Source organism: Leiobunum rupestre, chromosome 2 (assembly GCF_980474605.1).
Source record: "Leiobunum rupestre chromosome 2, qqLeiRupe1.1.hap1, whole genome shotgun sequence".
Lineage (NCBI taxonomy): Eukaryota > Metazoa > Arthropoda > Arachnida > Opiliones > Sclerosomatidae > Leiobunum > Leiobunum rupestre.
The window spans coordinates 3,877,837-3,949,925 of NC_143385.1; the positions used below are offsets into that span (position 1 = coordinate 3,877,837).

A 72,089-nucleotide genomic window follows, 5' to 3' on the forward strand; every position below is an offset into this window, starting at 1 on the left:
TTTAGCATAATAAAAAAAACCCCTTAAACTTCAATTATTCATACCAGATAGTTTTTTGTGTAAATTAAAAGGGTTGCAACATTATTTTTGATATTTTTCGTAATTAACTAAAAATAAAGTGTGATGGTGATAACATACTGTTTTCAATAAATCTTCGCTTATAATAGAGCGAGTAAGTAAAAGCTCTTTTTGAATACCATCTAGCTCACTATAGAACCCCATTCCTTTCGAAAAAAATTATATTATTCGCTAAAACAATAAATTTAAATAGATTCCAATTTGGTCTAAAAACAATTAAATCATTTTGTAAAACGTCCACGAACAACTGAAAAAAATACCACAAACTCGCTACCGCCATCTAGAAATAAAAACATATTATTCCATGTCAATTTTATGTTTAAGTAAAAAAAAAGAAATCGCCTACTCAATAGAAAAAATATTGTATATTTTATTATTAATTTTTATTTATACTATAAAAATACATAATCTTTTAATAATTAGACGTAGATGGCACCACATACGTTTTAAAGAAAGAGAGAAAGTCTAAGTCGCCATTCGAATGGAAGTTAGACCTTTCTGCAGGAAACTCGAAATACAGCGAGTTTCCGAGACACGTTAGGCCCGAATTTTTTCGGAGAATTTCACCATAGTGTTTTTTAATTTAGGGGCTAATTTAAATAATTCCAACGAAAGAAAAGTGTATTTATACGTAATTTTGGAAGCCGATAAACTGAAAGTGGGTTATTTTACGACTTCCTTGTCCCTTTAAAGGACTAAAACAATCGATTTTCACTAAACAATTTAGTATTTCTCGTTAAGCGGTTTTTTTAGAAAAATTCCTAAACCCGATCGAATGAATTTTTTTGAAAACGACAAAAAAATATAAAACAAATTCGACATTTTCTGAATGTTTCTCGTTTTGTCACATTTTGTTACGTTTAGTATATTATTAGATTTGAATCGCTAGAAAATAAAAGGTATTCATAAGATACTTTCTAAAAAGTACGGATTTGATTAAACGTTAAAACCGTATTTCTTGCAGTTTTTCAAAGAGTTATTGCCATTATACACACAAATACTCAAATATACTAATATACAGGGTGTAACGGATAAGAGAACTGAAACCTATATAATGTGTTCTATGGGTCAATACGAGTTGAAAATGACTAATGAACCATGGTCCTAAAATGTACCGTTTAGGAGATACAAGCTTTCAAAATTTGACCTAAAAAACACCGAAATTCACGCAAATGTGAAATCCTTATTTTGCCTTGATCACAATTGTTGTCTTAAAATGATCGGTTGTTTTTTAAAGATAAAGTGATAAAAGGATCGCCGAATATCAAAGATCATTACAATATCGTCCGGAAGTATGCACCTCCAGATTGCGAATTTACGAAGAAGCTTTAAAAACAAGACTTGTAATAATTTTCGACGTTTAACTGTAACCAAGTCCTGTTTGATAGTACAAAAACCAGCAGCACATAATTAATTATATGTTTTTATTTATCAAAACAGAACAATTATTGACATTGTTACACGCACCGTTCACATTATTTACAAGAGTTGTTCGAAATGCCCACCTTGAACTCTAATGCAAAAACGACAACGTCGTACAAATGATTGACGAACGTTTTCCCAGATGTCTGGTGTGTTTCGAATTGTCTCACATGCATCGATAATACGCTGGCGAAAGTCGTCGACATCTCGGACCTCTGTTTTATAAACTACGTCTTTCAGATGTCCCCAAAGATAGAAGTCACAAGCGTTCAAATCGGGAGATCGTGCTGGCCATGGATTAGTTCCTCCTCGTCCTATCCACCTTAAATGAAATGTCGCATCGAGGCGGTCTCTCACGGCACGGCTGAAATGTGGTGGCGCCCCATCGTGCAAGAACCACATCCGCTGTCTAGTCCGGTGTCGAAGTAAGTACATTTCCAAATTAACACAGAGTTTTATACCGAAAATTGCAACATCACTAGAGCATCTATTACGATTAAACGTGTTGATAAAAAATAATTTGAAGATGTATTCACAAAACCCTCTTTCTTGGCGTAGCTTTGACTGTACGGATTTCCCACCCCCGCCCCTTCCATCCCACTGATAACCCTTCCGAGTTATTTCTGGCTTCAGGTACTGCGAATTTTCTGCTCTTGCAATTTTCGGTATAAAACGACGTGTTAATTTGGAAATGTATTTACTTTGACACCGGACGTTCGATAATGATGGCGCATTTTACCAAAGCGGAATACGCCGACATGCACTTGATGTACGGACGAGCCGAAGGAAGAGGAGATGAAGCCCGACGATTGTACCAAGAAACTTTCGCTGACAGAAGACTACCGAATAGACGAACCTTCGAAAGTGTGAACCGGCGTTTACGAGAAACTGGTCAACTTCAACCCTCTCGAGAAGGAGTGCGAGACGTTCCACTCGACGTAGAAGAACAGGTCATTATTTGACATCTCTGTTTGCGCGATGTAGTTTATAACAGTGTTTTCATTGAAAAAACCATCTGGAATGTTTCAGGTACGGACAATTTTCGATGATGACCCCATCAAAAGTACCCGTCAAGCTGGACGACAGCTGGGTGTAAATCAAGTGATGGTCTGGAGAATTCTTCATGGTCATCGTTATCACCCTTACCACTTACAGACAGTTCAAGCCTTAATGGAAGCCGACTATCCACACCGCCGAAACTTCTGTCAGTGGATTGTGGACAGAGTGCAAGAAGATCCGCAGTTCCCAATTGTCATCTTAGCCTGCGATGAGGCCAATTTCTCGCGAGATGGTATTCTCAACTTACACAATACCCATCAGTGGAGCCAATACCACCCTCACGGAACTGTGGTCGCAGTTCACCAAGAAAGATTCAGCCTAAACGTCTGGTGTGGCATTGTTGGAGACAACTTAGGGGGGACCCTATTTCCTTCCGATAAGATTGAATGGAGAGTGGTACCTGGAACTTCTGCAACGAGCGCTACCAGAGCTTCTGGAAGATGTTCCGTTAGCGACTAGACAGCGGATGTGGTTCTTCACGATGGGGCGCCACCACATTTCAGCCGTGCCGTGAGAGACCACCTCGATGCGACATTTCCTTTAAGGTGGATATAAATCATCCACTGCTTATTATTTTAGAAAAATATTTGGAAATCTTTCATCATTTAGCAACAGAAATATGTATTCAAAATTTTATGAAAATCCGTTGACCCATGGTGGCCGCGTTACCTGATTCTAATTGGAATGACCCAAGAATTTGGAAACGGAAGAATTATTTTTGGGCCTCTACCATACTAGCTCGACTACGGGTCTTTGACTCGATTCCCTGATTCTAGGCGCCTTAACCCGATTTGAATTACCCTTACACAAATTTAGGGGGCAATGCTACGATGGTGGGAGTTACATAAAAGGTACCAAAAGAGGTGTTAGAACGCGAAAAGCGGAATTGAAACCGTTAACAATGTACTTACATTGCAGCAACCGTAGTCTCATTCTAGCTTTCCAAAATAGCGTAAGAGTGATTCCTTTGGTTCGAGACTTGATGCAATGGGCTACTGATATAGGGGTAACGGTCAGAGGCTCCTCGAAGAGGTGGGGCCGTTTCGAAAACATTGTTTCGGAATCTCAATTCAGTGGGTGTCTGCTATGTACCCTGAGGTCACTCTGTCCATCTAGGTGGAGTCTTCGTATCTAATCGATTAATGGGATCGTAATTAATTATGAACCGATAGAAATTTAAAATAAATATAACCACTATTGCACAGTAAAAACATATTTATTTAATGGTAGATCTACCTGACGACGGCTCCGGTAAGGGAACCGAAACAGCTGTAGTAGCCATTAAATAAATATGTTTTACTGTGCAATAGTGGTTAAATTTATTTTAAATTAGTTTATGTACAGGAAGTCCGTCCACAAATAATTGATAGAAAACTTTCTCGACAAAATTTTGAAAAGTAAAGAAGAGAGACCCGAAACTCCGAGAAAAGCTAAAGTACTGACCGATCAACTTAGCAAGGTTGAAATCTACTTTGGTTTTTTGCGAAGACCTACGTATTGTATTGCAATAGTCGACTTTGACTGTTTGGGGTGCATCTGAAGCCGCGCAAACCCTTTTGAAATACCTGGAAATTCTAAAATTAAAAAAGCGTTTCATAGAGTTATGGGAGACATGATCCAAGCTGTTGAGAAGTACAATTTAGATCGGTCAAAAACAGACCGCATTAGGGAAGTTCAAAATAAAGTACAGGATAATACTCCTAAAGGAAAACTCAGAGCAATCTATTTTGAAATGATTGACCGGATCGTTGGTGAACTAATTATTTGAGGAAATAGGAATGTCTATCTTAGGTTTTTTATCTCTTTTCATCAGAAAGTTCATAGTTTTCTATTTTTCTTTTGCATTTTTACTCTCTTTTAATTTTTTTTTGGGGCATTATTTGTTGTGTTTCGAAATTTTTGATAGTTATAAACTTTTTAATATTTGCACGGGAAACGTTTCTTGGTCAGAGCAGTCCATAGCATTAAGTGGGTGTCTCAATAGTCAATAGCTGTGATTCAGCTCGATTGGTCTAGTAAAGGATATTGTCTACATTCGAGGTATTTTCAGTCGTATTTAGAAAATTATCCATTATGCGTTTTTCTCGGCATTGCGACATCAAATATTCCGGAAAAGGAAATAATCGTTCAAAGTTTTACTTTTGGCAATTCGTCCTTCAAATTTGTGTTCAGTAGTTCCATCTTCCGTGGAATTCACATATCCTAGACTGTTCAATCAAAACTTTTTATTAACATTATATGATAAAATACTTTGACGGATTTTACAACATAATTTACTACGAATTGAAGTTGTTCTACAGGGTGTTTTTATTTGCTCGAAAAAGTTATTCTTTTTAAAAACTATGTTCTCTAGAAATTTTAATGGTACGTTAAACGCGCGCTTTTTAATTTCCCGAAATTTCTTTATTTTATTAACAATTAACCACTTAATATTTTTTATGCGGTTTTCCTCGTAAATTTTAGTTTTTAACGAGCTACAGGGCTATCTAACTGGTTCAAGCTTGACCATTCCCCTTTAATGCTTTCAATTTTAAAGTAAATTAGCTTAAATTAACGCTGATATTTATTGCATGGAAAAGTACATATTGATCGTAAAATCGGCCATTGACCTTACGAAGTTTACAACCAACGGCAACAGCGCTCGGTGGAATGCTACCAAAAACCACTGATTGCTTGTTTTCAAACGTGGCCAAGGTAATGCTGATAGTAAAGTGTATATTTTCAAGAATTGCAAAGGCACGCTTTGCTCTTCCTAGACGCCGCTGCAGGTTGCGATACAACTTCAGCGGTATACCGTGAGTGAGAAAATAAACCATTTTATGTACTACACAAAGATAAGACACTGCAAAATAAAGTTTCAAGTTTTAATGACGAAAATTCGACGAGGAAAGAAATCGAAAAAGCAGGTGAAACGTTTCTCTTGGCGTTTCATGGAGCTGCCGAAAGCCTAACTTTAGATGTGGAGAGGTTCAATGCTTTCACTAAAGCTACAGCAAAATCGTCAGTCTCGTCGAATTTGGAACTCGCCAGTCTTCCAACTAGTAGCGCTTCAGCTAGACAAAATTTACTAAGAGGGAAACCTGCATTGTTTATCAACTAGATCCCACAAATTGGGGTTAAATGTCTCTGGTCACGAGCTGAAGCCTGTTATAACGACCAAGAAAGCCGCAGAAAAAATGTTAAATATGTGTAAAAATGCATGCGACACATCTTGTGAGTGTCGTAAAACTAGCCTATTGTGTTCATAGTTTTGCAAAAGATACGTGGGTATGACATGTTCAAATAATTTTTCCGAAAAAAGTCAAGTCGAATATGACACTGATTATGATGATTGAATTTCATACAGCATTCGTATAATAGCCTATTCTATTGTTTTTAATTTATATTTTGCGTTCATTTGTTATTATTTAAAATAAATCTAAGTTTGACTATTTTTGGATTTATTCATTCCTAAACTTGAGAGCTAAATTTTATATTATTAAATTAAAAAATGAAGAATCTATAGATGTTTTATCAAAGTGTACAGTCCACCATAATTTACGCACTGGCAATATGTTTATTTCACATTAGATGGCTTTTTGAATATTTTAAATTTCCTTTCATAAGTAGCACAACACGCTTACAACTAATGTGTCTCAATTCATCATCCCGCTGAGATAGGCCCGTGGTCTTATTACAAATACGCTGTTTTAACTTATAAAACACAAATCGAAAGCAATCATACAAATTAGAGCTCTATTGTTAAATTTATTAACACTGGTAGCATTCTAACTAAAACGCTAAAATTTTCCATATATTCCAACGCTGCTGGTTAGCTACTAAAGCTTATTATTCACTTAAAAAAGTGGGAGAACACAATTAGTAATAATGTTCTTTAAATGGATTCATTGAAAAAGGTTCTTATATAAGCAACAATGCTGTCGTTTTAGAAAGAATTAATATTGGTAGAAATATTAACTTGCAAATTTGATTTAAAAATAACATCCTATCAAACCCTAAAATTAGGAGGTTTCTCCCTCTTCAAAACAAAAACGTTGTGAGTTTATTATTAAAGTCTTAAGCTTTGTATGACATGAAATATTTTAGATTTCTAAAATAAACGTTTTTATTTATTTGATAACTTTGAATGTTGAAAAATTTAATATTTATAATTTCTTTTAATAAAATATAATCTTTTTAAAATTTCATAAATAACGGTTATAATAAAGTCGACGAGGAAAATTGATGCTAGGATTACAAACAACGCTTCAAAGTTCCCAAATTCGATTAAGCCGAAGGAATCTTCAACGCTGGCGCTCATCTTTTCCAGTGCGAAGTTAAACATCATTTCCGAATCCCATTTTTTTGTGATTCCGGCATCTTTTAATCTCAGAATCCTAATTTAAAAAAAATCGAAGGTTAATTAATTAGCGGTTCAGTTAACAAAGAACCACGTAGTGACCAACGCGAGACTGCTGAATTTACGTCTGCTATGCGGACGCCTTGTGATTGATCGTTTGTTTACCAGACAAGAATTCAGCAGTTTGAGCTTATTATTTGTGGGGTAAATACCCCACAAAATTGGTTCATATGTCTAAGGCCAAACAAATTATTTCGAATGTACCCATGTTTGTCAAACACTTTTTACCGATTGACGTATTCAAGGAAATTTAATAAACTAAACATTGAGCTGACATATTAAAGCAACTGTCGGCTTAATTATTGCCACCTGTATTATAGAGATGGCAATGAATGCATCTGATATTTTGGAAAAACGACATTACTGGCGCGCGAAACAATTACGTGGTCAAAGAACCTTTGTAGAGTATTATATAATTAGACAACTTATACTCTACTTATGTTAAAAAATATTTCAAGATGTAAAACAAATATGTGTTAAAAATTTACTTCGGGAAAATGTTATTTTATGTAATTTACTTCTCTTAATAAGAAAACACAAAATATAGTAGTCTTAGGTTTTTCCCAAAAACTAAACAAATTGACTGATTTGTAAATACCACAATCCTTTAAAAGGGTATTTCGACATACCGAGAAAGACTGCACAAAACGAGCCATATTTTTAAGGTGGAACGCGGGAACGGGAATATTGGACCCACGATTCTCGAAGAGAGGTTCGGTCGAAATTTAGCTCCATGAATAGGGTCAGTCCCCCTATTATCGGACACTTTTTAAAGAAACCCATAAATAAAAGGAAGGAAACGGAAGCGAGTAATTTTTAGCTGCAGAAATAAGTAATTTGAAATATTTTACGCCATCTGGGCTTGATATTTATTGATAAATATGAACAAACGTAATGCTAAACGTAAAAAGAAAATAGTTAGTATGATACCCTTTTATCGGCCTTTTGGATGTTGAATCGGACACCATGGGTCCCTTTATCGGACGATGAATTTTTGAGTCGGACATTAGGAGCTAAGAATCGGACAACGGAGCTTAAGTATCGGCCATCCCACCTTTGTAACCGTACAAAGGTCTTTTGAAAGCAGACACTTAAAAATTCCTACATTTGAAGGGGTCTTTCATAAATAATGTTTTGGGGGTAATATTACCTTTAAAATTTCCAAATTAGTTTACATTATCTTTAAATATAAAATTTTAAATTTATTTAAAAGTATTTAACATCAGAAAACAATACATTAGGAACTTAACTACCGGAAAGAAAAAATAATATGGTAGCTTAATTATCACAGTCTAAACATCTATAGAAAAAATATCACCCTTTATATTTGAGCATTTCTTACAAACGTATTTGGCACAAACTTCACACATACCAAAGTTCTGATTTTTTGCGTTGACTATACAAATTTTTGCATATCTTGCATCGTAACCCTCTTGGAATTTTGTTTACACTACTTGCTTCTTTTAGAGCTAAATTGGCCAATCGTTCTTTGCTTCTTCTTCTCCCGCAGAACCTTCCGTTCTTCCATTTCTTTCCTAAGTCTCTCTTTCATGACTTTTTTCTCACGAAGAAATGCTACACATTCTGCGCTCGTAAGATGTTGTGGCATTTTGGCTTTCTTTGATTTTCTAGTTTTCTTCTGTGGCGAATTTCTTCGAGGGATAATTAAAATCCCTTCAAAAAAAGGTGTAGGCCTATTTTCTTTTTCATTTTGGTTAACATTTTGATCTGGCACTTTCGGTAAACTTAATAAATCTTTAAAACTTGGATCAGGCGCTATTCTGGATGTTATGTCAACTGATTGTTCGGTTAAATTAACTAGCTGGGTAACTTTATGGGTTACAGTATCGTTAACAATAATAGATTGCAGTTCATTGTTTGATGTACAATTTTCAGTTTCATAAATAATTGTGTCACTTGATGAATTGTTAGGTATAGGGTCGTAACAATCAAAAACAACACCTTCAAGTTGAATTTCCATAGATTGTTGATTGTTTGATATTAGTTCTTGGTTCCTGGTAGTTGCTTCTGCGCTCTGGCCATGGGCAAGGTAATCCAACCCACGCTCTCCAGCAGTTGAAGTAGAAGCACCAACGTTAACTTCTATTTTATTGAGAGATCTTGAATTAACCGAATATAACGCTTCACGGTTTAATGTAAAGTCTTCAGTGTTGGGTTCAGAAGAGCTCTGTAAAGTTGAAGCTCGTAGAATTTTCCAGGAATCATAAAGAGGGTCCGGAATGTCGTAATGTTCCTCAAACATTATTTCAAATTCAGAAACTTTTTTTGGTCCTAACATAACTTCCATTGCTTTTAGTACTTTCTGAGTTGTTGGTTCTTCTGAAGAGCTATTTAGATTATTTTCACGTACTTCAATACATAAATCAGCGGATGGTGTAGAATTGGTGAAAATAAGTGAAGTTTGAAGCTTTGATTCATCAATGGCCTTTCGGTTTACAGTATACACACCAGTAGCTCTAAATCCGTTAATAATAACTTGAGAGTTTGTGGACCGCTGCCAGCATTCTTTGAAAAGTCTCGCAAAATTTTTGTTTGTAGGAATTTATCCGGGATTATTTGTCAAAAATTCTTGGACGACTGTTTTCCAATTGGTCTTTATGCTTTTTAAAAATGATACGTCAAGCGGTTGTGTTATGTGTGACGCATGGGGTGGGAGGCAAAAAATTTCTACTGAATTTTCCCGGCAAAAATCACTTGTGTCAAGACTTAGTTATTTCATTTGTTGGTTTTGAAAATGTAGATCCTTCTGTTGTTTCCTAGTTTTGACGTATTATCTGAGTCAGAACCTTTTTATACAACTCTCCTTTTGAATTAATTATCACGTAAATGCGCTCGAAAATGGACTCATTTTTAGTTCCACATCGAGATATATATATCGAAGTGGGACAATTGCTATGGACGGATTGTCGTTAAGTGTTGTGTGTTTGTTTGGCGTCGGCGTCGGCGTCGGCGGCGTGGAAAAGCGACGACATGGCAGATGGAGCTGCGAAAAATTATTTATATAAATTATATTATTGGCGGCAACGGGACTCAAACACAGATAGCGGCTGGCCGCGTAATCTCCAAAACCGACGTCTATACCAACCTAGTCACGCCGTCCTCGACAAATTTTAGCTTGAACTTTTACCATTGAACCATGGCCCCGGTACTAGCCTTCTTTAAACGAAAATATTTTTACAAAATGCTAGTTCCAGGGCGTAAAGATTTTCTTTATCGTGTTTACTGTTTACTTTAAACAAGAATAGTTATTTGATAAAAACTTGCACTGGCTAAAGCTGCAGGTGATAGATCCATGTTCAACTTTCACCTAAGAAAGATCTATCATGGATTAATCAAACGGAAATAGATTCTTCTTTGGTGAAAGTTGAATTTAGTTCTAGCGCGTCGCATCGAGACGGTGGCGCCGCCTGGATTTTGGCAATTTTTCTTATCGAAACCGTGTGTGGTCAGAAGTAATAAGTAAGGGTGGCACTTTCTTATTGAATGCGTGTATGGTCAGAAGAAAAAAATAAGTGTGGCACTTACTTATCGAAGCCGTGTATTGTCAGAAGTAATAAATAAGTGTGGTAGTTTCTTATCGAAGCCGTGTATGGTCAGAAGTAATAAATAAGTGTGGCACAATCTTATCGAAACCATGTATGGTCAGAACTAATAAATAAGTGTGGCACTTTCTTATCGAAACCGTGTATGGTCAGAAGTAATAAGTAAGTGTGGCACTATCTTATCGAAACCGTGTATGGACAGAACTAATAAATAAGTATGGCACTTTCTTATCGAAACCGTGTATGGTCAGAAGTAAAAAAAAAGCGTGGCACTTTCTTATCGAAGCCGTGTATGGTCAGAAGTAATAAATAAGTGTGGCACTATCTTATCGAAACCGTGTATGGACAGAACTAATAAATAAGTATGGCACTTTCTTATCGAAACCGTATATGGTCAGAAGTAAAAAATAAGTGTGGCACTTTCTTATCGAAACCGTGTATGGTCAGAAGTAAAAAAAAAGCGTGGCACTTTCTTATCGAAGCCGTGTATGGTCAGAAGTAATAAATAAGTGTGGCACTATTTTATCGAAACCGTGTATGGACAGAACTAATAAATAAGTATGGCACTTTCTTATCGAAACCGTGTATGGTCAGAAGTAATAAGTAAGTGTGACACTTTCTTATCGAAACCATATATGGTCAGAAGTAAAAAATAAGTGTGGCACTTTCTTATCGAAACCGTGTATGGTCAGAAGTAAAAAAAAAGCGTGGCACTTTCTTATCGAAGCCGTGTATGGTCAGAAGTAATAAATAAGTGTGGCACTATCTTATCGAAACCGTGTATGGACAGAACTAATAAATAAGTATGGCACTTTCTTATCGAAACCGTGTATGGTCAGAAGTAATAAGTAAGTGTGACACTTTCTTATCGAAACCGTATATGGTCAGAAGTAAAAAATAAGTGTGGCACTTTCTTATCGAAACCGTGTATGGCCAGAAGTAATAAGTGTGGCACTTTCTTATCGAAGTCGTTTATGTGTGGCACAAAATAATATTATCCCCTTCTTGGCGAACTTGTTTAGTTTGTATAGTTGGTCCAGAGATTTGGTCTCATTTCCGCCCCCTCCGAACAACCCCCTTAAAGGGAGAGTGACCGAAAAAAACAAGTTGGTCTCATTCGGTAGAACTCTTCGATGCGCACGCAGTGCCGTTAATTTCCGCCCCCTCCGAACAACCCCATTAAAGGGAGAGTCACCGAATGGTACGATATCGTACGCCACAAAAATTGTTATACGCCCTAAAAATTGCGATGAAATTATCGCACTGAGCCACTGACACGTCTTCAACTGATTTCTTATTTTCCGCAAAATGGGTATTTTTTTTACGAATTTGCGAATTTACATGACTTTTGATGCCTAAACTACCCAAATGTTTGAATAAAATCCCAGTTTAAGAATTTCTTTAAATCATATTTCCACTAATTTCCATAATTTAAAAAAATTACTTTTGTCGTGTTTTGCTTACCTATTTCATCTTTGATACTTTCCGTCTATCTAACGGCAGGAAATCAAATGGCCTCAACAGCTTTTGTATTGGTTTGCCCACCCGCGTATCCTGAGGGTGGGCGGTGCCCACTCTCTAACATAGGATGGTGATTTATTTATCAAACAATAGGAAATCACATGGGCTCAACAGCTTTTATATCAGTTTTCCCACCCGGGTCTCCTGATGGTGGGTGGCATCCACTCTTTAACTTAGGATGGCAATTTATATATCAAACGATAAGAAATCACGTAGCCTCAACAGCTTGTGTATTAGTTTGCCTACCTGTGTCTTCTAAGGGTGTATAGGTTTGTCCACTCTAATACACTGATGTGGAACTAAAATTACGGCCTGGGCCGACTTGTTTATTTTAGTCTATACAAACTTGGACGATTGCGAGTGGCAACTCGTCAAAAGGATACAACATGAAGAACGAGTAGTTAAATCAGATACTCACTCACACCCGAAATGTTTATACTATAAGCTTCTGCTAATGTCTATAACCTTTAAATTTAATGGTGCCATGAATATTCTACACAATGTGATTAACGAAATGCACCAACATGTGGCGTATAGAAAATCATATTCCTTCGCAACGTTACGAAAGACTTCTGGAATTTTATTCTAACAAAACCAGAATCTCTTAAGTTCAATAACACTATATATAAACTTTAAACGAGGGCCTTTGAATCAAACTCTTTATTGACAAGTCCTTTAGCTTACTTGTCGCAATTGCAAGCATCAATCGAGAAATATATTCTCTAATTTGCCTCTTTACTTAAAAAAACTTCTAAAAGTATGTGAAATCTTCGGTGAAAAAGAATCATGTTTAAAACAATTTGTAAAAAACGTGATTCGTTTAAAAGGTAGGTTTGAGACATGTTTAAAACACTTGTTTTAAAAATTTTGTTTACAACTTGCAAACCCTCAAAATAGAGAATTACTAACTTTTGATTATTTTTTTAGATAAACGTACTCTCTTCGAAAATACTCTTGAAAATAATATCCGCAAAACGTTTTCCCTTTCATTGTAAAAAGTGGTAGCAATGTTCGTTATTAATAAGAATTTGCAAATTTAAAGAAACAAATAACCAATTCACTTCATTAACCATAATGAATTCAAAATAGCCTGGATGTATTTGGGTCAGTGGTTTCCCCATGTTAAATCCGGTAAAGAAAATTAAAAATGGAATTGTCAAAAACAATTTCAGTTGCCATGGCAAAACAAAATCTCATTGTTACATGGAGGTTTACAAGATGCCCGAGTTTAAACTAAATCGGTCAAAATCACATCGAGTCGTCTCCTGGTAAGTGAGCTTTAACCTAAATTATGTGTCCCATATAAAATATATTACTAAAAATAATTATAATTTAGGTGACTGTCAAAGTAACAAAGCAAAGTTACAATCTAGCTAGATGTATTTTTATGTCCCGCCTTTTGGGTCAAAATGTAGCTTGGGTGTCTTGTTTTGATTTCCACGATAGTGACATCTGTTGAAAAAAGAGCTGGTCATGTTGAGCCGAAACTTGGTTTAATATGTTTCATTGAGTTCCAGCGCCACCTAGTTTTCGAAATTTGAATAGAAAGCTATGGGAAATTACATATGGGTCCTACATTACAGAAGCCTTATTCCCGGATACACTCGTCAAAGCAGAAAAGTTGCACGCTACACACAATTAATTTTTCAGGGAAACACAAAACTAATCAAAACTTAATTCAAGAGCCCTTCGTCTTGACAAACGGTTCTTAATGTGAACTAGCACTTCGTCCTCTTTATTTTAATTTTGAAAATAAAGACTAACTAATTAATTAATTAAGTTATTTGAAAAGCCTATAATGCTCATCCTAGGCAAGGCCCTACAAAAATAATTAATATTTCTACCGAATAAGGCGAAATTTTGTAATACTTACAACGAATTAAATAATGAGAAAAACTGAAAGTTTTTTTGAAAAACGACACAAGAGAATTTGTTCTGTACTTTTTCTTTCACAGGGTAAATATTCCTAGAAAGATTCTTTCCTGTCATTTTGGAAATCACTGCTTTGGTTTGATACAAAAATGCAATTCTTTTCTCGGTGATACATCGCAAATAGTCGTCGTTCCTACTTATTAATTTGATATTTTCCTTTCTCAGATTTGGAAATATAGCCTGAAAGTAAAAGATATTACATAGTATAAAGGAAATGCTAAACCTTCTGTACACATTTTGATATATTGACCAACAAATTAAGTTGTTTCGCACACTGCAACTTCGGCAAAATAATAATTATAAAATAAAATGCTTTTTATGAACACTTGCTTCAATTATCTAGGTAATTATTTTCGAATTTGAACAAAAAGGCAAAAAAATTGTAAAATTTTTAAATAAGGCATATTGCATTATTATTTTATTTATTTTTGCAAACAATAACCAAGTAACTAAAATATTCGGCGAAAGCAAAGCATTGACACTTTACGTAGAGTCTTGAAACTGCATCAAACCCCATTTCAGGAAACACTCTAGCAAATGATTTTAGAAAAAATGTGATTGCAATCATAATGACATTAATAAACTTTCATTTAATTAAAAATAGCAACTCATGGTAAAAATGATATGCTAGATTGGAATGAGAATTTGGAATTCAGTTATTTGATTTATTAATCAGTTCTTCTGTATTTTAAAAGCGTACATAAATAAGTACATTAAATGTAACAAGGCTATATTAAGTACCAGATGTATTGAAATTTCCCTTAAACAATCTTGCATCACTAATTATTATAATTTAGACCAAAATAAATGATTGCACTAAACATCTGGGGTACTTATAAATTAACCAACAAAGTGCAAAAAGGTAAATGTATTTATTTAATCCCTTATGGTTTTTGAATTAACTGTTACAATTTTCATCATACCAACCATTTTCTGACAATGGCAAATTTTCTATCACATGCCGAACGAAAGTTTTTATTTCGAAAAACGAACAACAAGAAAATTGAACATTCAAAACGGTATCTATCGGTTAAAACCTTAAATATAAATGAAGTGGTTAGGATAACATCAAATCGAGTGAATTTTTAGTGGCCTTTCACTTGGCCATGTTGGAGGCTATCGAAAGATGTCGCCATAACCAATCTCCAATCAGATAACCGCATGAGTATTTTCCTTATTTCAACCTCTCTTTTAACGTAAATAAGCTTATTCAAGAGGATAGGATATGTTTCAATGCACAAGTATACGACAATCATTACCAAGACAAAATCATGAATAGACCCGTGGTGTAACTTACTTTTAAAGTTTGGGCCGCTAAAGCTCCTCTAAAAGCCCCTGGAAAATAAAACCCTTTTTGAACGTGATCTCTCAATTCCTCAATTGTAACGATGAGCGGTTCTTTATATTCAACGGTGCTCGTCGAAGTAAGCCGTGAACTATACATTACGCTTGTGAAGAAGAAAAAACTCCAAGACATAAGATGCAGGTATTCAGAAGCACTCTGTATCTAGAAATAAATAGAATTGGTAAAATTTCCCATTCATCTTCATTTCATTAATATTTTGAATTTAGGTAAAATCACTCAAACTGGTTTTTTTTTCGTTTTTTATTTAAAGTAGCTTGACCCTTTTTCTCGTGTACCATTCCTTTCCTTACCCATTTTGCCCAATGTGGTTAGCAATATCTGAAACTATACAGTAAAATAATTCAGTTTAAACGCGGTATGTCAGTCGGCAAAGCCGTCCGCTTTGGCCTTTCTTTTCATCTATTTTTAATTTAATTTAATCTGAATTGTTACTCTTCCTTCGGGTCTATTATATTGTAGTTTTAATCTTAAATTTCAGTCGTTTTTTGTGCGGTCGCCATTTATTCCTCTAACGATTTTGTTTATCGTGGTACCGTGGATCTCGCGATTCTTAATAGTTCTTCTTGTTTTACAGACCATGCTATTTATAACCATCGGCCATTTAGGTGGTATTAACGTTTATTTGATTTTTTATTATAAGTTTATTATCCACTTTTAAACGAATTTGGGGCACTGTTTGAACCATTTTATCTCTCACCTTGCCCCTTTCGTCGCTCTGAAATTAATTAGTCTTAACTCCTTTTGGCGATCGCCGTCGCGCCGGCTTGTATTTTAATTTCGCATTTATCTCCACCTCGTACACACGTACTAGAAAACACATTTGGCAAAGTCCGATGACTCGGGGGTTGTTCGGATAATCCAACATAGCAACTGTTTTGGCTAAAATTGAGAAAAATAATGGCTTCGTCATTATTCCAAGTACCAAAATAAGCCAATTGCGCCACTAATCCGAACACCGATGAATATTTAGTGGAGCTTCTTAATAACTCTAAACGCGACTGGAATAAGCCATACCGAACGACCCTTTACCGTTTTTCCGGCAAAAAGAAGAAACGATTAGCGAGGGTTTTATTCCAGATGCGAAAGATTCCAAAAATGCGAACGTTATTACTCATATTGTTGACTTCCTGGCCAAGAAAATTTTAAAGCGGCATGAATGTGAAACTTGTTATTCAGCGCTGACTAAAGAACATAAAAAAATTACTCAAACAAAAGAAACCCTCACGGTTCTGAAGGCATTTCGCCCGGAAGAAGGAAGCGATGTTGGAAGATTAACATTAATTTCAATACCTTTTTATGAAACTATCGAACGAATGGAATTTTTGTTTAAGAATAATTTCACCCGACTCATCAATCAAACAGGAATAGCCCAACAAATTGCCAAAAAGATTAATCAAATAACATACCCAGAAATGTGCGATAGCTCCGAGGTGGAAATTGTTAAACTTTATATCCATTTAAGAATACACAATAACGTTCGTCTGAAAAACAGAGCCATTTTTGAGAGAGGACAAGGAGGGAAAGTGAAACGAATAAGAAATTGAAAGAGATACCAGACCACTCTGAATCAACAAAACTTAAAAAGACTTTAAAGATCTGAAATTATCTAAATTAAAGTATGTTTAAAATAATATTTTCTAAAGAAAGTATTTTTTTTAGATTTATAATCTCAGGTTTAAAATACACCACGGAGGAATTCCTCCATGAAAATACACCAAGAAACCTGAAGAAAGCTTTTATGAAAAATTAAATTTTCCACTGTCCACTAATGATTTTACAAACTGACACGACAGATGACGTTAAAAACAAAATTTGAAAATCGCCTTACACCCTTCAAAGGTGGACTCGGCTCTCCTGGTTTTCCTCCATTGCAGAAATTACACCAATGGAAGAATGCTTAAGACCACGTCCAAAAATCTATAATATCTTAAACCTTCAGCTTTGTTTCAGTATATCTAATATTTCCCATTTCAACTTAACAGTAAATTACTATTTTAGAAAACTCAAATACATGCCGGCTATTAGTACTTTGAAAGCGTTGTGGACTGATTCAATAACGGAAAATAGAAATGAAGCTGGTTCTGAGACTTCTAGAGACATTGTGCAAGCGTTGTCGTTCGAAGTTGTACTGAGAATGGACAAAATCGTCTTGGAAAGGTTTAAGACTAGCAAATTTGGAACTGGTAACCGTCAAGAACATTTTCACTTCAACGGAAACATTGTAGAAATGGAAAAATATACAAGAACATTTTTATGTAATGCAAGCATTGCAATAAAAACTACCATTCCTCAGTTGCTTATAATTTTCGTCGACATGTAGAGGTAATATTCTTTTTAAATATAGTGCCTAGTAGATGTACTGGGTCCAGTACCAGTTTCTGTATCCTTTAATGGGAAGACAGAATTTATACATTTAATAGTTTGCAAAGATCGGAGGAATGTATGCGGCAGATCATGGCTTTTCTCATTTCTGAAGATTATAGAAGTTCCCACTATACACAACGTGTCGACAACCTTATTTGCTTTACAACTAGTTTTATCCGAGCACGAATCTCTTTTTTCACCAGGCCTCGGTTGCTTGAAGAGTGTTAAAGTCAAGTTGTATGTGAAAACTACAGCGGTACCTTAATTCATGAGATGTGATGTTGTGATTAGTAACTGGTACTAGAGCCAGTAGATCCACTTTGTGTCCAGTGTAAGAATTTCAATTGAACGCTGTAATTGGTTCCAATTTTCCAACGTCAGGTATAGAAGTACGAGATCTCAATTATAATATCAAAAACAGATCCGGTATCCATCTCCAACGTTTTGATTATTAAAATAATCTAAATAAACTGGTTGTGGTATTTCACTTTTATGTATATCACAGCTCTTCTGTTATGTGAAAAAGCTCGTATTCTCGTTGACCTCCAGACATTCCTTGATGCATGTTGAATATTTTATAGTGTCCCAAGGGTCTTGAACCCAATTGTTTTAATATCATAAGAATTAAATATAACTTGTAATTTATAATATTGTTTAATTAATAATTACCTATTTGTAACCATTTTTTTTAAGATTTCTGTAAACCGTAAATGTAGTAAAATCAAATCTGTAAATTTGTTCCGACCCAAGAAAACCAATTGTACAGAAATTCCGCTAGCGCAAAGCGTTCCTGGGTTTTTCCCTGTAATCCCTTAGGACGGTCCAAAAATGACCGTGGCCGCCCGACTCAGTGACGCTCGGAGCTTGCGGAATTTCTGCCCCTCAAAACAAAAACCCTAAAACTTTCCATCTCTTTGTAACCGAAAAGGTGAAATACGCGCGAAAGAGAGCCCCGAGAAAATATTATCTAGGCTTCTCACTTGCAATTTTAGCGCGGGACCCAAAAGGTCCAAACTTCCTCACCTCTACAGAAAAAGAGAGAAATCCCAAATTCAAGTCGCGGTCGCTCCATAAGAGCAAGTTGTTAAATTTATAACTGTAAGTTAAAAATATTAAATTGCGTTTAAATGTTAATTACCTCGTCGTCTCCACTTAATACCTACAACTAATACTTGGAAATTTTTCAGTCGGTTTTTAAGTAAATTTAGGCTCTCCCAAGCAAAAGTATTCTACAATGCTTTCTTAATGTGCCCAACCTTGTCACACGAAAAACACACTACTTTAATAAATGGGCAATCATCGGAATGATAGCTTTTTTCTTGGCATTTTATACATGGTTTATTTGGATTATAAGCCTTTTTAATCTCTGACTGCTTAATAGGCTGAACTTTAGAATGCGTTTTATGTTTAAATTAAGACTTCGAAGTACCAGTAATGCCACCACTATTAGAAAGTTGAACTAGAAAGATCCGTTTAACATTTTGACTTCCTTTATCGGTTTTATCTTCGTCAATATCTTGAACATTATTAGCCACAGTTTCCATGCTGAGTGCAGTTTGTAACGCTTTATGTAAAGTTGGATTCAAGTCAGCCAAGAAAGCGCGCTTGATAGTTTAGTCTCGAACTCCACAAACTAATCGATTACTTAATCTGTTATCCTATACAGCTACTGTATGTACAATTACAGTGCTCAGTCATCTTGCGTAGTTGAGCAACGTATGCTGCAAATGATTCGCCGGGTAACTGATCTCTTTTATTAAAATGAAACCTCTTCACAATATCAGATGGCTTAGGGATGAAAAAGGTAGAGAAAGCAACAAAACATTCTTCATATTTCTTCCCTGGTGAAATCAAGTCTCTCAGTAACCCGTAAGTTGTCTTACCAATGCATGTTATTAAAATGGCTCTTTGATAGTCCATGTAGGTATACATAATCATAGTACAATCACGAGAGTGATGCGCCATCTATAATTTATAATCACAACACGATGTTAATTAAATAAAGACTGGTGAACTCACGGACCAATTTTTTGTGAATTTTAAAATAGTCTAATATATAAAAATCATTTAAAGTATTTATATTCTATCTAGGTTCAATAAATAATAAGAAGCTTACCCAAAAACCTGGCAGTTGTGCCTCGGCAAGGAAATATCTACTCATCGTAACGCGACATTTTTTAGTAGTAGACCTTATTTTAGTGTTAATGCCAGAGTTGGGCAAAACTAGGAGTGAATTTTTGCAAGTGATTTGCCCCCACACTTTTCTCACCGCACTACTTAATAAAAAACTCCACTCGTGAGAGTGGAGTTTTAACTTTTTCGACAATCGACGAGTGAGCTCGCGGGAAAAGAGTAAAGGTGGTCAAGGTCAGTTCTTTCACTCATCAATTTTCAAGACTGTTAAATGAACGCGGGAAATTCGAATTTAAATTAATGAATTTACTGGAGTGCGTATTGCCATCTATTTACGGGAAGGTAAGCTAAAATATACTTTTTGGAACGAATACAAATTTTTCGACTTAAATTTTAAGTTTTCTGCAAAGAATATGAGGGAAATTAGTCACCTTGACTAATCTCACTCTTTGAGGTAGAGTGAACTCGGTGAGAGTCGAAAAGTGATTGTAGGAAAGAGTAATTTTTTTTATTTGGTTCCACTCTCACACTTGAGGGAGAATGAACTCGGCAAGTGTCGAAAAGCGAATGGGGGAAAGAGTGAAGATTTTTATTTGGTTCCACTCACTCTTGAGGGAGAGTCAATCTCTAAAAATTATTAGCGATTTTGCCCATGTCTGTCTAATGTGGATCTAACCTTTGGACTCCGTAGCATCTTTATGAACAGCTTTGCCAGATGCAATAACGCCAATTAGGATATCTACTGTTATGATTTCACGCTCCAAAAGTATTAATTCATGCCAAATTAAAAGACATCAGACAACCATATTAATAAATGACTCCTAGCTATCTCACAGCGTGCACGTGGGTGCCGGGGGATGACGGGAGGCCACTTTTTGAAGAAAAAGTCGGAAACGTATAGGGCAATCCCCAAGATTTGAAAAATACTGCACGCCTCCTTCTCATTGTCAGTGCGTTTGAACGCGTGTCCTCGGTCGAACGCTATATATTCCGAAGGTACAACTATGAACACAGATGCTCAAATTTTGCACACCCTTTGAACGCTTTTTTCGGTGAGTGTACTATGCAGTAAAGTCGAGATAGTTTTTGGTTAAACTGCGATTACCTACGTTTATAAACACTGAGTATAACGGTTTAACACACAGAACCGTCTTCACAACTCTGAAGCTTCAGCTGCCAACCTCGGGCTGGTGGCTACTAGTCTCTCGAATTCAAAACATTACGATCGAGGCTTGTATTAAAAAAAACATGGAGCTTTTTCTCGGGTGAAAAAATTAAAATATAAAGTGCTCCGGCTCCGAAAAGGGGCTATAATTGAATGAATCGTATCGGTGTAATACGGAAAAACTTTAAAGATATTTGTTGAAGCCACCATTTCATTTAACCTTTAAAATTAAATTTAGGCTTACTTTCGTAAATAAATCCACTATAAATTGTATAATTGACCCTTCGACCCCTGTTCACTGTCGATACAGCTTACCTTAAACCCCTCGAGTGCACTCTTAAGGTGTCTTCCTTCGAAACTAAGTAACCGTGTTCTTTACACATTTTTGTACGTGTTTAATATCTCGAACTAAGTTCTGTAATTTTCTTACCAACCACATAAAAGTTAACTCTTTTTTCAAGAGTGAATTTTTAAAACTACTTGGAAAGAGATCACAGCCACCGTTAAATTAACTATTTAACCCATTTTCTCGGCGAGATTCTCTCAATTGTTTTGCTCAAATCTGGAGATTAAACCGTCTTTAAATAAGTAATAAAGTATGGCAGGGCCGTGGGTGAAATACCGACGTTTTCTGTTTCTGTTGTCATGACTAACTATTAAATTTAAGGCACCAGTTGAATGTTTTTTAATAAGTTGCAACGATGGTTTTTTAGATAAAAGACCCACTTCTAACATTTCAATATAGTCAAGAAATGATATAATTGCTTTTTCGTGTCTATGTAATAAAACGGTTTTTTACAATTTGATATAAAAATTGACCCAAGAGTGTTTTATCTTCATATCTCAGACAAAAGGTTTAAATTATGGATAACAAATTGTCTAGAAAACCTTTAACAAAATAGTTACGTTGCAAGAACTCTAATCGGATTTTCTATAAAAGAAGAATTACCTGTAGAGCAAAGTATCGTAAAAATGAAATCATAGTTTTTCTTGTAACGTCTTTACCGCTTGTTATTGCTATAATAGCTTTCATCATTTTAAAGCTGATGTATAAAACGAAAGTGATCAAAATCAAGCAAACCCAAACCTGCAAAAAGAGATTCCAACGAATTAGCAAGCTATTAAAATATATTTTTAGTTAGTAAGTGAGGATTATAATAGAAACATATGAGGAATTAAAGGGTACCTTCTCATTCCACAGTTAAGGAACTGGATGTTAAAAGGAATTCCCGTACTTTTAAAACCCCAAACAATTATCCAAATGAACGAGTTTCGTAAAAAAAATGAATTATTGATTAGGCGCTTCTGTACTGACAGTGGTTTTACTGTAACCAACGTTAGTTGTTTCATAGAAGCTAAAAAATTTAGCCATAGGTTGATTATAATTCGATCACTTGCTCGTTTGATTTTGTGTTAATACTGCTTAATTTAATTATGTAATAAAACGTTTCTAAAATAAGAACTGCAACCTCACGTTCGTAGTAAATAGTTTGAAGTTGGGTGCTCAGAGTTCAAGAAAACAAAATTTAGAAACAATTTAAGAGCTTTTGTTTAGTTCGTGGTCTTATAGTTGAAGGTTAAATAATATTAATAATAATAAGCTAGGCACAATCTTAGGCCTAAGTCATCAAATGACTTTTAAAACTGTTAATTCAGGTGGCCGGGTTACAATGCGTAGGAGGGTGGAGGCAAGCCCTTCATGCCACGCGAGCCCACAGCACGTTCCACATAGGGGCGTTTTGCCATTTTGAAAAGCAGCTTTTTTTAGTTTCAGGCGTAGTTTATTAAAACAAACAAAGAAGCATAAATCTGTGTCGTTTTCCCCTAATTAGACACAAAACGTCTGATATACCCATATCGATACACTGATGGTGGTAGTGATTATTCATTTAGCTTTCATACTTTACACATAACTATTTTATATTTTCAATAAAAAAGAATAGATTTTCTTAAACAATTTAAGCTAAATAGTTAAATAATTTACAAATGACCAAAATATGGAACCCGAATTGGGAAAGGCCTCAATAGCTCAAGGGCTCCGAAGAAACGATCTTTAAGATATTTATTTTTATTCTGTTTTTAGTTTTTATTATATTCTATATTATTGTTATTTAAACTGATTCTTAATATAAAGTTTTACGTCTTATATAAGAGAAAACTATTATTCTTCTAAGCAAACTATACGAACCAAGTCCTACTAACTAAGCAATAAGACTCAACCGAAATATATTTCAACGTTTTATCCTACCTGCTTCGAAAACGGTCTGAGGAAATATAAAACTTCGTTGGCTTTTGTGGAATCGGGAAAGCGAACGAAAAACGATCCTTCGTCTTCCAGAAACGGAACTGAGAAGTCCACCACCCAAAGACGGTCAGGAAATGCTCCGACTGTGTCCACAGCCAGAGTCACCTCCTTTTTCATTTATCATTTCAAATAAACAAAATTTGAAAATTTAACTTTCAACAAGAGCTACCAAAAATTAATCACGGAAGTCCTAAACCGCTAACGAGCATGCTGCCAGAATAATAATAGGCTAAGCTAATACCCAAGGCACCACCAAAGACCAAAGTCAACTTGTGGCTAGTTAAACCAAAAGGCTGCGTTAAATAACGTAGGAGGGTGGTGTTAGGCCCTTCATACCACTCAATCCAACAACTCCCTACACCAACTATAACGTTAGAAAGATTTTTAACTTTTGGGAAAAATCACTTTACACAGTAGCGATATAACTTGAAAACACACCGCAGAAGGAGTTATTCAAAATTTCCCCAGTACCCCAAGATGAGATCGAACCAGGCTCCTCTTGCTGCGAGGTGAGAGGGCTAACCACTTCGCCACCCCACTGAAAACAAAAGTATATAGGTTGTATAAAGAGAAGCCATAGACAATCCCTAGTAGCACAAACTCAATATTTGTCGACGATTTTATCGAAGCGATTATATGCTAACGCTTGTTTTTATGTTTTATTAACTTACAAGGAGACATCCCGAAGTGTAACCCACCGATTTTGTTCAAACTCGGGGGATTGGTAGACGTTCATCTATGATGAAAAATCCTAAAGGGAATTTATTCAATAGGCAACCGTTTTGCCATGGCAACGAAAAATGTTTTTGACAATACAAAATATAAAATGTTCCCATTGAAAATAACATGGGATTTTGAACTCAAATTGATCAAAAGTTGAAAAATTTAATGTTTTTATTGTCAATTTTAATTAATTTTTTCTTTTTTTGGCATTTTAGAAATTTTGAAATTTGTTCAAATTTTTCACAGGGGGCGCGCTAGGAATCGGTCAGAATCTCATGTTATTTTCAATGGGAAAATTTCCATTTGTTGTTGTCAAAAACATTTTTCGTTACCATGGCAAAACGGTTGCCCATTAAATAAATTCCCTTTAGGATTTTTCATGATACATGAAGGTCTACCAATCCCCCGAGTTTGAACAAAATCGGTGGGTTACACTTCGGGATGTCTCCTTGTTAGTGTTTCTTCATTCGGTTTGTTAGCTATGATATCGTCGGGTTTTGTACGATCAAGACAACAATTCCCTTAACCCGAATAGCTGGTTTTTATCAGTGATATGGTTTCCTAAGTTTCATTCTAAGCTACCAACACATCTCAAAATGTTATAAATGCTATATAAATACGTACATTTCTACTAACCATCCCAACCAAACCAGTCCATGACTTATTTGGTAGTTGTCTTCCATATTCTTTATCACTTGGTGTAGACACAACATAACTGTGTGGTGGATTTAAAAAATTTTAAGATGGTTTTTTTTTTAATAATAAACATGAACGTTTCTTAATTAAAAAAGTAAAATATTTATTTTATTTCAATAAATGTTAATTCTTTTTTTGGACAATTATAAACACATACCTAAAATTCAAGTAAACGGAGAGCGTATGGAGGACTTCGTAGCAGAAGTCAGGAATTGAACTTAACCTAGTTTTCCCTGATGGCCTGTGTTCCAGATTGCTCTAAGAACCAAAAAAATTAATATTTCAAAGGGAAAATATTTATTTCACAAAGAAACATTGTGGCAACACTACTCAAACTCCAAAATAATATGTAATTAAAAACAAGAAATATTTATTAATTCAATTGCTAATTTCTAAATGAAACATAATAAAATAAAAGAACTTAAGCCCTTAAAAAAACAATTACTAAAGTGAAAGTCTGAAATCAATAAATCATGCTGGCATCAAGATAGGAGTACGCAACTGGTCCGTGGCGTAGACAAAGGGGGGGTTTCGGATTCAGACCCCTCTATGGGGCCTACCTTTGGTTGTACTGAATTTCCACCCCCTTCTGCCCCCCTCTTAACATTCGCATAGTTCGAACTCCCTTTGACGAATTTCTGGCTGCACCACTGCAACTGGTGGACGAAACCATTCTTACACCTAACGTTATGTAAACTGTAGAGTTAGGAAGCAATTCCTGGGAAAATTTCAATAAAAATCAACCCATTATTATGAGGCAATCAATGACCACGGTAAAGGTGTGAAAGCTTATTAAATATAAGATCAATATAATAAATAGACAAGTTAAAGCCATGTTTTTCCCAAAAAAAATTATAAGTGGGTAAATTCGAATGCTCTTAGCTTTATGAATTCCTGGCTAGATAATAATTCTTAATGTTATTAAAACTTCATTCTTATGAACTCCTGGCTAGAAAATATTTTTTTATTTGAAAGTTGGATTTCAATGGAAGCCCGAACGTAAAAAAATGTCTGCTGTATAGCGATCGCCATGCAATAATTGGTGAAACCTTTGGCTATAAATTGCACCCTTGATCTATAATAGTTTTTCAGGAATTCATAACGCTACTTGGAATGAATATCTTCGCATATCCCGTGTGGTATTTGATGGTGGAGCATCATGGGTTGGCCTAAAAAACGCTTATACCGCCTTCAATGATGTAAAAAAGCTCCCGCGTTTGATTCGTTATTAAAAATAAACAAGTTTTTTTATCGTCCGCTAGTTTTCATCATCGGGAAAAATTGGCAAAAGCCATCGGCTTAGTTGGTTTAGATGTTTTAACGGTATAAGAATCCGCGATAGATGAGTCATTAAAACCAATTCATGATTTTGAAAAAACAGTAGTTTGTAACCAAGTTTCAAAGAAAGGAGCGAAAACAATGATCCGTAAAGACACTGAGAAAAGAGGGTAAATATAAAGTCTATTTTGATTTTTCTCCAAATCCCGAACAAAGGCCTAAAAGATCAGATTCTGAAGGATGGAGTGAAGTAAATCATAACATCCAACAAATTAAAGGCAATCCTATCATGACAGGATTTTAGAGATGTATTCCATATTGCTTTGCACAAAGTGTTAAAACCATTGGGTGTTTCCCTTTTATAAACTCAATACAGTCTTACAACCGTTTTTTAATTTATTTAATAACTTTTTCTTACTTATATTTTCGTCTATCAGAACTTGAAATTGTGTGTAAAAAATATGCCTGGCAACACTGCAAAACGCGACAAATTGGGGGATTTGGCAGTGTTTCCAGGCACATTATGGCACCTACCCAAATGAGCCGATTTTGGACGAAGATTGCAGTGGTGCCAAACCAAATTTATTGAAATTGGCATTTTAAAATAAAAAAAAAAATAGTCATTTCCGCCCGAGGGAAAGCCTTATTTTTACCTCTCCGAGGGGACTATATCGCCTAGGAGGGGTTACACAATCACCGTGTCTGTCTGTCTGTCCTGCGAACGCGTTCGCATTTTCCGTGCAAAGCTTAATCATTGCGTACGCAGTTTCTCAAAATCTCTGCGTTCGCAGTTGCTAGGAATTAGGGAACGAAGTCGAAGGGTTGGGAAAACCATCGTGCGACGGTGAGCGTTAGCGGATTAATTTGCGGTTTGGTTTGGTTTGGATATTTTTTCGTTAACGCTCACCGTTGCAACAGTTTCAACTCAGTTTGATTGAATATTTCGTTATTGTAATGTTTATGTGTAGGGTGTTAATGTTGAGTTTGTGTTATGACGGTTGTGGGTGTTGTGTTTGTGTTTGTGGGTGTTGTGGTTGTGTTTGTTGTGTTATGACGGTTGCGGGTGTTAAGTTTGTGTTGTTTGTTTTTGTTGTGTTTGTGTGTGTACGAGCGTTTTCTCTTCAACCCGGGTCCGCTGCGTGCAAGTGATTTACTCTAACCACTGAGCCACCGGCGCTTGTTAAGCTAAAACAGCTTTGGCAGTGAATGGCCAGGATTAAATAATTCATGATACCGTGATGCAAACTGATGTGAAAAGGCAATGCTCGGAAGATTGCAGAGGAGCTGAAAGTGTTCACGACCAAGTAGCGAAGGCTGTTAAGCGTCAGAATCCTGAATACGTTGAGGGGGAACGTGTTCGGGTAGAATTATAGTATAAGGTATCCGCCGCCATTTTGTTTTATATTTAATTTTTTTTAAACAATCACTTGATAAAACCATTTTATTTAAAATAAACCGCCGCTTTTCTAGAAACATCGAGAATTGAAGTTGTATTTTCAATTCCAAATGTTACGTTATACACTCCAATATAGCTAGAGTACGAAATTTCCAAAATTTTTAGTGCAATGGGCAATACGACTAATAAATACACGTTTTTAGACGATAATGAAAAAAATCAACGAATATTCGTCAGTGGAATAAATAGCATATTTTCGGGGCAATTCTAAAAAATTAAAAAGGGGGCCCGGGGAATTAGGGGTTTTAAGGGCGGGGGAGATTATTTTTGTGGCAGAAACTAAATTGAACTAGGATTAGCGCACCCCTCGTATACAATGGTGCCTACGCGCTTTCGGCGCGCGTACATAAACCTAACCTAACCTAACCTAACTCAACCCAACCTAACCTAAACCAACCTAACTACAAACAACCCAAAATAAACTTAATATTTCGTGAAATAAGCCTAATACTTCCGTACACATTGAGGAGCCTCAAACGAGTATAATTGTTTGCTTTTATTCGGCTTATATCTACTCTGTTTCGCATCTACTTGGTTTCCATCTACTCTGTTGCCGAAACGAATATTATTTTAAAGAAAATAATTACAATGGGGCTTCTTACCCCACCCAAATCCTCCTAATAGCATTATAACACAATTTTCAAATAGTAGATAGGTCCAAAAGTAGTAAAACTAACGTCGTGTACTCTACTATATATTAAAATGTATATATACAACCCCATAAATGCGCCGTATAAACTACGTAGATAAGTCCAAAAGTAGTAAAACTAACGTCGTGTACTCTACTATATATTAAAATATATATATACAACCCCATAAATGCGCCGTATAAACTACGTAGATAGGTCCAAAAGTAGTAAAACTAACGTCGTGTACTCTACTATATATTAAAATGTATATATACAACCCCATAAATGCGCCGTATGAACTACGTAGATAAGTCCAAAAGTAGTAAAACTAACGTCGTGTACTCTACTATATACTACCTATATTGGAGAGTATAACGTAATTTTTGGAAATTGAAAATACAACTTAAATTCTCAATGTTTATTTTAAATAAAATTGTATTATCCAGCGATTGTTTAAAAAAAAATTAAATAAACAACCAAATTACGGCGGATAGCTTATACTATAATTGTACCCGTGCTCGGAGCCGACAAGCGAAGGCTTCTAAGCGTCAGAACCCTGAATACGTTGAGACTGAACGTGTTCGAAACAGACAAGCGAAGGCTGCTATGCGTCAGGATTCCCAATATATTGAGGCGGTACGTGCTCAAAACCGACAGGCAATGGCTGCTAAGCGTCAGAACTCCGAACATGTTGAGGCGGAACGTGTTCAAAACCGACAAAAGAAAGGTTGCTAAGCGTCAAGACTCCTTATATGTTGAGGCAGAAAGTGCTCAAAACCGACAAGCGAAGGCTGCTATGCGTCATGATTCCCAATATATTGAGGCGGTACGTGCTCAAAACCGACAGCTAGCAATGACTGCTAAGCGTCAGAACTCCAAACACGTTGAGGCGGAACGTGTTCAAAACCGACAAGCGAAGTGTACTAAGCGTCAAGACTCCTTATATGTTGAGGCAGAAAGTGCTCAAAACCGACAAGCGAAGGCTGCTATGCGTCATGATTCCCAATATATTGAGGGGGTACGTGCTTAAAACCGACAGCTAGCAATGACTGCTAAGCGTCAGAACTCCAAACACGTTGAGGCGGAACGTGTTCAAAACCGACAAGCGAAGGCTGCTAAGCGTCAAAACTCCTTATATGTTGAGGCGGAACGTGTTCAAAACCGACAAGCAATCACTGCTAAGCGTCGGAGCATTACAAACCGGGTTTCTGCGGCAGAAAGGAGGGCTAGCCCATTGTATATTGAGGACCTTTATTTTAAGGCCATAAAAGAAGGACCGACTTGTGAAGGCTGTTCAAATATTTTTTTAGAGCATCTGGAAGTTTTGTGAGGTCCAATATATTTTTGGCTGTACCTGATATTCAACCACTCGAACTGGCTGAAGTGGTTTTTCTGTGCAGCGCTTGCAATTTGGCCGTAAAGAAAAAACAAGTACCAAAATTTAGCCCGGAAAATGGTTTTGTGTTTCACTCTATTCCAGATGAGTTAGTTGATATATCGAATTTAGAAGAACGAATAATATCACCAAGAATACCGTTTATGCAAATTAGAAGGCTGGGATGGGATCAACAAGAGGAATTATAAGGTATGTTGTTAATGTTCTAATCAATATTGAGTCTACGATATCGGTTTTACCCAGGTTGCCCCGTGACACGGATACTATTCAGATTGAATTGATGAGAAAAATGCAATACAAATCGCATTAATGTATGAAACAGTAACACCCAAGAAAATTATGTCGGCCCTTAATGTTTTAGTAACATCTCCGTTGTATCAGATGCATGAAATAGTTATAAATAGAAGTATATTGGACCCAATTCAAGAAGAGCTTGACTTTGTTGTTGATGAAATTGATCATCAGTCAACAGTGCGTAATGCTGACTTGTTGTCCTGTTTGGCAGGAGATTTACCGGATGCCGATAGAGACAGCGATGGTTTGTGGAATGAGCCCGATTTGGTTGATTCTGTGCCAGTTGGAAATCACGATACGTTATTGGTGTCGTCCGCTTATTTTTTGCCGACGAGTATTATGCATGTGAAATTTGTATCCTGTTATTACAATCAGAGGTTCTGGTGAAAAAACGCCTTTAGCCTGTGCTACTGTTTCTACTTAGTAACAATATAAGGAAAAAATTTTAAATTTACGGCCCGCTTTCTTATTTTTCTTTTCTAAAAACAAATTTATCGCCGTTGTAACAGTTTTGATTTAGCGTAGTTACGTAAGCCGAATAAATCCACTCCGAGGAGAGGTAATATCACGGTCTTGACCGACTTGTTTTGTTTTACAATATTTTGATGGAAATTTGATGAAAAAGAACAAAAAATTACAATATTTACCAAATCAATGCGCATTTAACTTTAGTACAAGCAATATAAATTCAAAAGGAAAATTAACGAAACGCGCGTAATACTGTAAAATGGGCCTCAGTTAACCCCCGAAATCACATACTAACTCGAGTCTAACTGACCACATGTATGTCGCTTAATCGAAATGACAATTTGACAAAATAAATGTATAGTGCGCAGAACTACCAGACCATAAAAATGGTCCTAAGGACTACCACTCCCTAAAAATGGTGCTAAGCCCTTAGCACCATTTATAAGAACGAATATCATAACTACTAATGGGGTCTTTTCTCATTATTAAGCCATCCGTTCTAGGTCGGAGGCCTTTTCAAAGACAAAAATAGCGAAGGAATGGCCTCCGTTCTAGGTGCCTACACTTCCTATATCGGAGGCCCTTAAACGGTATTTCGTCGTTGAATTGACCGCTGTCCTAGTATGCTAATCGTCCTAGGTTGCAGGCCATAACAAAGACATTTGGTTGTATTGGCCTCTGGCCTAGGACGGTTAGCGTCCTAGGTCAGAGGCCCTTACAAAGACATTTGGTTGAATTGGCCTCTGTCCTAGGATGCTAACCGTCCTAGGCTGGAGGCCATTACAAAGACATTTGGTTGTATTGGCCTTTGTCCTAGAATGCTAACCGGCCTCGGTTGGAGATCATAACAAAAACATTTGGTTGAATTGGCATCTGTTCTAGGATACTAACCATCCTACGTTGGAGGCCATTTCAAAATACATTTGCTTGCATTGGCCTCGGTCCTAGGACAATATTGCAAAGTCAAAAACCTAACATAACCTAACCTTAACCTTACCTAACCTAAACCTAACCTAAACCTTAACCTTAACCTTACCCTTACCTAACCTAGTGGTAGAATGGAAAAGGCCAATATTTCGTTGTAGTGGCCTCCGTCATAGGATGATAGAGGCCAATTCGAAATTCAAACGCCGGTGGGGCCTTTTAATGCAATTTGCACGTTTTAACGCCTCCGTGGCAGACGCCGCACATATTGACCGTTTATAAGATATTGGCGCTATTATTTTTCAAGTTAATTTAATAAATAACAATTTTTTGAAAACCTGTTTAGTACTTTTCCTGACTTATTTATACCAATGCAGAAACCAATACAATGGAATTTGTTTTGTATTGACCTCTTTATCCTTTGACAGAGGCCATTACAACGTACACATTCCATTAAATTGACCTCTCACATAGGACAGTGAACGTCTGATGTGAGAGGCCAATACAAAACAATTCCGCTGTAATGGCCTCAGTTGTAGGACCCCCGTCCGCAAAAACGCTCCCTCGTTTTTAGTTCTTTATGATCATCGTTGGGCCTTCTAGAATCGTACCAGGTGAGATCGTAACTTGAGGAAATCGTACTTCGTGAAATCGTATCGAGTTTTGGTATATTACGAAAAAACCCGCCCATTTGGACGGATTTTTTCACCAATTTAAAACCAGGTTAAAACTTAAAAAGACACAGCTTCAACGCCTTGGCCTCTTTCCTAGGAATAACCCCTTTAGAACCTTATAATCAACTACACCCAAATACCTTATTTGCAAGCAGACGACAGAGCAAACGATACCTTAGTCACGTGGTTTAATGAGTTAGTCACGTGGTTTATCAGCCCCGTCTACTATGTTTCGCCACAACGGCGGGGAATCAAAGCTGTTGTCCATTCCAAGTACCGTTATGAATTCCTTTTTTTGTTTTGTTATTAAACTTATATTTTATGTAATTTAAATTGGATATTGTCTGATAAATTTCGTGATAAATAATATAAACGCTTTGATAATATTTAATATAAATGATTTGTAACGCGTACAAAACTCAATGAGAGAGACTTAATTACTATTGATTAAGTAAACGTGACTTAACGAGATAATATAAATTATGATAACAGAATGGCATTAAGTTCGTCGCTGTCTCCTTCTCGCGTGTTCCTGAATAGCCTACTGATCAGGAAAAACAGCATTTGATTTCATTGAAAATTATTGGATTCCCGGGAAAACTTATCCCGTTCATCAAACTGTTTACAATATTTTTTTTTAACAAAAACAGTTTTTAAAAACATGATCCATGTTAATAGTCCAGGAGACAGAGGGGTGAACCGTCGGATTCAGTCCGCCAAAGGTATTTTGAATGATTCTGGTATTTTCGAGGCGCTGATCATGAATCTACCGGATGCCAGAGCGATAAAGTTGGGCATTTTGAGTTATGACGTCATCAAGATGGCCGCCGGTACCATAACACTAAACGCGATTTACCCCCAAAACGCCTTGTCCGAATATAACGTTTAAGGTGTCATTTGATAGATATTGGACTTTTTAATATCGTAGTTGTGATGAGTTACCGATATCTATCACCAGGGGGCAGTGTGATATTTTTTAAGCCCTTAATGTTGATTCTTGCAAAGAATATAGGCTTGTAATATCTCATTTAAAAGCATTTCTAGACTGCTAAGTCATTTCGATGCTGTTAAATTAATAATTTGCAGCCCTTAACTGGGATTTGTACAAACATAAGTGGATCATTATCTCTAAGTATACACATCTCTTTGCTACATATGTCTAGAGTCTTTGTCGGGGTCGGTCTGGCAGCACTTTACAACCGTCCTATACTGCGTATCACCTCAACCTCACTCTGAATTTATACTGCCGAACCTAACGTTTCTTACATTTCTTACGGTACGTTTCTCGTCTGAAACTTGTCTCGGGCGTCCGAAAGAGATATATTTTTGGGGTTGGCTCATCGAGTCCTTCCCCTAAAAAAACCTATACCGTGCCTCTGCGAATCTAATTTTTGTAGATAGATGGTCTCTGCTCCGCACCTTTAGTTGCCGTCTTGACCACTCAGTGGGGCCTCCGCAGAAAATGTTTTGAGATTTCTCTCTCTCGCGTTTGCTCTCTATACAAGCTTTGACGTCACGAAACCCAGACTAAGGTACCCGACCGAGAACCGGAATTCAGCTACTTAGAGATCCACAACCACTTATGGTACAAATAGTCACCGTTAAAACAAAACCACGTATATTTTCGGTGGCCTTTTTGAGAAAAATGGATTTTTAATTTTGCAAGGACTTGTGAAATCGCGTGTTAGGTTTTTACACGCGAGTTCATTTCATAGTTAAATAATTTCGTTTCAATATTGAATTTATGAGGATTTTAATTTGAAAATATTTTGCTAAAGGGGAATTTTTAGAGATACGTGGTCTCGCGTCATGTAGTGAGATAGGAGCTGACAATAAGGAAGATACGTGCTTTTGCGCAAAATGCGTTGTGAATATCAAAGATATGTTTAAATATTTTCTCGATTAAAAAAAAGAAATTCAATTTCAACCTATTAATGTTTTTGATGTTTTATATGTAAATTGGGGTGTAGAATCTGAATATGTCAATTTTTACAAAATCACGTATGGCAAGTTACGTGGTTTTGTTTGAACGGCAACGAAATAATATGTAGGCTTGCAATATCTTATTTGTAAGAATTTTGCGATCCCTTGCTCAGCACAATACTAAAGAACCCCTAATTAATTAATATATTCCACTAGGGTGAGCTGCTATAGGTTGAAATTCAACACATTACATATGAAAAAAAAATATTTTTCAAATGACATACATGAAATTATCAGTTTTCGTCTTATCATCATCAAATTCTACAACAACTGGATTAACTGAGTATTTAGTTTTACAGTTATCACCCCCTTCACATTTGCAATAAGACGTACACGATAGGCCAGAGGAATTGAAGTTACATCGTTTTCCTTCGCACATATTTTTAGAATGGGCATAGCAAGCAACAAATTCCAGCAACCCTTCAGCTGATGTACCAAACTTGGTACCGGGACCTCTATATCCAAGTGCCCCCTAAATTTGCTAATTTCTAATTTTGGGGGCTCAAGCTTATCCGTGGCACACCAAGTCAACACTTGAAGGCGAGCGCGTTTTATGTGGTGAACTGTAGCTTCATTCATTGGTGGAAAAGATTTAATCTTCGGTTAGTCTTTCCTCCAGCTAAAAATTTTGTCAACTCAGTCCATTGGCTTCCACCATACAAATTTACCATGAAAGCTTTACCCGCTTTTGTGTAATTTTCTTCCGAGGCCATCTCGTCGCGCATTGGGGAAAGATCTACTTTCGATCTGAAAAAAGATTTTAAGGCACCAACCTTCCCTTTCCAAAAACGGGTAAGAAACGGAATCGCACCCGGTCAAAGCCTGGAAGGGTAAAATAGAGCCGCTTATATCTCCCCATTTTGAAACAGTCTTCTTTATATCCATTATTCGTCCGTCAAACATCTTCGTCGACACTGTGAAGCTTATTTTGTATTTACAAACCAAATAAATGAACAGAAGGAAAATACCGGTATCCTCCGATTTAACTTGAAAATTAGTTCTTCGTTCGTTGTTGAGTTTAAGGAGATAGCATATAATTTTGACTTCGGCCTCTTCGTGTTGGAATAAACATTGTTCCTCTCCAATAAGGCAAACTTTAGTTTTCGTTGAAAGAATTAAAGATGGCTCTAATAAACTGACGTTTTTTATCAAACTTTTTAAGGTCATTTCTTTAAGGGGAAGTACCGTGTCCTTAGTCCAAATAAGTTGCTTTGGAGATGCGTTTCCATTACGTCGAGCTCTTTCGTGAGATTTTATTGACCTTTTCTTCTATCGAAAATTACAAAAACTTTGCGATCACCGTTCATATATTGACATATCTTAGAAGGAAGGTCAGAAACAGTACCACGTTTTGGCCAAGAAAGCCAAAGAGATGATAAAGAGCTTCGTTACCATCAACCAGTTCCACATCAATCTCATTGAATTTCTCGCTTGTAAAGATTATTAGCTTGGAAACTAATGTCAATTTCGTACCTTTTCTCATATCTCCATATTCGTCAAACAAAGAGGTCTGGACTGCCGAAAGTTCGTACTTAAATGAATCTTTCAATTTGACCTATCTCTTATTAGGCATGATAAATAGCCGCACATAAAGCGTTTCCATATCGTATGGTTGTTGGTCCCCAATTTTTACCGATTTCCTTGAAGCTTCCATTTAAATAAAATATTAAAAGCCTAAGTATTGTTTGTAAAAATCAGCGTTAAGGGCTTGAAAATTATCACAGTGACCCCTAATGGCAGATATTAACTTAACAGCATCGAAATGACATAGGAGTAGTAAAATGCTTTTAAATGAGATATTACAAGCCTATATTCTTTGCAAGAATCCAAATTAAGGGCTTAAAAAATTGCATTGCCCCTTGTGATAGATATTGTCAATTCATTACGACTTTGATATGACAAAGTCCAATATCTATAAAATGACACCTTAAACGTAATATTCGGACAAGGCTTTCTGGGGGTAAATCCCGTTTAGTGTTATGGTACCGGCGGCCATCTTGATGACGTCATAACTTAAAATGCCCAACTTTCTCGCCCTGCCACCCGGTAGATTCGTGATCAGCGCCCTCGAAAATACCAGAATCATTCAAAATACCTTTGCCGGACTGAATCCGACAGTTACGTCAAAAAAGTCTGTCTCCTGGACTTTAAAGACGAAAATTTTGTTTGCGATTGGTTCGAAGGTTAAATAAGTAATAAGTTAAAAATATCTTACCAGGGAAGCTACTTTCAAAACTTTCTGCATTCCATATTGGTTTATTTCCAGTTTCAGCATATCTTAAGTCTAATCCTAGTTTGAAGTGTTTCAAAAAATTAATTTAGGAATGACGATATGTATTCAATTTATTTTTACCAGATTTCAAATGGTTTTAATAGTTTAATTTAAACTCGCAAAGTGTGACGATTAATACAGAGTTTGACAGAAAATAGAGAGCAAATTAGTTTTATTTCGAAAATAGAGCCCCTTAAAAGTTAATAAATTAAAATATTTTAACAGTTGAAAGTAGTCAAAATTAAGAGCATCTAATATGTTATAAGACTCCAACCAATTGAACGTCTCTTGAAGTAAGCTTCAATGAAACGGTAAAAATTTAATTAATAACAAATATTAATTAAAAATGCTTTTATCAAAACAGTTGAAAGGTTGAATTAAGGGGGAGTAGTTGTGATCTATAAAGGTTCAGATATTGAAAATGTTTTAGGTTTAAAGAGTTTGGTTTTTGGAATTTGGGAAAGCGAAATAATTTCTAAAATAATTTCCATCGATTTTCCTCACCTTTTATATATTTCAAAACCTTTCCCTTAAATTTGAGCCTTGAAACTCTAACAGAAAACTAAGAAAATTTTAAATTGTAAAGGAGTACGCGTGTTTAGTTTTTTTTTCTATGCTAATCAAAATATTTAAACCAATTTTTAAATCAAGGCTAAATGATCCAAATCTAGAAAGAAAAAGACCAAAATACGAGGTAAGCTACATTGCCTGATACGTCACCATATTTCTCAAATGAAAACCTTATTTCTGGGCTTCTGGCGTTGCTTTTCAATCCGATAGACGTCTGCTACGTTGTTGTAACTAGATCATGCAGATTTATTTTGCAAATTAGTACTCATAATGCGTTATAACCTAATTAATTTGCTGTTTAAGATGTTGAATTAAAAATATTGTATGAGTATAAAAGAAATGAAACGGTTAAAGGAGTTGACAACGTTCTATGTAAGCTAATTATATTGATGAATTTAATTGATGTTATATTATATTATAAGTCATATACTAAATTTTATCTAGCATAGTCCGATTTTTTAAAATTTCGTTTTAAGTAGAATCATGATTTAATTAACCTTATTAATCCATGGTAGAATTACCCATAACAACACGGAGCACCATATTTCTCAAATGAAAACCTTATTTCTGGGCTTCTGGCGTTGCTTTTCAATCCGATAGACGTCTGCTACGTTGTTGTAACTAGATCATGCAGATTTATTTTGCAAATTAGTACTCATAATGCGTTATAACCTAATTAATTTGCTGTTTAAGATGTTGAATTAAAAATATTGTATGAGTATAAAAGAAATGAAACGGTTAAAGGAGTTGACAACGTTCTATGTAAGCTAATTATATTGATGAATTTAATTGATGTTATATTATATTATAAGTCATATACTAAATTTTATCTAGCATAGTCCGATTTTTTAAAATTTCGTTTTAAGTAGAATCATGATTTAATTAACCTTATTAATCCATGGTAGAATTACCCATAACAACACGGAGCACCATATTTCTCAAATGAAAACCTTATTTCTGGGCTTCTGGCATTGCTTTTCAATCCGATAGACGTCTGCTACGTTGTTGTAACTAGATCATGCAGATTTATTTTGCAAATTAGTACTCATAATGAGTTATAACCTAATTAATTTGCTGTTTTAGATGTTAAATTAAAAATATTGTATGAGTATAAAAGAAATGAAACGGTTAAAGGAGTTGACAACGTTCTATGTAAGCTAATTATATTGATGAATTTAATTGATGTTATATAAGTCATATACTAAATTTTATCTAGCATAGTCCGATTTTTTAAAATTTCGTTTAAAGTAGAATCATGATTTAATTAACCTTATTAATCCATGGTAGAATTACCCATAACAACACGGAGCTTTATACAGTTTTGGCATGCCTAATGAAAATCTGAAGCTCCACACAAGTCGAGTAAGCGCGGGTAGTAAAAAAGTGACTTAATAGTTACATTTAAACAGCCATGTTTCTTCCTAGAAAGGCCTATTAGAATTTATTGTTATTGGAAGAAAAACGTACCATGACTTATCTTTTCTAAGCAAAAGGGAGACACAGCTCTCTTTGCACTTGCAGGCTCTCTCTATAAAAAGAGAATGTCATCTGTTGATCGTGAAAATAGAAGCTGCAGTTACATCCAAATTTTATCTGGTAACTTGAACACAGTCTCGATTAAATTTATTGCAAATCTCTTTAATTTATGACTTTATTCTAGTTAAGTTTCTGTTATATATGTATATATAGAAGTTAAATGCTGTCATTTTACACGTTATGATTTATAATTTATAATTGTATCAGTTTACTGTTACAGTTTCAATGCTCAAATTTAAGGGAAGGGTTTTAAAATATATAAAAGGTGAGGATAATCGAGGGAAATTATTTTAGAAATATATTTCGCTTTTAAAAATTCCAAACCTAAAACATTTTCAATATCTGCACCTTCATAGTTCTCAACTACTCCCCCACAATTCAACCTTTCAACTACTTTGATAAAAGCATTTTTTATTTAATAGCTGTCCCTTTTCTCTGCCTTACAGGGCATATTTTGTAAAAAATTTATATTTGTAAAAGAAAGCCATAAGTTGGATAATAAAAAGTTTTAATTTTTAATAGAACAGATCAGTACTTTGCTGTAAGATATTGTGCTATATTATTGAAAGTAATTAACGGTATTTAAAATAGTTTTAAATATATTATACTCAACTTAACGAATAATTTTTATGTCAAATTGACTTTTAATTGTACATAAGGGTTTAGATAAAAAGCTATAGGTGTTTAACTGGCTCTAGTGAGCATGTTAAATACGCTAATTTTGTCAGACAACTAGTTAAAAAAGTTATTGGAATCTGTTAATTCGTTGATGATCTTGAAGCAGCTGCGAGAGCGTGAGTACCAGTGAAAGACACAAATCTCAGAGAAAACTGCTCTTGATTTCCCAGTGGAAGATTTTATTGTGCGAAACGTTTTATTTTACATCCCCTTTAAAAGTGACCCAGCGTTAGATCATCTGGAAACGCCAATTGTAGAATTTCACAGATTGAATCCTCGGAATGTAATTGGTTATTTTTGCATAAGGTTATTAATATTGAAATTGAAAGCTATTTGGATAGGGTTTTTTTATAAACTGGACAATATTTTGACCTTTACATTTTGTATTTATAGTACATTGGTATTTGAACCCAATGTGATTATGTAATATGAAAACTGAACAAGGGAAAACGTTTTTAAAGATCAGTTTTGTAATGTAATATTGATTAAAAATAGAGAATGAATACCCTTGTAAGAACGCTTATCTAATAATTACCATTTATGTACAATAATTTATTTCGATAACAATGATGCGACAGAAAGCTTGTAAAATTTGATAACCATGATGCGACAAAAAGCTTGTTAAAATAATTTATCCAAGATACAAGCAGGTCCGCAAATTATTTTTTAAACCCACATCTCTAATGATTATCTTTCCCCATAGCCCACGAGAGATGTCATACTAATTTTTATCTTTGAGGCGCCAATTTAAAAATTTTATTTAACGGTAAAGCTCTTTATCATTGACAATAGTTAACAATGAATAAAATAATAATAATAATTGATACTACTAAATTAATTTGCTGGGAATTTTTGAAACTGCAACTCTTACCGTGTTACATTCATGCGTGTGTAGGCATAAATTTTTAAAAGTGAAATAAAATTAATTTCAAAAGATTATGGTTATTGTAATATTTTAATAAACAATGTACACATTATTAAAAGCAGCTCAACCAAATAAACCATTAACTTTAATAAAAATGTTTAGTAATATTACTATGTGATAGCTTTCATTAAATATGTAAAAACTAATCGATCCAGAATGATTAAAGATTATATAAGAAAATTGTATAATTAAGCTATTACCGTATATGTACAGGGGTGCAAAGGCTTAAGTTTTTAAATGTTGATTACAAATATTTTAAACAAGATTATTGTTATTTTTTTTTAATAATTATTAAAAATTTATTTACAAACAATACATTTATTAACACTGAAAAGATTTAAAACTTTTAAGGCGGCACTGATTAAAACTTTTATTTTCAAATTTTGGAACAGGGTTGCTCATGAACTTCTAAGCCGATAAGTAAAGCCGTCATGTCAAAAATGTTTTAATAAAGCTAAGGCATATGTAGGCTTTTACCTACTTTCCAGTAAACCATGTAATTTTTTTGCGATTATGAAGTGTTTTATATTTTAAGTTGACAGTAATAACAAACTCGTTAAGCTATCACTAGGCTTCCTAATACTGAATCTTGGGGATGAAAATCGCTTAAAATATTAAAAGTGGAAAAAATAGCTTACGTTTTTGATAGCATTAATAGTGCTTTCAAAGTCTATGGAGAAGCATGTTGGCCCCTTATAAAGATTCCACTATCGTGGAATCTTAATTATTTTCACAAACGCTAGCGCAATCATATCTTTAACAGAGATTATAGGTGAATTGATTTCCACTTTAACTTTACGAAATGTTTAAATAAAAGATTATTTAGATAGCAAGCATTTTATTCTGGTCAAAAACTGACGAAAAAGCTCATTATGAGGCTTAGCTAAGTTCCAACTCAACCGGGTCACCCGAAAGTCCTTTATTACTTAAATTTATCTTTTTCAACCCTTAATATATAAATAACAGGGCTTTATTTGCTTACGTTTTCACTACGACGCTTTCATCAAACTTTAAGAAGTTAACATATAAGCAAGTTTCGTGAGGAAACTCCGAGTTCATTAGATGGCGTTGTTAGTTTGGTCAGATAAGGACAGTTAAATATAAACATGGAGTTTTCTTAATTAATATCATTGTTCAATCAATTAATGATATTAATAAATACTTTTTCTAGTAAAATCATCAGCATGGAAGAAAGTGGTACGACTCAATACGGACGGTGAATATTTTTTAAAAGGAATTTATGAAGTAAGTCTTGACCTATTGCCCACATGATTTTATGAGTGTTTTTGTTTTATAAAAATACAGTTGAAATCAGATTACCATTATCGAAATTAATAGTGAAACAAAGTGAATTGTATTCAACAAGAAAAGGAAAAATTATGTAGTTCTGATGTAATTTCACTGGAGTATTTGACCAACTGAAAGGTTACAAAATCGAGGATTAAGTACTTCATTTTCCGAAGATCCAACATCAAGTAACTTTGGAACTAAACCTTGCAATTTTAGGCCTCTCCGTAGGGCATCTAGTCGTTTATTCCAAGAAAAGCAATGACTGCTTAATAATTTAATTGAAAATTTACAAAGAGTTTCTTCATAAGCTTTTGCTTAAATTACGATATGTTTATTTTAAATATTTTTTAAAAAACTACATTAAGTCAAATATAATTTATTATCTGCCAAAATAGATGTTGACAAATTTACTTCAGCACTCGTAACAGTGAACATTTTATTAGTACATGGTAATATATCCCCGGGTAAGCTTTTATGAAAAATGTTGATTTTTTTCAATCATTAAATTATACGCTCAACATTGACCCTAGCACTAGCAACGTTTTATGTAAGCAAAGCGTTTTCTCGAGAAAATTGTGCCCTCGTCTTAGTTTTTTGCCTTTAAGCCATTTTTAATGAAAAGTGGACTACATGTAGTTCGTTTTAAGACTCTCCAGGTAGACAAATCTTCAGTTGGAAGTTCTTCTCTAACTATTTCATTAAAAAGTTCCATTAACAGAATTCCAGTCAAACACGCAACAGTTTGTGGTTTCAATATGCCGCAGCTAGCAGTTACTTTACATTTATGTTCTTTACTGTAATTCCTTTTTCAAAGAACGAATGACATAAGTATCTATTTAACCACTCATTGCATCTACCTTTTCTGTTTTATGATGCTTTGGTTTATTTTCTGTCATGCATACGAAAAGGCAGGTTCTTGGAAGGATTTCAAAGGTCTTAAACAATGTGGATACTGCTTGATAATTTCAAGATTAAAACACTACTAGATTTTTATTAAATACTCCAGCGTAACATTGTCTTACTTTTATAGGCTTCAGGAATAGCTTTGTAATTTTCCTTTCTAAAATGCGAAAATCAAACAACTATTGTTTTACTATGTGTCTTTCCCATTTTCAATGAAACTTCCAAAGCCTTAGCTAATTTTGGTAGCTTTGAATGAAAACGATGAAACCGCATATCTTCCATCATGGTACCGTTGGTAACAATTTTTAAGATGAAAGGTCTCTTAAAACGACCTTAATTTGATTTAATATTAGATTGTTACGAACGAAATAAACCTAAACGTACGAAATCTTGAATCTACACTATTATGTCGTCTGATTTGTTTCCTTTAGATCGCGCCATCTTGGAGCGACCGACGCGCCACCTTTTATTTCTTTTCGATGCGAATATATATATATATATATATATATATATATATATATATATATTGATTTTTTATAATTTTTAATTGTTCCCAAAAGCTATTTAGTTCGAGGAATATATTTAAACTTTCTGATCTTATACACCGAAAACATAAAATATAAAATAAGTGAGACTGAATTTATATAATTGTTCCAAAACCAATAAAGTTTTGAAATTTGGATCTGAAGCTAAATTTAAACGGGATAAAATAGCCCAGTCAGGTGAAAAATTAGTGCCGCCAAAGTAACATAAGAGGTTATTTTAGTGAAGAATAGCCGCGATGAGTTATCTGTTATTCTGTCTAAGAAGACCAAAGTTTTTCCACTCTTTCAAAATAAAATTTACCTATTTTATAAACCATTTGCATGATGATTTTTTTTAAATAATTTGAATAAACTGATGAGAATGGAATTTTTTAACCAAATTAAATTCATGCTTTCTCTCACTGGAAACTGACTTTCTTAATTTTTACCCTCTACAAGCAAACATGAAAATGGGACCACGATAATTATTCACTATTGTTCTTGACTTAGAAAAAGTTTTGGTATACTGTATAAACATTGCTTGTGTGATCAGAAGCAAATATGGGAAAGTTAGGTTGGTGCGCATAGACACGCTGATTTATTTGGCGATCGGGGGCTGGCAATTAAGTTAGCCCCCAGTTGGTTTTCGAAGTAACATTGTAACTAAAGCGGTGCAAGCTTTTATTTTGGTGGTGCAAGGTAGTGCAAAGTCGTTGCTATTAGTTTGTAGTGTTTTCAATGATTTTCGTGATACTGGGGAACCAACTTTAGTGACCCGTTATTTTATACCGGCTTAGTTCCAATCTGAAAAGTGTACATTTTAAAGACAGAGGGTACATTTTAAAGACACAGAGGGTACATTTTAAAGACACAATAGGATAATTTTAAAGACACAAAAGGTGCAATTTAAAGAAACAAAATGTGCATTTTAATGACACAAAAGGTGCATTTAAAATGCACAAATGATGAATTTTAAAGACAAAGGAATATTTTAAAAACACAAAAGGTGAATTTTAAAGACACCAAAGGATAATTTGAAAGACACAAAAGTTGAATTTTAAAGACAGAGGTTGCGTTTTAAAGACACAAAGGAATATTTTAAAGACACAAAAGGTGAATTTTAAAGCCACAAAAGGTGCATTTAAAGACACAAAGGGTGAATTTTAAAGACACAAAACGATAATTTGAAAGACACAAAAGGGGAATTTTCAAAACACAGAGGGTGCATTTTAAAGGCACAGGGTGGATATTTTAAAGACAGAAAGTGGATATTTTAAAGACACAAAAGGTGAATTTTAAAGACACGAAAGGTTTATTTTAAGTATTTAGAGGGTGTCGTATTTGTGGTAAAGAAATGTCAACTTAAAGGTGTCATGAAACATTTTATTTTAAGTTTGCGGGGGACCAAATGAAAAAGATCATTTACACTTGAAGATAAATTTAAGCTCCCAAAACGGTGACCGTGACTGCGAATTTTCTGTTTTGCATAAGTAGAATATTTTTCTTTGAATGAACACAAATTAATATTTCAAATATAAAACAAGCAGTTAATGTGCAATTTCCAAAGGAATAACAAGTTAAATGTCAAAAATTCAAGGTTGATAAAAAAAATTAAGAAAGTATTTGAGTTGGATTTTAACGATTAATAATTTACTAATCGGGGAAAAACCCGGAAATATACGCAGTTGAGGAAAGTGTTAACCTTCAACGTTATGACTGGCTTCAATTAAAATAGAATATTGAGTAAAAGCTTAGTTGCATTTAAGAAATACGCTTTCACTATCTCTAAGAGTTAATTTTTGTACATTAGATTGTACCTTACAACCAAATACTTGCGTTTGGAGTTTGTTATTACTAACTTATTAAGCTATTCTCAATAACACGTTGCAACAGTTTAAATTTTATTTCGAAAGCTATTTTGAGAAGCAGTGTAAGAGAATGTGAAATGCAGAGTAATTAAACTACTGGAGAATCGATTCATTTTTTATGCGTTAACGTCCAAGTTAGACGAACTGTCTACTGAATTGTGGTTTTCGTCTACTTAAAAGGAGGTCAGGACATTATATATTTGAAAATCAATATTTGGATCAATCGTTATTATTAAACAATGTTTAGTTTCAAAACAAGAATTTATTCGATGCTTTTTAAAACCTACCAATCTTTTGTCAGTTCCTAAACTTACAAATGCTAAAGATCTACTTACTTATTTCATCGAAAAAGATGACAAATATTCTCACTTTCTGATAATTTCTTCAGATTTTGTTGAGGGTATCTTAAAAATTCCAATGCAGATAGCGGAGCGTTTCTTTTAGTTGGATTAAAACAAATTACATTGTAACCACGGTTTTTAGAATCTACACAGGTTGGAGCTACCTGTACCTTCGTACATGCTAGCGATTAGGTCCCCTTTTTTTCTACTGCCGGCCAACCCTGTTCCAGACATAGCTATCCATGCGGCAGCGCCACATGTATGTTATAAAGAGTACTTATGTACTTTATATACTATTTGTTGAAAATTAATTTGAAATATAAATACAACAAAAGCTTCACCTGTGTTTTATTTAATTTATATATTTTAAAATTTTTATTTAAAACCAAGATTATAGAGAAAAAATCCACGTGTCTATCTACGCTAAGACCTAATAATAATAAGTAAAAAATGCTTTTATCAAAGCAGTTGGAAGGTTGATTTAAGGGGTAGTTCGGATCTATGAAGGCACAGATATTTGAAATGTTTTAGATTGAAGAGTTATTTTTTGGAATTATTTTAAAAAGCAAAATATATTTCTAAAATAATTTCCATAAATTTCCCCTCACCTTTTATATATTTTAAAACCATTTCCTTAAATTTGAGCCTTGAAACTGTAACAGTAAACTGAGAAAATTTTAAATTTTAAAGGAGTACGCGTGTTTAGTTCAGAATTATGTATATTCTAATGGAAATATTTAAAATGAATTTTAAAATCGGCCGCCATGGATATAAAATACATACTACGAGGTGAGTTATTTTGCTTGATAAGGCACCATATTTTTGAATCGCTTATTTCTGGCATTGATTTTCAATGCTATAGACGCATTGCTTCTACATTCTGGGAATTTTTCCTTTTTCCAGAATTTTTCAACCTTTAAAAACGCTGAAAGGGAATAATGCAATTTAAAAGGGAATAATGCAATTTAAAAGGGAAAACGGGAAAAGCGATGGAAATTTAATAAAGGGTCATTATAAAAGTAATGCAAGTCACAATCTAAATATCCAAAGCAACTTTTGAGGATATGTTTTTGCAAAATTATTAAAATGTAAGTAATTTTGTAATAAATAAAACCTTAAATTTTTAATAATTTTAAGAATATCTATATAAATTAGTATTAAGAGCGAGGGATAAAAAATGGGAATTACTAGGTCAAAAACGCGAAAATGAAATTATCGCAAGAGAAAAATTTTAGATATCAAATGTGGAAGCCCTGTATAGACGTCTGCTATGCTGTCGTAACTGGATTCTGCAGTTTTGTGTTTCCAACTAAACGACAAAATATTATAACCTTAATTAATATGCTGTTTTATATGTTAAATAAAAATTTTGTTTAAATACATAAGAAATTAAACGGTTAAAGGAGTTTGCAACTTTCTATGTAAGCTAATTCTCATAATGAATTTATAAAACAGACATGTACTAAATTCTATCTATCCAAGTCTGCACTTATTATTTTAAACTTCTGGTTTAAAGTAGAACTATGCAACAGTATTTAAATTTGGCATACATCATGAAAAACTGAAGATCCAAGTCAAGTAGTAGTTAAAAAAACTGACAATAGAGTTACATTAAAATTACCACATTTCTTTCTAGAAAGGCCTGATGAAATGTGTGTAGTTACACTGCAGTAGCCTGTTTGAATTGTTAAAGGGACTTTCAAGAAAGACTTAGTCAAATTGAAATAAGTCATTCCTCGTAACTTTGGGTTTACAATGTACGGCATGTTAACTTTAATAACTTTCTTGATTAAATTGATTGTAAATCTCTTTTATTGACGACTTCTTTACTAGTTTAGTTTCTATAATGAGTTTCAGCAATTTAAATGCTGTAATTTTACACGTGATCCTTTACAATTTAAAATTTTCTCAGTTTACTGTTACAGTTTCAAGGCTCAAATTTAAGGAAATGGTTTTAAAATATATAAAAGGTGAGGGAAAATTTATGGAAATTATTTTAGAAATTTATTTTGCTTTTTAAAATAATTCCAAAAAATAACTCTTTAATCTAAAACATTTCAAATATCTGTGCCTTCATAGATCCGAACTACCCCTTAAATCAACCTTCCAACTGCTTTGATAAAAGCATTTTTTATTTAATAGCTGTCCCTTTGCTCTGCATCACAGGGCATATTTTGACTAAAATTTATAATTGAAAATAAAATCCATATGTTAGAAAATAAATGGGTTTTATTTTTAAAAATATTTTGTACAGACATTTTAATATTATTGAAGGTAATTTAATATATTGAATATTATTTTAAATATGTAACTTAACATTGGGAAATAAAGATGATAATTGGTTATGTCAAATTGAGGTTTAATTTGCCATTAAGACTTAGATAACAAGATAATAGGTGTATAACTGGTTCTAGTAAGCAAGTGAAATATGCTAATTTTAGTAAAACTTTCAATCAAAACAGACCTTTGATGAGATAGTGTTTATGGGTAGCATAGCATGATTTGTGAAGAGCTTCTAATCGTTTACTTTTATCTCAATCATGTATCAAGAGTTTTCCAACTCTGCCGAGCTTACAAATAAAAAACCAACCATATATGTGTAATTTATATTATAATAGAATGGGGTACACAGACATTGTAAATGAAAATAGCCACAAAGGCAATTAATATGAATATATATTATATTAAAAATCTAAAAAAAATTCTAACGCGCTTAGTGTACGTAAGCACATTTATCAACAGTACTTGAATGGGGGGCTCCAGTCCTGTTCTGGCTGCACTATCTTACAACGGTATGGCTCGTACACTACTGATCCTCAAATAACAATAATTTATCTTTAAGCTTGTGAATAATTAAGACACCTTTACATAGAGGATTAAGTTTGAATGCCCAAAACGTTTATTGTGATGAAAAAGTATTCAAATATTTACCATACTTCATTAATGTAATTAAAATTCTCAAAATTATTTTCACAATGCTAAATGGATACACCTTAATCAAAATTCAATGATTATTTTTTTGTAACTCTGAAAAAATTAGCTGGGTAAAAAAAATATGTAAGAGATAAAACAAAATTAACTTCAAACTAAATTTCACTTTCCACAAAATTATTTCTGGTACTACTAAATACGTTAGTTTTAACCTAGAATATATGCTTGGGTTCTACAGGCTAATTTTCCCTACGAAGCAAAGGCTTAACGGTTAAATGTTAACTACTATTAAATTGCAATTAAATGAATTACGAAAATGATATTTGTTACTTAAAAAATAGTTAATTACGTATAAATAATGAGATTTAAATAAAGTTCCCATACGAAATGGTTTATTATTTCTTGAGTAAAGTGCGAAAATCAACGTTAACTCGAAGACGGACAAAATTTTATTTTTGAATTTTTCCGGGAAACTGGCTACGAGCTGATCAGTTGGCCTTCCATGTCAAAAATGGTACACTAACTCTTAACAGTACGAAGCTTCTTATCTACAGTTAAATAACGGGATTCTAATACGTTTCTCGCTGAAGTTGACAGTAAGAATAATCCCGCTAGGCATCCACAATACTGAATCTTGGGCATGAAAATCGCTTAAAATAAAGTCTTAAAATTTTTTAGCGACCCGACTATTGATTCTCCTGCGCTTGGCTGTATTAATTTTAGCCATAGGAAATCGCGCAGACCCCTTAAACAGGAAGCTTAAAACACGTTCCAAAATACAATTTTGAAAATTATAAGGTGTTTTAGGATTACATAATATGAAAAATAAAGAATGAGTATAAACAATATATTTACCTTAGTTAAATATGAAATTCAGATAACCTTCCATGAGTTGGAGCTTGGATGAAAGGTTGGAGGCCCGAAACATTCAATAAAATTAAATCACTAGTTTTCGCCAGATGACGCTTTCGGCGCCTTAGCCTGTTATCAAACTTCTAAACCCGGGAGTAGCGAGTAAGCGGACCCTCCCATATCCCAAGCGCTCTAACCGGTGTAGATTCTATAAACCGTGCTGTAACCATGGTTACCTGTTAGCGGAGAATCGCTTAAAGCAACGGGTAAACGGAACTTACAATATTGTCTGTGCAATAGTTATCACAAAGTTGTTATGTTTCAGTACAAACCCTTGGAATCAATTATCGTCACAGTTTGTACAAAATATTCTAAGAATTCACTTCAAAAACCATGGCTAAGGCTTCTGTCTATTTGTGGACATTTGCGTTCAGAGTTCTAGGCTGACTAATCATTTAATCAATGGCCACTAGTGGGGCATCGCGTGATAAAATCACCTTTTTTGAAGTATAAAAGTGCACCAGTAAATAAACTTGTTCTGAAATTGATTGTTTGACTTTCGTCAATGTTTGCTCATGGAGGTTCGCCCATTTCCATGATGAATATTTCTTTAAGGAAAAATACAATGAAACTAGTGAGTTTGCATTCTGCGATAGAAATTTTTAAGAGTAAATAAAAAATCCACAATGTTTTTGACAAATTTTGATATTGGGGCGTGAGTTATGGTTTTAAGATTTCGTATACTGTTGCATACCGACAGTGACCAAGAGAATCAATAGATTATTGCAAAAAATTGGCGTATGACTTTCTTCATTTTAAGAATGGCAAAAATCAATAAAATTATATTATTTTGAAATGGGGAAATAATAGACTTTTCACAAAACAGTATTTCCATTTGTTCCTGTAAATTTCTGGTCACAGAAAAAACTCCGTATGGTTGTCGGTTAATTTCAAATAACCATTTCGATGTATTTATTATCAATAAATACTTTAATTCGCTACCTCGATGGAGCTGTTGTTCAAGAAAATATCACTCCCAGCAAGCTTAGCAAAGCTATATTTAGTTCGTGGCAAAGCGTACTTTTCGGCATTGATGAATTCGTTAAATGCTCTGAGAAGTTTTTCAACACACGATAAGATATCGATCACGCTTAAAAAATCGTAATGAATTTTAAAACCGATGAAACTTCCAAATTTTCGGACAAAATTGGATGTATGATTTGGTAAAATCTATCAACGGCCGCATATATTTGAACGATGTTTATTTTTTAAATGAAAAACTATATGTCACACACTAACTCATTTAAGCTTAATATCTAATTATTTATTTAGTTCTATTGAATTACTCGACTTCTTATATTTTAAAGTAACTTTAAGTAAAAACATCGTTTTTTAAGAAATTTTAATCCTTTCGCAGAAATGCAACCAAAACAAAAATTCAAGTCAATCAAAAGAAAAGATAAACCATAATGATTTTCACACAGGATACTATTATTAGCATTAATTTATAACATTTGTCTATCAATAAGACACCTATTATTAACAAGCAAAACACGGCGTCTCACCAAGCCTTTGACAAGATTACCTAGTGGGCAAGTTTCGTTCTTTGGTGGAGGGACTTTGTGAAAAGCTTCCAATAAAATATTCCCAAAACAAAATACTAATGAACCAATATTTTAAACTTTTGATAATAATAACTAACAGTCGCCAAAACTAAAGCAATATCATGAATACATTAGCGTTAAAGATTGATCAGCTGAAAGATAATAATGTGCTTCCACATTTTCTTCATGTAAAATGAATAAATATAATTTCACAAAAATCTCGATATCTTGTACGTATAAGATACATAGTTGATTTTACTAATACCTGAGTAAGTTTAGCATAAAGACCAGTTAAATATAATGACAACATTTGATGGTGGGACTTTAATAAATTAATTAATCAGTAATGAAAATCTAAATAATAATTCTATCTGGATTCAGGTATTTATAAAAGTTCGTTGAAACTACGTATTTGTTATTATTATAGGATTTCGAGTTATGAAGAAAATACAATGTTGGAGTTTAGAAGAAAAGAAAAGAATATAAGAAAATCTATAATACTCACTTTTGACTAGGTGATGAAGACGGCGATTCGAATCACTTAAAGACCCAAGTACCTTTAGATATCACGCTTTCTAACATATCCCGTCCTTATTCGGAATGTTTCCAACCAAAACTGTGACTTTTCTAAACTACGATTTAAAAGTGAAAGCAATCAATGGTGATTTGGTTTCTCAGTTGCACTAACCCACAAACGCGAATGGAAATTATAATTATAAAACTAAAAGGTACACGAACCCTAAATGCACCGTAAGCATGAAATTATTTTCGCTTATTATTTTAAATTAAGTGTTCTTTACATTTAACATGGCAGTGGTTAAGTACCGTATTCCTAGAATGCAACAGCCACCGTGACGTGCAATCACCGGTTGCGGGAGGGGGGGTACTAAGCGTGGATTCGCGTTGATTTCCCCCACGCGTTTCACGTAACTAGGGATGCGTGACATGTGCGTGCCTAGCAGCAGCAAAGGTTTTAATTTAATAGGATAAATTCCAATTTATTGACATAATTTACCACTAGGGTAATTGTCGCTATCTTTTTCCCTACGCACCTAACGGCAATTTTTATTGAGTTTCAGGGGTGGTATAAATACATTTCAATCATTTTATTTTCATTTTAGAAAATTCGCTGCGGAAACACGTTCGCAGTACCTGGGCAAAGTTAACAGTGTCACGAATTTGGGAAATTAAATTGTTGTAATTAAAAAGCTTGAATGGAAATTCGTGTTGCGATGTGTGTTTGGGTTGGGTTGGTGTTGTGTTTAGTGTTTGCGTGTTCCAGCTTCTTTTTATGGAATTTTGGGACGGACCGAGTGCTAAGGGTTACGTTAAACGTCGTAGTATCCAAATCTTCACAGTATACGTCTTAACATCTGCATGTGATAGCTTCGGGTGGATTTTGAACTCGGGCCATCCTGCTTGACAGGCTATTATTTTACCACAGAACCACCGACACAGTTTAAGCAGATTTGAAAATTAGAATTTCAGCTTAAGCGGACGCGTATATTAATAGTAAAAATATTTTTACATTTTGGTTCTTAATATATAACGGGATTTCATGTTTGATTTCAATTATATCGTAGAGGATTTCAAATGTTCCCTTGGCGAACAAAAACAAATACGGCGACCGCGATTTGTACACGCGACTTGCTGTTTGTTCAGTGAGTGCTCTACCACCAAACCACCGACACATGTTATTTACTAACGATATTTAGAGAAACATCTTTGGGAAAAGTCCGTATTCGTTTACCGGTTAATGAACATAGCTCAATGGGGCACAAACACTTCCACTGATGGCCACCAGCTGGCAGCTAGAACCACCAGGTCTCTGCTCGTATCGAAGGTGCATTCCTCTGTTACGGAGGCCCAGATTGAATCTCACCTCCTTGCTTTAGGAATTCATCCCGTCGAGGTCCAGCTTGAGCCTAGAGCTGATCGAAGAAATTTCGCTTCTTTCATCGTAAAAATTCCCGCGCATGAAACCTTTCTTGCATTAGCGCCAGAACGGTGGACCGAGGGTATCACCGTGGACTCATATCATCCTCCGGCCCCTCAAGCCAAATCGTCCGGGCTCTCCGTGACCCAGGACCCTCAACCGTCGTCGCAATGACTTGGTCGCGCCCAGCTCTCTCTCCTGTATACCAATGTTAACTCACTAAAGACCAAACACTATGCGCTGCGTGCTTATATCGATGCTCACAGTCCGACTTTCATCGCGCTTTCCGAAACAAAACTAGATTCTACCATCTCGTCCTTCGAGCTATTTGGTCCGGATTTCGTGGTCTACCGGAAAGACAGAAACATTCACGGTGGGGGTGTATGTCTCGCTGTCAGTAAGGATTTCAAATCCTATCCCTTAGAACTTAAAACTGATGTCGAAGCGGTAGCTGTGCGGGTGTCTATCGGTTCATCGTGTCTCCGTCTTTGCTGCATCTACAGGTCGCCTACATCCACCCCAGCGTACACCAAGAAGCTCAACTCCCTCCTTGGTTGTCTGGCTGAGGGTAAATCGGATCTAGTCATCACCGGAGACTTAAACTTTCCCAGTATTACCTGGGAGACATAGACGAGTTCATCGTCGGTGGCTACGAGCTTCCTTCATTCACTTCTCGCCTCTCATCTCAGTCAGCGCGTCACTGAGCCCACCAGGGAAAATAACATCCTTGACTTGGTATTGTTATCTGATGATAACATACTCGAGTCCATCTCTCACTTTCCGGGTGTCAGTGATCACGACTTTCTATTACTCACACTTCGTGGGGTCCGTCCCCCGTCGCGGAATGCGCCCAGGTCGGTTCATAACTTCAACAAGGCGGATTTCGCTGCCATGGCTAACTCGCTCTCAAAACTAACCCTTCCGGCCACAACCTCTGTTGAGGAGATGTGGAGCGCATTTACTGCCGCCGTTGGGTCAGCGGTTGTAGCCCATGTACCAATCAAGCATCTCTCCACTCGACACAATCTCCCATGGGTTGGCTCATCCCTTCGCCGTCTGATGCGCATCACAAAACGGCGGTATAACAGATCCCAAAAGTATCCATCAGCTGCCAATACTCAGGCTTTTAATAAGCATCGAGCTATTGTCAAATATGCTCTTCGTGCCGCACGCACCCACCATGTTGACATGGTAGCCTCGGACCTTACAACGAACAGAAAAAAAATTTTACCAGCTTGTCTCCACCAAGGCAAAGTCTGTTGGAATCCCTGATCTTTCCTGCAACGGCACGAAGTACACTACGGCAGTTGATAAAGCCAATCTCTTGGCTTCTACCTTCCGTAGTACTTTCCCGGTGTACGATCTGGGTGAAGTTCCTCTTCTGGAACCCCGGGCACCGATAATGCCTGACATATTATATTCTACCAAGGGAATATTCCAATTACTTGCTAAAGCCAAACCACACAAAGCACCTGGTCCGGATGGTATCCAATCTGTTGTCCTCCGCAAATGTGCTAATGCATTAGCAGCTCCACTCACAGCCATCTTCCAGTCGTCTTATGACGAGGGTGCTATCCCGCGTGACTGGAGCCGAGCAAACATCACACCAATACCTAAAGGCGGAGACCGATCTGACCCTGCCGAGCACCGCCCTATCGCCCTCCTGTCGCAAGTTCTTAAGACTACTGAGCACGTAAGTGCGTCGGCCATCTCGTCGCACTTCACCTTACACAACTTGATAAGCCCCTATCAGCACGGTTTCCGGAGTGGTTTCAGCACCGAAACTCAGCTTCTCTGCCGCATCGAGGATTGGACCTCTGGACTAGAGCAGACCGGACGAGTGGACATTATTTTTCTAGACTTTCGCAAAGCTTTTGACTCGGTTTCACATGAACTTCTCAAAGCGAAACTCCACGCTTACAGAGTAAGAGGCCGCACTCTCAACTGGCTGTCGGCATACCTTGAAAATCGAGAATTCAGGGTTGTCCTTCCAGGAGCCACGTCAGACTGGCTTCCAGCTTCTTCTGGGGTGCCGCAGGGTTCTGTCCTGGGGCCACTACTTTTCATCACATACATCAATGACGTTGGGGAAAACGTTGTCTCCACTTTAAATATTTTTGCGGATGACGTGGCGCTCTCCCGGATTATCTTCTCGGAGCAGGACTGCGCCATCCTACAATCTGACCTCGACTCTATCGGCAAGTGGAGCGAGCGTTGGCTTCTACCGCTCAATTCAGCCAAATGCTCTGTCCTTTCCCTTCGCAGGGTGGGCCAGCCAGAGCAAGTCACTAAATATGTCCTCCATGGAGTTGATCTCCGACAGGTCCCCTCCCTAAAATATCTGGGAGTGACGCTCACAGATACACTAGAGTGGACCACACATCACCCGCGTTACCGCGCAGGCTGCGAGAGCGCTGGGTTTCATTCGCCGGCACCTCTCTCACTGTTCCTTCACCACGAAGTCTCTTGGAGTTAAAACATATGTTTTTCCGATCCTAGAGTACTTTTCTGCCGTCTGGGCTCCCTCGACTGTTGCGGGTGTCCATGCGGTTGACCGCATTCAGCGGCGTGCCCTCCGCTTCGCTGCCAGTGTTGGCTTTTCGTGGAGTACCTCTATGACCAGAGTTCTCAAAAACTTCAAATGGGATAACATGGCTTCGCGTCGTCGCCTTAAGAGATTGGTTATCGTAAATAGTGTTGTACATAGTACTTGTGGTGCCCTCGCTCCGCTTTCGAAGGCCATCTCTGGCTGGCATCGCCCCCCTAGAGGAAATCGTGCGGCCTCTATGGTTCTCCCCGGTTTTCGCCTCGCCGTTCGAAAACATTCTTTCCTCCCCTCCTCCATCCCCGAGTGGAATTCTCTTCCGGAGCATCTGAAAGACATTCCGAGCCGTGTTCCTTTCCGGAAGGCACTCTCTTCGTACCTGGACATGTACGAGTAACATTTTTTTTTAAATTTTTATTGTCTTGACGTGATGGGTTTCGACCCTTTGTTAAGCTATTACTGAACTTAAGAACTTAAGAAATCAATTTAAACTAGTATATTACCTTAATATTAATTAATTTAATTTAAAATACGTTTGTGTCCAGGAATCGAACCGAAGTCTTTGTTTTTGCATGCGGATAATTTGAAAATACGCCACGACGTTATTTAGACAAACAGCCTTGGAGAAATTAGTCCTTGTTCCTTTACGTTTTTTTTTAATTTATTAACGTCAATTAATTCTATATTTTTTAATTATTATAAATTAAATTAAATTCATTATGGTCAAATACAGTCGTGGCCAGGAACCCTACTCTTAGCAGGTGAATCTTTTACAGCTGAGCCATTGACTCCCACGTTATCTAATTAAAATAAATAATATCATAGACAAACCATGGAGGAGTAACAATAGAAGCTAAAATTTGCTGCGCAATTTAGTACAGTACGACAGCCAGGTGACGCTGGCCTCTCCTTTCAAAATAAACTAACATAGCCTAAAGGCCGAGTCGGCTCTCCTGTTATTTCAACCAAGGATTCTATATTTTTAGAAGTATAGGAAGTGATGACGTTTTCGCGCCGGGAAGAAAACGCGCGAATGCGCAGTAGTTCCTTTCAAAAATTACCCTGCCAAGGTTAAATATCGCTACCGTGAAGGCGCCAAAGAACATTTTGGCGTTGATCGATTTGGCCTTGGGGGTAAATAAAAGCGGTAAATATGACGTCACTCTTTTGTAAAACTCCACGCTCTTCCCGCCAGGCCGTGTATACAGGGGAGCTAAGTCACTTCCTATCCTTCTAAATATATAGAATACTTGTTTCAACATGGACAAATTCTCCCGAGGAGAGGTATATTTTGGCTTAACAACTGATTTTCATTTATTTAAATTATATATCTACTGTAGTGTACCGGTAATTAAAGTAATAAAAATTAATATCTAGACGCCCTAGGCCCAAGTCCGCTAAAAATGTTCAATAATTTTAATTTAAATTGCGTAGGAGGGTGGTTGAAAGCCCTTAATGCCACGTGAGCCAATAGCTCGCTACACCCACTATTACCTTTAACCTCAACAAAATTTTATGGAAAGTGGAAACAGAAGTAGTCGGAGTAAAACCCACCAAACCCATGATATGAAAACTGGCAAACTCTTTGCTCATGATCAAAGGAGTAGTTCCGAGCTTTCACCCAGTGCCACAAGCTGGGAATGATCCCCCTCTTTTGGCGGGACGAAGGGGCTAACCACTCCGCCACCCCAAATCATTTTAAAGTAATATCAGTTATATATAAAATTAATTTATCGAGATAATTATTTATTTCCTCAGAACATTTACCTTCACAATCTCCCTCTGAAACAGGCACTAGAAAATTCGGGGTTAAAAACATCGTATACTAATTTTATAAAACTTTGATAAAGAAAGAAACATATTTTTAAAGCAGTTAGTCCCACAGAGTGTAACTTTAACATTATATTCTGTAGGGAGAAGTACAGTTGGTTAAGTTTTAGATAAGACATGGTGCGCATATTATCACAAATTTCTTTGAGAAAGCTTCCAGTCTGAAAAAGTACAAGCAGGGCCGTCTTTACATGCTGTTGGGCCCCTGGCATTTGTTATTTTGGGGGCCACTCGAGTGGCGTAAAAACGGGGGGGGGGGTATAATGAACCCCCTTAATTTTTAGGAATAGCACCAGCCCACCCCGTTGAATAGTAAAGGTTGGTGGGGGGGGGGGGGAGCCAAATTCACTTTCTAAACTGCACCTCCAAAATCCCCTAAATCTAGAACTTTCCAACGCGCCCCTCTAAAAATGTTTTTGCTCGACGAATGACAGCGGAACTATAATCCTCCAACAATTATATAAAAAAAAATTAAATTAAATAGACTAGACAAGTTTTATACGTGAAAAGAATGACTAGAATCGTTTGCTATACAAAAAAATTACAAGAGGCGTTTTTCGAGATTTTTCAAGGGAAGAATTATTTCATCAAAGTTCAACTGCATTTGAAAATCGCTTTCGATACTCATCAAAGCTAGAAAATTCTATTTGTCTTGTTTCATTGTGCTTCTGTTCGCGTTTTTTTATTCTACCGAGTTTTGAAAAGGAGCGTTCACAACTACAATTGGATACCATTAACGATAGGAATATTCTAAGTGATATTTCAACATTAGGAATAGTGTCTTCAATTTTATTAGATCGCAGAGTGTTATATAGTTCTGAAAGAGAGATTTCGTCATTTTCGCTAGTTCGATCCTTATCTCTGTTAATGTATTGGGCCAAATGAAGGCATTCCAACTCCATTTCTTCCCCGTTCACATCTCTATGATAAAATTCCGAATATTCTTTGCAACAGTTTTTTAAGTCGTGTGGATTAATGCTGTTCAAATGAGAAAAAAAAACCAAATCGTGCATGAAATTTTTCTTACGATTCAGCTCGTTTCTGCAATTGAGATACTAATGTGTCAATTATCGGTAGATACGTCTCCACCCTAAATTTTTCATTTCCTGTAAGTTGCACATTTTGCGCCGGTCCATCGAAGAACGTAATACGAGAAGATCTAGATCTCGTTCTGGTTCTAGCTCAATGCCAAATGTATCTTTGGCAATGCATTCGTAGTTGTCAAATTCGTTCCTAATGTTAGCGGGAAAATCAGCTAGTGAACGCGATACCTTTAATGCAACGTCCACGGTTAGAGTTTCTTTCTGAAGGGCAATTCTGATCTTGTTCATTCTTTTTATTATATCACTCCACACTTCTGTTAAGATTATTATTTCTAGTTTCTCCATTTTCTTTACCAAGCTAATAGCTTCATTTCTAGTTTCGCCGGGCTGGCTAGTATCAAAATGTTTTTGTAACCGTTCTGTAGGGCACTAACTGCGTCAACACGAGCGGACCACCGGGTATCAGAAAGGCATTTTAGAACACTATTCGAACCCAAAAAAATTTTCATGATATTCCAGCGATGGGTAGAAAGGTCAAAATTTTTTTTCCAACTTTTGAATTAACTGGAAAAAGTTGAAAGAATGTCCTGCACATGGTATGAAGATTGCAAATTCACATTTATCTTTAATTCTTGCCTGTAGGCCCGAATATTGCCCGGACATATTTGAGGCATTATCATAACTTTACCCGCGACAATCGTTAATAGAAATGTTGTGTTTTTCTAAAAAAAAATCCAGTACGGTTTCTGACAAATATTCCGATTTATGTTCTGTAATCGGTACGAATTCTAAAAATCTTTCAACTGGAACGCCTTCATATACGTATCGAATTTTGAATGTCAGCTGATCAACATGCGAGAGGTCGGGGGTAGAATCTACGCTTATTGAGTAATATTTAGTCGTTTTCACTTCACATACAATATAAATTAATTACAAATGTTAGCCGATAAGTATTAAATATTTCCTTTTCCAGGATTCAAGTATCGTTTTATATGATCTCCAAGAAACGGATCAAATTTGCTCAATAATTCTGAACATCCCAAGTAATTCCCATTTTGTTGGGATCCAATGGTCTCATTGTCGCCGCGAAATGCAAGTCCTCTTCAAGGCAAAAATTATACGACACTTACAATTCCAATATTCAACGTCTGAATTATATTGACAAAGCAAGGCAGTGTACACCCTGCTGATATCTTTACTCCGTGCGAAGTAAGTCAACATAGCTTCCCTATGCGACAAGCTGTACTCAAGGTCCGAAATTAGGCTTTTTATATGCTTCCAGTCATTACACCCATTAGGTGAACTGAAATTTGTGCTGCCAGGGCTCAAAAGACGGCACGAATAACAGAATACAGATTTTTTAAAGGAGAATACAGGAGCCATTTTCTGTTAACAGTTTCACCATTCTGAATAAATACGGTCTTATTTAAATTTCTTATTTTAATTTTCCCATTTGCTTCTTGATAACTTCTGGAAGCATCAGTGGAGTCACAGTCTTTATTTTGAAAAAATTTGGTCCTTTGTGAATCCACACTAAACGAATATCTTCTGTAAATATCTCTGCCCAATCACCAGGGTTGTTTAACATAGTTTCAGGTTAATATTATGCTTCTTCTAATGTCGACTCGTTAACAAATTGTGATTCGGAAAATTTACATGAACCTTCTAAATCGGATGAAATCACTGGCTGTGTGCTAGAAACATCATTCAATATTTGAATATCAATAGGGCGAAGATATAAATTCGTTAAGTCATTATTTCAAAGATAAATTTTTAATATTGAATGGGACAGACGGCACTGAGTACAAGGTGCTTATTTTACTGGCGTGGTTGCTCACTTCTCCCGCATGAAAGATATTTTGAACTTCTGACAATGATTAATATACTGAACGAGAATCTTGTCCGGAAAACTATACTTAAATTTAATATTTACTGATATAACCGAAGGTGTAGGTTCGCTGAATCCTAACCTATCCAATAATATTTTAAACGTTATCGAACTTAATAAAATCTACCAAAAAAGCGAAACCACCGAAAATAGTAAATTGGGCAAATGCCCAACTTCTAGGGCTCCGATTCTAAAACTTTATGAAAGGCTATCAATGGCGATGTATGTACATTCGAAGGTAATATCATTGACTCTTCTAGCCCTAACCGTTGAAGAGATATGCGCGACACGGCGGCATCGGTATCGGCTGCACTGTACGTGAAACTAATACACACAAATCCTTAGGATTGTGTGTAAAAAACCATGTGAGCCACTGACGAATCCTGACCTGTAATTATGGTTTATCTGACAATTATTATGTACAGTCCCGGACATAAGTTTCCGGCCGTTTTCATTTGGCCGCCATTTTGATTCTGTTTGACGTAGAGCGTCGTTGGAGGTCTTGTTTGAATACTTACGCTCACGAAATTAGTATCAACATAAATTTATTTTGATATATCTTACAAGGAAAAAGAAAAATCAAAATTAGTAAAACCCCACCGATTTGACTTTACCAAATTAAGCGTTTAGTTAGTTACAAGTAGGCCCATTAGACGCACAATGTCACGCAGAATACGAATCTGTCTTTGAAATTTAAATCGGTTCAATATTACCAAAGTTATAAATAAAATAACAACGGTTTAAAACTGGAAAATTAAGCCTAATCGAAATATTTAGTCAAACAGGTCAACTGAAGTGGGAAGCAGGCGTTAAAGCGGGGGAAACAATTGCGTTCAAGACCACTTGATTTTGCCCTTCACCTCAAGTTGTTAGCGTTAAAATAAAAACACTAAATAGGACAGTGACCAGAATTAAATAATTGCAAATTTTATATCAATCATCACAAACAATGACATATTTAGAAAAATTGTCTCAGTAATTTTGAATTTTTTCAGATTAGCACTTTACGACACTTAATAATAAGTCCAATAACCACATTTGTCTACATCCTCTCGCATACTCTTGGGCATCGATTGTTGATAGGCCCGAAAAAATTCCTCGTTGAGCGTCAGGTCGCGCCACACATTTCCAGAAGGCGTTGAACATCTCTTATTTTTAAAACATTAATTACAGGGCCCCTATAAATATAATATTTTTATTTTAGGGCCATTAATTTTAACAATGGACCCCTTAATTTTAACATTATTTTTAGAGCCCCAATTCAACAATATTTTACGGGCACCTAATTTTAACGTTTTTTTGGGGTCCACAATTTCAACGTTATTTTAGGGTCCACAAATTAAAATTTTTATTTCAGGACCCCAATTGTAATATTATTTTAAGTACCACAATTTCAATATTATTTTAAGGGCCCAAATTTTAATTTTATTATCACGGTCCTTAAATGCCATAACGTTAGGGCCCCTAAATTTATCAATACAAATAATTACAACTATTTTTAACATTATTTTAGTGCCCCTAATTTTAATATATTTTTGGGTCCCAAATTTTTGCACAGAGCCTTCAACAGTGTTTATCAGGCTCTGCATTTCGTACGTTTGAGTAATCGATATGAAGAACCATTTCCGCCTACAGGTTTTCATGGGGTTCAAATCACATCGTTTGACAGGCCAATTTATAATCTAAATAAAGAACGAAAAATAAGTTGTTCGATACCAGAACTGTATTTAAAACTAACAATCCGAAATGTATCGCTGTTCGAAATGACTTGTCTGGTCCAAATTCATCACCTTTCCGCTGTCGCACTCATTCCGGCAGCAGGTTAAATTTCTTAGAATCTAGAAAAAAAGTTTGAGCAACGCGCGAACATTCGGCGAGATCGGAAAGGTGATGAAATTGGACCAGTTAAGTCCGTTCGAACAGCAATACATTTCGTATGTTTTAAATAGTGTTATGGTTTCAAACAACTTATTTTTCGTTCTTCTATTTAGATTACGAATTTGCTTGTCAAAGGATGTGTATTTCAGATCGTGCCACGCATTTCGTACCGCCTTCAGAAGGTGTTGAACTTTACGCCAGGGGCGTATTAATAGGAATATAACCTCCAACGCGATTTGACTGAAAGATACCCAAGATTTTTGGGATTACCTTTCCAGTAAACCACTAAGCAGCGCCGAAACCTCTAAAGCCATAGGAGGGCGCGGCTAACAGCGAAGGAGACTAAAATACCAGAAGTTATATTCCCTTTAAGGCATGTGCCAAGTGCACTATCACCGAGGGCCCCCGAGGTCAAGGCTAACATAGCGGGCCCTAGCCCGCGTCTTCGAAATAATTTTCATATATTTTTTTAATTATCTTTAAAGGCCACAAATCTTAATATTATTTCAGGGCGCCTAATTTTAATATCTTTACTTTAGATCTATTAATTTGAACATGATTATTTTCAGGACTCTTGAACATTGAGTGAGATCGAAAAGGTGATAAAATTGGATCAGTCAAGTCCATTCGATTAGTCGGAAGAAGGTGTTAAAGCGTTAAAAACAATTACGCTCAAGACCACTGGGTTTTGCCCTTCACCTTGAGTTGTTAGCGTTAAGTAGGATTATGACCAGAATTAATTCTTGAAAATTTTATTTGAATCATCATAAACAATGACATTTTTTTTTACAAAAAGTTTCAGAGGTATTTTGACAGTTTGCCCAGAATACCACTTAACGACACTTAATAGTGACTCCAATAGCCTCGTTTTACAACAACTTCTCGCACTCTATTGGGCATAGATACGTGATAGGCCTGAAAAGGTTCCTCGTTGAGCTTTAGGTCGCGCCACGCATTTTGTACGGCCTCCAAAAGGCCTTGAACATTTCGAACGTTTGTGTGATCGATAATGCGAACCATTTCCGCCCACAGGTTTTCTATAGGGATCATGTCGCAACCTTTGGCAGGCCAATTCATAATCTAAATAGAAGAACAACGAACCACACATAACGGAAGTGCAACGCAGCGGACGATTTTCGGTTCAAGTATGGGGCTGGCTTTCAGCGGAGAGTTCTGGTTGCTTGGTCAACATAGAGGGACGAAATACTGCTCGTCGGTACGTTGAGTTCTTAGAAAACGATTGCTTCCCAAGCGTAATGGAAAGGTTTCCAGACGGGAATTTTGATTTTATGCAAGACCGAGCGCCAATCCATACGGCGAGACTAACCGCTGAAGCGTTGGAAAGGCTTCGCACTCATTACGGCTTCAGGGTAAGTTTCGTAATTAAACTTAGACCAACGTGCAAACATTCGGAGAGGAAAGGTGATGAACTTGGACTAGTCAAGTCAATTCGAATAGCAATATATTTCGTATTTTAAATACTGTTATTGTTTCAAACAACTTATATTTTGTTCTTCTATTTAGATTATGAATTGGCCTGCCAAAGGTTGCGACATGATCCCTATAGAAAACCTGTGGGCGGAAATGGTTCGCATTATCGATCACACAAACGTTCGAAATGTTCAAGGCCTTTTGGAGGCCGTACAAAATGCGTGGCGCGACCTAAAGCTCAACGAGGAACCTTTTCAGGCCTATCACGTATCTATGCCCAATAGAGTGCGAGAAGTTGTTGTAAAACGAGGCTATTGGAGTCACTATTAAGTGTCGTTAAGTGGTATTCTGGGCAAACTGTCAAAATACCTCTGAAACTTTTTGTAAAAAAAAATGTCATTGTTTATGATGATTCAAATAAAATTTTCAAGAATTAATTCTGGTCATAATCCTACTTAACGCTAACAACTCAAGGTGAAGGGCAAAACCCAGTGGTCTTGAGCGTAATTGTTTTTAACGCTTTAACACCTTCTTCCGACTAATCGAATGGACTTGACTGATCCAATTTTATCACCTTTTCGATCTCACTCAATGTTCAAGAGTCCTGAAAATAATCATGTTCAAATTAATAGATCTAAAGTAAAGATATTAAAATTAGGCGCCCTGAAATAATATTAAGATTTGTGGCCTTTAAAGATAATTAAAAAAATATATGAAAATTATTTCGAAGACGCGGGCTAGGGCCCGCTATGTTAGCCTTGACCTCGGGGGCCCTCGGTGATAGTGCACTTGGCACATGCCTTAAAGGGAATATAACTTCTGGTATTTTAGTCTCCTTCTGACAACGGTTTCGCTGTTAGCCGCGCCCTCCTATGGCTTTAGAGGTTTCGGCGCTGCTTAGTGGTTTACTGGAAAGGTAATCCCAAAAATCTTGGGTATCTTTCAGTCAAATCGCGTTGGAGGTTATATTCCTATTAATACGGCCCTGGCGTAAAGTTCAACACCTTCTGAAGGCGGTACGAAATGCGTGGCACGATCTGAAATACACATCCTTTGACAAGCAAATTCGTAATCTAAATAGAAGAACGAAAAATAAGTTGTTTGAAACCATAACACTATTTAAAACATACGAAATGTATTGCTGTTCGAACGGACTTCACTGGTCCAATTTCATCACCTTTCCGATCTCGCCGAATGTTCGCGCGTTGCTCAAACTTTTTTTCTAGATTCTAAGAAATTTAACCTGCTGCCGGAATGAGTGCGACAGCGGAAAGGTGATGAATTTGGACCAGACAAGTCAATTCGAACAGCGATACATTTCGGATTGTTAGTTTTAAATACAGTTCTGGTATCGAACAACTTATTTTCGTTCTTTATTTAGATTATAAATTGGCCTGTCAAACGATGTGATTTGAACCCCATGAAAACCTGTAGGCGGAAATGGTTCTTCATATCGATTACTCAAACGTACGAAATGCAGAGCCTGATAAACACTGTTGAAGGCTCTGTACAAAAATTTGGGACCCAAAAATATATTAAAATTAGGGGCACTAAAATAATGTTAAAAAGTTGTAATTATTTGTATTGATAAATTTAGGGGCCCTAACGTTATGGCATTTAAGGACCGTGATAATAAAATTAAAATTTGGGTCCTTAAAATAATATTGAAATTGTGGTCCTTAAAATAATATTACAATTGGGGTCCTTAAATAAAAATTTTAATTTGTGGACCCTAAAATAACGTTGAAATTAGGTGCCCGTAAAATATTGTTGAATTGGGGCTCTAAAAATAATGTTAAAATTAAGGGGTCCATTGTTAAAATTAATGGCCCTAAAATAAAAATATTATATTTATAGGGGCCCTGTAATTAATGTTTCAAAAATAAGAGAATACAAAATATTTCGAAGATGCGGGCTGGTGCCCTGACGAAATGTTCAACGCCTTCTGGAAATGCGTGGCGCGACCTGACGCTCAACGAGGAATTTTTTCGGGCCTATCAACAATCGATGCCCAAGAGTATGCGAGAGGATGTAGACAAATGTGGTTATTGGACTTATTATTAAGTGTCGTAAAGTGCTAATCTGAAAAAATTCAAAATTACTGAGACAATTTTTCTAAATATGTCATTGTTTGTGATGATTGATATAAAATTTGCAATTATTTAATTCTGGTCACTGTCCTATTTAGTGTTTTTATTTTAACGCTAACAACTTAAGGTGAAGGGCAAAATCAAGTGGTCTTGAACGCAATTGTTTCCCCCGCTTTAACGCCTGCTTCCCACTTCAGTTGACCTGTTTGACTAAATATTTCGATTATGCTTAATTTTCCAGTTTTAAACCGTTGTTATTTTATTTATAACTTTGGTAATATTGAACCGATTTAAATTTCAAAGACAGATTCGTATTCTGCGTGACATTGTGCGTCTAATGGGCCTAATTGTAACTAACTAAACGCTTAATTTGGTAAAGTCAAATCGGTGGGGTTTTACTAATTTTGATTTTTCTTTTTCCTTGTAAGATATATCAAAATAAATTTATGTTGATACTAATTTCGTGAGCGTAAGTATTCAAACAAGACCTCCAACGACGCTCTACGTCAAACAGAATCAAAATGGCGGCCAAATGAAAACGGCCGGAAACTTATGTCCGGGACTGTACATATTATTCAAAAGCCTATCAAATAATTTTAAGGTGTACCAAACATTTTTTATATCACAATTATGACCGGGGTTATCAGTGACGTGTTTATTTCTTAGGAAATTTTTGTGTGCATTCAATCTTGAATTTTAAATTGTGCGTAGATTGTCCTAAACAAGGACACGGTAAATCTATGGTTGTGATCGACTGAATTAAGATATTTAAGGAATTCCGGAAGGCTTTTTGCCATGGTGCCTAAAGCATTGTCTACGTAACGTTTCCCGCAATTTAAATAGTCAAAACCAAGTGTTTTCACTGTTTATAAAGATATCGATTCTAACGGTGCCAATTATACTAAGATGGAATAATAGTAATTTCGAATTTATTTTCGTTTGCGTGTTGAGGCATAGCCAGGCGCCCATTGGCCTTTTTCTTCGTATCGGAAACATTTCCTTGCGAAAAAGGACAGGTGCGTTTCGGAGAAACAGTAGGAGCCATACTTTATTTGTTTTCAAAAGTCTAAACAGCAGGATAAACGGTTTGCAACAGTAACCAACAAACTATGGTTCAATTATTTTTCATGGAGAAACATACGATTAAAAATCTTATCTACAAAAGAGTTCAAAGGCCTTAAAATAATATACTCCGTGAATTTTTAGGTTAGCATAAGTACATATTATTATGGGGATACGACAGTTGGGTGGATACGGCAGTTGGGTGGATACGGCAGTTGGGTGGATACGGCAGTTGGGTGGATACGACAGTTGGGTGGATACGAGAGTTGGGTGGATACGACAGTTGGGTGGATACGACAGTTGGGTGGATACGACAGTTGGGTGGATACGACAGTTGGGTGGATACGACAGTTGGGTGGATACGACAGTTGGGTGGATACGACAGTTGGGTGGATACGACAGTTGGGTGGATACGACAGTTGGGTGGATACGAGAGTTGGGTGGATACGAGAGTTGGGTGGATACGACAGTTGGGTGGATACGACAGTTGGGTGGATACGACAGTTGGGTGGATACGACAGTTGGGTGGATACGACAGTTGGGTGGATACGACAGTTGGGTGGATACGAGAGTTGGGTGGATACGAGAGTTGGGTGGATACGATAATTGGGTGGATACGATAATTGGGTGGATACGACAGTTGGGTGGATACGACAGTTGGGTGGATACGACAGTTGGGTGGATACGACAATTGGGTGGATACGACAATTGGGTGGATACGACAATTGGGCGGATACGACAATTGGGTGGATACGACAATTGGGTGGATAAGACAGTTGGGTGGATACGACAATTGGGTGGATACGACTATTGGGTGGATACGACAATTGGGTGGATACGACAATTGGGCGGATACGACAGTTGGGCGGATACGACAGTTGGGTGGATACGAGAGTTGGGTGGATACGACAATTGGGTGGATACGACAGTTGGGTGGATACGACAGTTGGGTGGATACGACAGTTGGGTGGATACGACAGTTGGGTGGATACGAGAGTTGGGTGGATACGAGAGTTGGGTGGATACGACAGTTGGGTGGATACGACAGTTGGGTGGATACGACAGTTGGGTGGATACGACAGTTGGGTGGATACGACAGTTGGGTGGATACGACAGTTGGGTGGATACGACAGTTGGGTGGATACGACAGTTGGGTGGATACGACAGTTGGGTGGATACGACAGTTGGGTGGATACGAGAGTTGGGTGGATACGACAGTTGGGTGGATACGACAGTTGGGTGGATACGACAGTTGGGTGGATACGACAGTTGGGTGGATACGACAGTTGGGTGGATACGAGAGTTGGGTGGATACGAGAGTTGGGTGGATACGATAATTGGGTGGATACGATAATTGGGTGGATACGACAGTTGGGTGGATACGACAGTTGGGTGGATACGACAGTTGGGTGGATACGACAATTGGGTGGATACGACAATTGGGTGGATACGACAATTGGGCGGATACGACAATTGGGTGGATACGACAATTGGGTGGATAAGACAGTTGGGTGGATACGACAATTGGGTGGATACGACTATTGGGTGGATACGACAATTGGGTGGATACGACAATTGGGTGGATACGACAGTTGGGCGGATACGACAGTTGGGTGGATACGAGAGTTGGGTGGATACGACAATTGGGTGGATACGACAGTTGGGTGGATACGACAGTTGGGTGGATACGACAGTTGGGTGGATACGACAGTTGGGTGGATACGAGAGTTGGGTGGATACGAGAGTTGGGTGGATACGACAGTTGGGTGGATACGACAGTTGGGTGGATACGACAGTTGGGTGGATACGACAGTTGGGTGGATACGACAGTTGGGTGGATACGACAGTTGGGTGGATACGACAGTTGGGTGGATACGAGAGTTGGGTGGATACGAGAGTTGGGTGGATACGACAATTGGGTGGATACGATAATTGGGTGGATACGACAGTTGGGTGGATACGACAGTTGGGTGGATACGACAGTTGGGTGGATACGACAGTTGGGTGGATACGACAATTGGGTGGATACGACAATTGGGTGGATACGACAATTGGGTGGATACGACAATTGGGTGGATACGACAATTGGGTGGATAAGACAGTTGGGTGGATACGACAATTGGGTGGATACGACTATTGGGTGGATACGACAATTGGGTGGATACGACAATTGGGTGGATACGACAGTTGGGCGGATACGACAGTTGGGTGGATACGAGAGTTGGGTGGATACGACAATTGGGTGGATACGACAGTTGGGTGGATACGACAGTTGGGCGGATACGACAGTTGGGTGGATACAAGAGTTGGGTGGATACGACAATTGGGTGGATACGACAGTTGGGTGGATACGACAATTGGGTGGATACGACAATTGTGTGGATACGACAGTTGGGCGGATACGACAGTTGGGCGGATACGACAGTTGGGTGGATACGAGAGTTGGGTGGATACGACAATTGGGTGGATACGACAGTTGGGTGGATACGACAGTTGGGTGGATACGACAGTTGGGTGGATACGACAGTTGGGTGGATACGACAGTTGGGTGGATACGATAGTTGGGTGGATACGATAGTTGGGTGGATACGACAATTGGGTGGATACGACAATTGATTGGATACGACAATTGGGTGGATACGACAGTTGGGTGGATACGACAATTGGGTGGATACGACAGTTGGGTGGATACGACAGTTGGGTGGATACGACAGTTGGGTGGATACGACAGTTGGGTGGATACGACAGTTGGGTGGATACGACAGTTGGGTGGATACGACAGTTGGGTGGATACGACAGTTCGGTGGATACGACAATTGGGTGGATACGACAGTTGGGTGGATACGACAGTTTGGTGGATACGACAGTTGGGTGGATACGACAGTTGGGTGGATACGACAGTTGGGTGGATACGACAGTTGGGTGGATACGACAGTTCGGTGGATACGACAGTTGGGTGTATACGACAGTTGGGTGGATACGACAGTTGGGTGAATACGTCAGTTGGGTGGATACGACAGTTGGGTGGATACGACAGTTGGGTGGATACGACAGTTGGGTGGATACGACAGTTGGGTGGATACGACAGTTGGGTGGATACGGCAGTTGGGTGGATACGACAGTTGGGTGGATACGACAGTTGGGTGGATACGACAGTTGGGTGGATACGACAGTTGGGTGGATACGACAATTAGGTGGATACGACAATTGGGTGGATACGAAAATTGGGTGGATACGAAAATTGGGTAGATACGACAATTGGGTGGATACGACAGTTGGGTGGATACGACAGTTGGGTGGATACGACAGTTGGGTGGATACGACAATTGGGTGGATACGACAGTTGGGTGGATACGACAATTGGGTGGATACGACAATTGGGTGGATACGACAGTTGGGTGGATACGACAGTTGGGTGGATACGGCAGTTGGGTGGATACGACAGTTGGGTGGATACGACAATTGGGTGGATAAGACAGTTGGGTGGATACGACAGTTGGGTGGATACGACAATTGGGTGGATACGACAATTGGGTGGATACGACAATTGGGTGGATACGACAATTGGGTGGATACGACAATTGGGTGGATACGACAATTGGGTGGATACGACAGTTGGGTGGATACGACAGTTGGGTGGATACGACAGTTGGGTGGATACGACAATTGGGTGGATACGACAATTGGGTGGATACGACAATTGGGTGGATACGACAATTGGGTGGATACGACAATTGGGTGGATAAGACAGTTGGGTGGATACGACAATTGGGTGGATACGACTATTGGGTGGATACGACAATTGGGTGGATACAACAATTGGGTGGATACGACAGTTGGGCGGATACGACAGTTGGGTGGATACGAGAGTTGGGTGGATACGACAATTGGGTGGATACGACAGTTGGGTGGATACGACAATTGGGTGGATACGACAGTTGGGTGGATACGACAGTTTGGTGGATACGACAGTTGGGTGGATACGACAGTTGGGTGGATACGACAGTTGGGTGGATACGACAGTTGGGTGGATACGACAGTTCGGTGGATACGACAGTTGGGTGTATACGACAGTTGGGTGGATACGACAGTTGGGTGGATACGACAGTTGGGTGGATACGACAGTTGGGTGGATACGACAGTTGGGTGGATACGACAGTTCGGTGGATACGACAATTGGGTGGATACGACAGTTGGGTGGATACGACAGTTTGGTGGATACGACAGTTGGGTGGATACGACAGTTGGGTGGATACGACAGTTGGGTGGATACGACAGTTGGGTGGATACGACAGTTCGGTGGATACGACAGTTGGGTGTATACGACAGTTGGGTGGATACGACAGTTGGGTGAATACGTCAGTTGGGTGAATACGTCAGTTGGGTGGATACGACAGTTGGGTGGATACGACAGTTGGGTGGATACGACAGTTGGGTGGATACGACAGTTGGGTGGATACGACAGTTGGGTGGATACGGCAGTTGGGTGGATACGACAGTTGGGTGGATACGACAGTTGGGTGGATACGACAGTTGGGTGGATACGACAGTTGGGTGGATACGACAATTAGGTGGATACGACAATTGGGTGGATACGAAAATTGGGTGGATACGAAAATTGGGTAGATACGACAATTGGGTGGATACGACAGTTGGGTGGATACGACAGTTGGGTGGATACGACAGTTGGGTGGATACGACAATTGGGTGGATACGACAGTTGGGTGGATACGACAATTGGGTGGATACGACAATTGGGTGGATACGACAGTTGGGTGGATACGACAGTTGGGTGGATACGGCAGTTGGGTGGATACGACAGTTGGGTGGATACGACAGTTGGGTAGATACGACAGTTGGGTGGATACGACAGTTGGGTGGATACGACAATTGGGTGGATACGACAATTGGGTGGATACGACAGTTGGGTGGATACGACAGTTGGGTGGATACGACAGTTGGGTGGATACGAGAGTTGGGTGGATATGACAATTGGGTGGATACGACAGTTCGGTGGATACGACAATTGGGTGGATACGACAGTTGGGTGGATACGACAGTTTGGTGGATACGACAGTTGGGTGGATACGACTATTGGGTGGATACGACAATTGGGTGGATACAACAATTGGGTGGATACAACAATTGGGTGGATACGACAGTTGGGCGGATACGACAGTTGGGTGGATACGACAGTTGGGTGGATACGACAGTTGGGTGGATACGACAGTTGGGTGGATACGACAGTTGGGTGGATACGACAGTTGGGTGGATACGAGAGTTGGGTGGATACGAGAGTTGGGTGGATACGATAATTGGGTGGATACGATAATTGGGTGGATACGACAGTTGGGTGGATACGACAGTTGGGTGGATACGACAGTTGGGTGGATACGACAATTGGGTGGATACGACAATTGGGTGGATACGACAATTGGGCGGATACGACAATTGGGTGGATACGACAATTGGGTGGATAAGACAGTTGGGTGGATACGACAATTGGGTGGATACGACTATTGGGTGGATACGACAATTGGGTGGATACGACAATTGGGTGGATACGACAGTTGGGCGGATACGACAGTTGGGTGGATACGAGAGTTGGGTGGATACGACAATTGGGTGGATACGACAGTTGGGTGGATACGACAGTTGGGTGGATACGACAGTTGGGTGGATACGAGAGTTGGGTGGATACGAGAGTTGGGTGGATACGAGAGTTGGGTGGATACGACAGTTGGGTGGATACGACAGTTGGGTGGATACGACAGTTGGGTGGATACGACAGTTGGGTGGATACGACAGTTGGGTGGATACGACAGTTGGGTGGATACGACAGTTGGGTGGATACGACAGTTGGGTGGATACGAGAGTTGGGTGGATACGAGAGTTGGGTGGATACGACAGTTGGGTGGATACGACAGTTGGGTGGATACGACAGTTGGGTGGATACGACAGTTGGGTGGATACGACAGTTGGGTGGATACGAGAGTTGGGTGGATACGAGAGTTGGGTGGATACGATAATTGGGTGGATACGATAATTGGGTGGATACGACAGTTGGGTGGATACGACAGTTGGGTGGATACGACAGTTGGGTGGATACGACAATTGGGTGGATACGACAATTGGGTGGATACGACAATTGGGCGGATACGACAATTGGGTGGATACGACAATTGGGTGGATAAGACAGTTGGGTGGATACGACAATTGGGTGGATACGACTATTGGGTGGATACGACAATTGGGTGGATACGA

The 72,089-nt window shown here is 36.9% G+C and overlaps 1 protein-coding gene and 1 long non-coding RNA gene across 12 annotated transcripts; one reads left to right on the top strand and one right to left on the bottom strand.

The window, feature by feature from the left end:
* Positions 1 to 6,788: 6,788 nt before the first annotated feature.
* Positions 6,789 to 36,120, bottom strand: LOC149955552 (uncharacterized). 2 transcript variants are annotated; one of them, XM_090164551.1, is made up of 8 exons: positions 36,044 to 36,120; positions 24,884 to 24,984; positions 24,655 to 24,745; positions 23,251 to 23,415; positions 21,952 to 22,089; positions 15,272 to 15,481; positions 13,984 to 14,154; positions 6,789 to 6,935 (listed from the first exon to the last, which is right to left on the bottom strand). In XM_090164551.1, the coding sequence occupies exons 1-8, from the start codon at positions 36,101 to 36,103 to the stop codon at positions 6,876 to 6,878; spliced, it is 996 nt and encodes a 331-aa protein (XP_090020677.1). In that variant the 5' UTR covers positions 36,104 to 36,120; the 3' UTR covers positions 6,789 to 6,875. The 2 variants fall into 2 exon arrangements, with proteins under 2 accessions (XP_090020677.1, XP_090020676.1); XM_090164550.1 differs by lacking the exon at positions 6,789 to 6,935 and having other exon boundaries at positions 13,873 to 14,154.
* A 1,136-nt stretch (positions 36,121 to 37,256) lies between these two features.
* On the top strand, positions 37,257 to 51,307 carry LOC149955553 (uncharacterized). Of its 10 annotated transcripts, none has more exons than XR_016478122.1 (6): positions 37,257 to 37,432; positions 37,576 to 37,822; positions 37,958 to 38,032; positions 38,080 to 38,266; positions 40,981 to 41,054; positions 51,244 to 51,307. It is a non-coding gene; the product is annotated as an uncharacterized LOC149955553 (long non-coding RNA). The 10 variants fall into 10 exon arrangements; XR_016478120.1 differs by having other exon boundaries at positions 38,096 to 38,266; XR_016478123.1 differs by having other exon boundaries at positions 38,100 to 38,266.
* The last annotated feature ends 20,782 nt before the right edge of the window (positions 51,308 to 72,089 follow it).

What these genes read in the sequence shown, in the direction of transcription:
- LOC149955552 (XM_090164550.1), bottom strand. Translation starts at nt 36,103, where the DNA reads ATGCTGAAACTGGAAATAAACCAATATGGAATGCAGAAAGTTTTGAAA. An exon ending in TCAGACCGTTTTCGAAGCAG is followed by an intron (nt 22,090 to 23,250) that starts GTAGGATAAAAC and finishes CTCTTTTTGCAG; the next exon opens with GTTTGGGTTTGCTTGATTTT. An exon ending in TAGCGGCCCAAACTTTAAAA is followed by an intron (nt 14,155 to 15,271) that starts GTAAGTTACACC and finishes TTTTACTTTCAG; the next exon opens with GCTATATTTCCAAATCTGAG.